The 72,089-nt window shown below is 38.0% G+C and overlaps 1 protein-coding gene and 2 long non-coding RNA genes across 3 annotated transcripts; 1 reads left to right on the top strand and 2 right to left on the bottom strand.

The window, feature by feature from the left end:
- The first annotated feature begins 45,074 nt into the window (after positions 1 to 45,074).
- Positions 45,075 to 46,520, top strand: LOC141609371 (putative glutathione S-transferase). The gene is made up of 2 exons (XM_074428447.1): positions 45,075 to 45,484; positions 45,819 to 46,520. Exons 1-2 carry the CDS (start codon positions 45,176 to 45,178, stop codon positions 46,170 to 46,172), a joined length of 663 nt encoding a protein of 220 aa, XP_074284548.1. The 5' UTR covers positions 45,075 to 45,175; the 3' UTR covers positions 46,173 to 46,520.
- A 1,785-nt stretch (positions 46,521 to 48,305) lies between these two features.
- LOC141604242 (uncharacterized) lies at positions 48,306 to 51,830 on the bottom strand. The gene is made up of 3 exons (XR_012526002.1): positions 51,192 to 51,830; positions 51,001 to 51,069; positions 48,306 to 48,529 (listed from the first exon to the last, which is right to left on the bottom strand). It is a non-coding gene; the product is annotated as an uncharacterized LOC141604242 (long non-coding RNA).
- A 14,645-nt stretch (positions 51,831 to 66,475) lies between these two features.
- On the bottom strand, positions 66,476 to 69,452 carry LOC141604136 (uncharacterized). Its single transcript, XR_012525925.1, has 3 exons — positions 69,365 to 69,452; positions 69,174 to 69,242; positions 66,476 to 66,699 (listed from the first exon to the last, which is right to left on the bottom strand). It is a non-coding gene; the product is annotated as an uncharacterized LOC141604136 (long non-coding RNA).
- Between the last annotated feature and the right edge of the window lie 2,637 nt (positions 69,453 to 72,089).

The raw sequence follows: 72,089 nt of genomic DNA, 5'->3' as shown, positions 1-72,089 counted from the left end.
TTATTTGTAAATATTATCTCCTCTTTTGATATGTATGTATGTACCTCGTCAATTTCATTGAGTTAGGTACATAGATAGAGCTTAAAAAGTAATGTCTTAAACATTTTATTTAATGTAGCGTCTTTAAATGTTATATACCGTAGCAAAATAATACTCCCTCCGTCTTAACTGTTTCTTTACGTTTGCTTTTTCACATTAAGTCAAGCGCATTTTACACCATCAATATCTTTCATTTGACATTGATAAAATTATAAAATTTGATATTCTTAATGTATTTACAAAGATGAATCATACAAGATCTCACATGACTATATTTTCTCTTATAGATTGTCGAGAATATTAAAGATTCTTTTTTAGTTGTGAATAGTGTCCAAAAGCAAATGCAAAGAATTTGTTGCGATGGAGGGAGTATATAATACTGCAAGTGCATAATATATAAGCGTCCTATGTAAACTATTTTAAAGTCACGTTATCAAACAATTCATATAAAATGTATTGCTATAAGGGAAAAAAAATTAAAGCCAACTAAATCAAGTGTTACGATAAGTGAAAACAAATAAACGCAACAAAAAAGCTACATAAAAAACGTACTGTAGTGAGAGAAATAAGATAAAATGAAAAATAGAGAGAATCAAATAAATCGCACATTATATATAGATTCAAAAATAATAAAAAACACTTTACTCCACCACCAACCTATCAACCCCTTCCAAGTCCCACCACCAACATCACTTGCGCGTCTCAGCGACTTGGTCAACACAAAACCCCTTTTGCCCACTGCTCACCACCATTCACGTCCTTTCGAGCGAGACTTTTTTATGTCTGACTATAACATGGCCACTGCCAACCAAATCAAACCCTAAATAAAACGAAAAAAATACTTGAAAGGAGAAAAGAGAAACATTAACTTTGATTAATAATTTTTAATAAATGGATCAATTATATGTTCTACATTCAAATTAGAATACATAATTAATGGAAATTAGTTAATAGGTTTGATTGGTAATATTGTTAAAATTTTAGGAAATTAAGTTTATCATTTTTTTAAGTTACGGGTATGCAAACGAAAAGGTGTTTTACAAATTAAATACATTATGTTAGTTAACATGAATATTGATCATAATATTCTCAAATTTATTTAACTACAGTTTTAAAATTATGCCATTAGATTTTTTTTATACAAACACATACATTCATACTATACTATGCAAGAAAACATAGGCCGACGATGAAATGAACTATGCGGGTATCCGATATTTAACTAGCACAGTAAACAATGTTCAATTAAGTAGTTTAAAGTTATGTACATTGTATGATACCACATCTAATAAGACATGGTAAAATCAACTCGAGCTAATTGACCCGGCTCGAAAAATCTATCCCTAGACACGTAATTAACCAGCACTACAACACATGTATGTGACTTAAAACCTGAACCGGCCTAAACGTGGTATGAGCTTTGTTGACCCGTAATTAACCCGACTCGAAATGAACCGATCAGAAACCACCTAACTCAAAAATAACGCGACAAAACATAACTCTAATTGACATAAAATAACTTGAAATGACTAATATGAAAACACACTTAATATTATTTAACCTAAAATACAGAATCAATTATTATAATTAACCTATAAATATTTAGTAACCTTAAATGTACTTTTTCTCTACTAATCATTGACTTGAAAATGACATGACCAACAACCCAAAACAAACCCGAAACTCGAAGTGACCCCACTTGACGGGAACTAACCCAAAAATGTGACACACCCTAACTGACCAGACCTGATCAGATTCGACTTACCCGTTGCTAAGTATATATCTAATTACCCGTATAATATCTTATTTTATGCAAACTTGAATATGAAGTTGTTTTGCTTCTCACAAAACACATGAAGTATAATTTTTATGCAATATTTTTGCGGACCAGTGTATGCAATACGCGAGAGATGTCAACAAGTTACAAACTAATGAGGTCACGTTTATGCATAAACTTATATAATTAATCTGAAATGAACCCGTGATTTTTACGGGTATAAAAACTAGTTATGAATAAAACAACTAAACTACTGAAAATAAAATAAAGTTGTTGCCGGGCTTTTGTCTGATAGTTCAGGCAATTAAGAGGAACAATTTGTCTCCCTTGTGACGGATGATATCCGTCACAAGTTGAAGACGGGCCGAATCAATACCACATTAGCTCATATGGATAGTAGTGGGCTAGTTGTTGGTATTATTATATGATAAAGGTGATTTGATACAAACAATAAAAAATATAAAAAAAAAAAAAGAGGAAACTCCCAAAGTTTCTGTTGTTTTCAATATTTGTAAAGTGCTTTATCGACTTTACAACACAAACCTCACATGCATCATCATCTCTCTAGAGAAATCCGTCAAACAACATTTACAGTCTACCTTACCTCTCATTAGAAATTCTCAAAAACAAGATTTTCATCTCTTACCTTCCGTCATCATCTTCATCTTCTACCTTTCGTCATCATCATCATTCTTCAACACCAGTAAAGAGAAGGAAAAAAATAAAACAAAAAAAAAGGCATAAATATGAATCAATCAATAAAGAGAAGGAAATACTCACAATTTGATCGGAGCTGGTACCATGGAATCCGGTTAAGATCCGATGGAGCTCCTTCATCAGTCACCTTATAGCCAATCCCGAGGTACAACGATGCAACCCGCGCTGATTTTATCCTGTATCAGGTGCCAAAGGATTAATTAATGTGAAAATTAGGTTTTACGAATCTTGATTTTTTTTTTTTGTGATCTAATTTGTGTTCGTGTTGATCTTGTTGTTCGTATTAATTAATATCAAAATTAGGTTTTCGTAGTAATTGTTGTTGTGATCTGATTTTACGAATCTTGATCTAATCTGATTTGTTTTCGTATAAATTAATGTCAAAATTAGGTTTTGTCGAAGGTTGTGATGACGAAAATAGAGAAAAATGTGATTTTAATGTTTATCTCGCAATTTATCTTAAAATATCAATTTTATTTTCATGAAAGAAGAAATGCTTGACTCTGTCGTTAAAGATGGTAGATGTTGCTGGCAAAAACAAGAAGAGCAAGAAACGACATGCGCGGAAGACGGTACGACTGTAATCTGAAATATATTTGCAATAATCTGAAAACGAAAATGTTACCACCTTTATGTTGATAATGTGACTACATTAGGTGATAAATATACCTATGTTTGAGTGTGGTGCTATTTATATTTATGTCTGTTTGGGTTTAATATGGATCTTACCATGTTAACATATATGTGTAAACATAGTGACATATGTGTTAGTATTGAAATGTGACCACCTTAGCGAGAAATGTACCTATGTTTAAGAGTGTTGCACATTATAGTTATGTTTGTTTGGTTTAAAATGAATCTTAACATGTTAACATAAATGAGCAGACATAGTAACATACGTGGTAGTGTTCAAAATGTGACCACCTGAATTGAGAAATGTACTTATGTTTGAGTATGTTGAACATTACAAAAAATGTTTGATTGGGTTTAAAATGAACCTTAACATGTTCACATAAATGAGTAAACATGGTGACATATGTGTTAATGTTGAAAATGTGACTACCTTAACTAGAAATGTACCTATATTTGAGTGTATTTCACATTATATTTATGTTTTTTTTTGGTATAAAATGAAGCTTAACATGTTAACATATATAAATAAACATGGTGACATATGATTTGTGTTAAAAATATTACCACCTTTATATCGAAATGTAACCCTGTTTGAAATGTTGTCTATTTGATAGAATGCGTGAATTAATGTTATGATGATAACATCTATGAATAAGCATGGTGACATATGAAAATATTATCACCTTAGTTGTGAAATGTAACTGTTAAACTAGTTGTTTGGTTTTACCTCAAAACTTCTTAAAATGAAAACTTATGAGTAAAAATGGTGACATAGGGGTTTCTATAGCAATGTTATCACCTTAGACTGAAATGTAACCATTACACAATATGTCGGTTTGAGTGTTGAATGTTTGGCTTGGTGTTGATCAAGGATCCTTAACATGTGCACACAATAGACTAAAGATAGTCACAAATAGGTGCTTGTTAATAATGTGATCACCTTATTAGAGATATGTACTTACATTTGATTGTTATGTGCTGAAGTTAACATGATAACATCTATGCTTAACACATGGTAACATATGTTAACATCTTTAAATGTGACCATTTTGTTTAGAAAATGTACCATTTTTATAAGTGAACTTATTATTAGAGAAATGTATCTATGTTTGAGTGACATATGTTTAGGAAATGTATCAGTTTGTTGAACCACTTAGCAAATCTTATATCCTTAGCTTAACCTGATAACATATATGCATGACACATGGGGACATGTGTTAGTATTTCAAGTGTTACCTCCTTAGTTGAGAAATGTCCCTATGTTGGATTGTATTGCCATAATAGAAGACGAAATGTTAACACGTTACCATTAAAGGTAAGTATGGTGACATATATTTTAGTGTTAAAATGTGACCATCTTAGCTGTGATATGTACCTGTGTTTGAGTATGTTGAACATTATAGTAGTGTAATCAGCTTAGCTTAATATGGTTACATCTACGATTAACACATGATGACATATTAGTTAGTAGTGAAAATGTTATCATCTTATTCGTAAATGTAGCTCTCTTAGGATGTGGTTGATTATATGTGACATCATCTAAAAATGGTAACAATTATGGTATAACTGGTGACATGACTGTTTTTGTATAGCAATGTTATAATCTTAATCTAAAATGTGAGCATATGTCAAAAATTTTCATACTCATGTCGCACAGATTCATGTGCAACCAGAGGCGCTACAAGTGGAGAAGACAAAGGCAACTGTTGCCTGTCCTCCAAAGCCACCCAAGAAGAAATGAAGAAGGGACATGGCCCATTGTTGTAACCGTCGGTTTGTAATAATAAAGACTTAGTACTTGGTGGTTTGATTAATGATGTGTTCTTTTAGTTCACACTTTTTAGTCCCTCATGATGTTAGGGATATGAAACACTCTATGTTTTATAACCACCGCCTTATGATGAAATGTGGACCTTTTTCTTCTGAACAATTTTAAGCGTCCGCATGAATGTTGTGACATATGTACATCACATGGTCACATTATTACTAGTCAATTAGTTAAATTTCCCAACCAAAGTGGTCGCATTTTAAAGATGTTAACTTGTCACCATGTTATCAAGCATAAATGTTATCATGTTAAGTTCAGGTCAGAACACTCAAACATATGTACATATCTCGATAAGGAGTTCACATTTTCAAGAATCACATATATGTCACCATGTTTAGTCTATTATGTTATCATGTTAATGATCATTTTGAACACCAAAAAATATGACATTGGTACATTCCTCAAACAGAACAGATACATATCTTTGATAAGGTGGTGACATTTTCAACAATCATATATATGTCACCATTTTACATGTTTAGTTTATTATGTTAACATGTTAGGAATAATTTAAAACATAACATCGGTACATTCCTTAACTAAGGTTGTCACCTTTACAACACTAACATATATCTCATCATGTTTACTAATATATGTTATCCAAACAAACATTTTTATAATTTTTTAAAAAAATCAACACTACACCATTTCTCGGTAAAATGGTCACATATTCAAAACTAATACATATATCACAATGTTTGCACATATACGTTGAGTTATTTGTTGAATAAGTTTTGGAACGACCGATCACCCTTCAATTTCCCAAAGTGAGAGATGGCATTTTGTTGAATGTGCAACTGATATGGACGATGTCTCGTTGCTGGAAAAATCTGTCAGCATTTACCATTATTAGCATTAAAACATATGCTAAATGATTACAATTGAAAAATATTAAAATGGGAACATTTATGAACTCATATGTGAACATATATGGAAGAGGATACCATATATGATAAAATATGAACATTTATGAATTCAGTACAGACTTTTACACATTTCACACCAGCAGTTGCCTTTGTCTTCTCCACTTGTAGCGGCTCTGGTTGCACAAGAATCTCTGCGGGATGAGTAACACATGTACATTTCTCAACTAAGCACGTCATGTGACACCCCTCGGTGAGGTAACGAAAATAACTAGTAAAACGTAGCGGAAACACGGGGTTTTTAAAACTTTTAAGGCTTCTGTTGAAGTCCAACGCGAGGTATCACCAACACAATAGATAAGTTTAGTTAGTTAAATTTAAGTTTACAGACACAAGTCTAATTATTGGCGAAACGATATCCCACGAATTAACATAAGTTTAAAAGTAGGTGAGTCTATTAAAGTGATAACTAAATAAGGTCAGGGTAAGAACTCGCTAGCTCACACGGTCTTCCCCACTTAAGCTTCATCACCAACTTGTCATTCATAATAAATATGAAAGCCACAGTCAGTGGGGAGTAACTCAGGATTCTCCCAGCCACAATATGTCAAAATATAAATAATTAGGAATTTAATTAAACAGACAAGCATAAGAATGAATACTTACGGTAACAAGAAAATCATGATTAGTAGGCATAGTGAAATAAGAATAAGGGTGCACATATGAGAGAGGAATCATTAAGTCAAACGGTCACTGATTGACTCGACACAAATGTAAGACAAGTTACAAAGTATGGACACACAAGACATCCAACCTAGACTACAACCTCCTGGTAGGACGACGATCATAATACGGTCCTAGTCTAAACCTGGCCAGACTCTCGGGATGGACGACACCAGATTCGACATGCGGTGACCCATCCCCATCCAAGACTCGAAACATGGTACACCTAACGCTGCCCGAAAGTCGAGTAACGCCAAATCGGAACCTTGTCACCTAACCGTGACCCCCGGTCCGAAGAGGCGGAAGGAACAATAGCCCAAACCGGAAACATGGCACCTAACCGTAACCAATGGTCCGCAAGTCTAAAATAAGGAATGTCAAGTCGTCACACAATGTAAGTCATCATACTTGGATCACAAACAAGAGTAACCATAATGGCATGATCATCACGTAAACATGTCCTAAATTGATCACTTATTAATCATGGAAAAGATACATGCGTAAATCATTGGTTAATATAAGTTATAGGTGAATCAAAACAATCAGAGGGGTCTCAGCCGGTTGTGGACTGGCGGCCGGTCCACCGGCTGGGACTCCAGGCAAACATGGATTTTCAATAAAACTTTTAGGGGGTTCCCAGCCGGTCCAGAGCCGGCGGCCGGTCGGCCGGCTGGGATCCACGATTAAATTTTGAAAAGTGAAACAACTTACAGGGGGTTCCCAACCGGTCCAGAACCGGCGGCCGGTCGGCCGGCTGAGAGCCGCTGTACGCGTGAATCGCCAAAATCATTTCTCGAACAATTTACAAACAACCACAAATCGTCCCACGATAATTATTTACCTGTCCTAACATGATTCTAACCGAGAAAAACAACATAATTGAGACAGAAATTCAACCAATACGGATCAAAGACAATAAAGATTGGAACTTTTCATCAAACATCTGAGAATGTCATACAAGTATTCTAATCAACATCAATTCACCACAAGTCATGAAAGACAACAAATTTAACAATCATATGAGTCTAATACTACACAAATCACACAATTTTAACATAAAAGTCGAGTAACCCATCACCGTTACCTTTTTGCACTTCAATCTTCTATTGAGTCGTCAATGATGTAGCTATCCTTCTCCGGGTTGTCCAAATTTTCCTTTAGAAAGAAGGGAAATGACAAAAGGAAGAGAATGGCGCGAAAAGGAGCGAGTTTGGTGAAGAATTGAGTGAGATATGGTGATTTTAGGGTTAAAAAAAGATTGTTCAACAATGGTGATATGTTTGTTGGGGAATTTCAGAAATTATAAGTGAGGGAGATGAAGTTGTGAGGGTTTAGTTGGGGTTTTGTGTAGAGAAAAGAGGAGGAAAAGGCCAATGAGTCAAGATAAGCCCAATAACTCGAAATTGAGTCGGTTTCTACTAGAACTTTCGTCTCAAATCTACTATAACCCGAGACGGAGAATATTATTATTAAAATCTACACTATTATTACCGTTATGCGACAACGGCGATATTTTATAAAAATAAGTTTTAAATTATAAATATTAAATAAAAATTGCTTAAAAATTATTTAAAATATAAGAAAGGCGCGGGGTGTTACAATCATCCCTCCTTTTAAAAAGTTTCGCCCTCGAAACTTGAAACGAAAGGCATTACCTTAAGTTAACAAACTAGGGTACTTGACACGCATGGAAGTCTCGGGCTCCCAAGTCTCTTCTTCTACATCATCACACTTCCACAAAACCTTCACCAAGGGCACCACTTTGCTCCTTAGCTTCTTCTCCTTCTTATCCAAGATACGAATCGGTCTCTCCTCGAAAGAAAGACTAGGGTCAAGCTCGGGAATCTCATTTTGCAACACATGACTAGGGTCGCTAATGTATTTCCTAAATTGAGACACATGGAAAACATCATGAACTTTACCCAAACTCGGTGGTAAATCCAATTTGTAAGCCACGGCACCAATCCTTTTTACCACTTCATAAGGTCCAATGTACTTCGGACTCAACTTCCCTTTAAGTCCAAACCTCTTTACTCCTTTCATCGGGGACACTTTCAAGAACACCTTATCTCCAACTTCAAACTCCAAGGGCCGATGGCGAACATCGGCATAAGATTTCTTTCGATCTTGGGCGGCTTTCATTCTTTCACGGATGAGCTTCACTTGATCAATTGTTTCGGCTAACTTATCGGGTCCTAGATCACGAACATCACTTGCTTTATCCCAACAAATCGGACTACGGCATTTCCTTCCATAAAGGGCTTCATAAGGGGCCATCTTGATAGAAGCATGATAACTATTGTTGTAAGAAAATTCCACCAAAGGTAAGCTCTTCTCCCAACTAGAATGAAAATCAAAGGCACAAGCATGCAACAAGTCTTCTAGAGTTTGAATCGTCATCTCGAATTATCCATCGGTAGCGGCATGGAAAGCGGTACTCATCAACAACTTACTACTCATAGCATCTTGCAAAGCTTTCCAAAATCTTGAACAAAAACGCTGGTCATGATCCGACACGATCTCCTTAGGGACACCATGGTAACGAACGATTTCTTCAACATAAGCGCTAGCAAGTCGGTCTAAACTCAAAGTCTCTTTGATAGGGATGAACCTAGCACACTTGGTCAACCTGTCTATAACTACCCATACGGCATCCTTTCCACCAACGGTCTTATGCAAAGCCATCACAAAATCCATGGAAATGGACTCCCACTTCCATAAAGAAACATCCAACGGTTGTAGCAAACCACCGGGTCTCTTATGCTCAATCTTCACTTGTTGACAAGTAAGACACCTTCCAACATATGACACAATGTCATTCTTCATGTTAGGCCACCAAAACTGAAGCTTCAAATCTTTATACATCTTGTCTCCTCCGGGATGAATCGAATAAGGGGATAAATGAGCTTCGTCTAGAACTCTCTTCCTCAAATCAACGACATCGGGCACATACATGCGTCCTCAGTAATGAAGGTAACCTCTAACATCAGTCTCACAATCCTTTGCTTTCCTTCTAGAAGCTTGGCTTGAAACCTTTTAAAGGTAGCATCGTTCACAAGGCTATCAAGGATCTCACGGTGAAGAACGGGCTCGGCAACCATAGCACCAAGGTAATCAAAACCACTCTCCACAAGTTGCAAACTCAACTTACGAAACTCGGCACAAAGGTCATTGGGGAGCACACGGATGGCACTTAAGGAATGAGTCGGCTTCCTACTAAGGGCTCGGCAACCATATTTGCCTTTCCTTCATGATACAACAACTCTACGTCGTAATCATTTACCAACTTCAACCATCGTCGTTGTCTCATATTCAAATCTTTTTGGGTGAATATGTACCTCAAACTCTTATGATCGGTGTAGATACGGCAATGAACTCCAATGAGATAGTGTCTCCACATCTTCAAAGTATAAACGACGGCGGCTAACTCCAAATCATGAGTGGGATAGTTCACCTCATGGACTCTTAATTGTCGCGAAGCATAGGCAATAACCCTTTTATTCTGCATGAGAACACAACCCAAACCCATCTTAGAGGCGTCACAAAACACATCAAAATCAACTCCATCCTCGGGCAAGGTCAACACAGGGGCGGTAGTCAGCCTCTTCTTCAACTCTTGGAATGAACCTTCATAAGCTTCGGTCCAAACAAACTTGGTCTCCTTCTTCAAAAGTTGAGTCATCGGTCTAGCAATCTTGGAAAAATCCTTCACAAAGCGACGGTAGTAACCCGCCAAACCCAAGAAACTACGGATTTCACCAACATCGGTTGGGCTCTTCCACTCGATCACGGCTTCGATCTTCGTAGGATCTACCATGTCACCATCCTTAGATATAACATGGCCTAGAAAAGACACCTTAGCCAACCAAAATTTGCACTTGGAGAATTTGGCAAACCACTTCTGACGACGGAGGATCTCCAAAATGATACGGAGATGATCGGCATGCTCTTCTTCGGACTTGGAGTAGATAAGGATATCTTCAATGAAGACCACAACGCACTTGTCTAAGAACTCACTAAAGGTCCGGGTCATTTGGTCCATGAAGATAGAAGGGGCATTGGTTAAACAAAAGGGCACACCTTAAACTCGAAATGTCCATATCTCGTGCTAAAGGCGGTCTTAGGGATATCGGACTCACGAACGGGGATTTGATGATAACCGGATCTCAAATCAATCTTGGAAAAAGTAGAAGCACCTTTGAGTTTATCGAACAAATCTTCAATTCTTGGTAGAGGATATTTGTTCTCGATGGTAACACGGTTAAACTCGCGGTAGTCAATGCAAAGTCTCATGGATCCATCTTTCTTCTTCACAAAGAGGATGGGAGCACCCCAAGGCGAGGCACTAGGTCTAATGAATCCTTTCTCAATCATCTCATCAAGTTGCTTTATCAACTCCTTCAACTCGGTTGGCGACATACGGTACGGGGCTTTAGCAATCGGACCGGTTCCAGGTACAAGGTCGATAGAGAACTCAATATCACGCTCGGGAGGAATTCCGGGCAATTCCTCGGGAAAGACATCAGCAAACTCACAAACCACGGGCACTACTTCGATCTTTGGTAAGGAAGGGGAGGTAGAAGTCACCACACATAGAAAGATTTGATAACCTTTCCCCTTCAAGCTCATCAACTTCAAAGCGGAAATGTAACACCCCGTATTTTATAATAATATTTTATTATAAAAGTATTTTATTAAATTAATTATTTCGAGATTTAATAATGTATTTTGAATATTCATATTTATCGTCTTCGTTCTCTATTTTATTATTTCACGTTTTGGACTACATTTAATTGGGTTAAAATGTCCGTGCACAATTTTATTATTTTAATTTAATAACTACTTTTCTATTATAAGGTCTCCTTGCGTTTTAATATGGTCCAATCCGATTTGTAATCAGATAGTCCATTGTATGAGCTAATGGACCCAAAGCCCATTAGTTAATCTCCTTATAAATAGAATTAACCTAGCAAGAAACTAGGTCAATCCTTTTGTTTTCACGTCAAACCTGCCGCGGACGCCTCTCCTCTCTTTCCCTCTCTTTTGTTCTTCTTTTCTCCCTTTGACTCAATTGTTGAATATCTTTCCTTCTTTCAAACTCATACACAAATTATATTTTCATAATCCTTGCTCTTACCTTTACAATAATTTCTTCTCCAAATATTTTTATGGGGATTATTTGTATGAACCTTTATACCTACCTTTAAGGTCTCTTATTTTAATGGGTAAAGAAGAAAAAGAGTGTTTTATGGTGCTTTCAATGATTTGGATGCGGGTATTCTTTAAAGTTGATTTTTGGGACGTGGACACGTGTTGGAGACAAGGATTCGATGGTCGTGTCTTTCATGGAGTTTTCATTCTTATTTCGCATCATTAATTGCTAAAAAGGTAACTAGGTGTTTTCTTTTAATTGTGTTTATGCCAATTGATGTAATTAATGTGATTTAATGATTGATTTGTATGATTGGTACATGTTTGATTGTTTATTATCATGTTAATTATGTTTTCTCATGTTTGTATATGTTTCAATGCATTAATTATATGTCATATGTTGCTTATATGTTTATTATGGGTGTCATGAGCGTAATTAGGGTTTCCGAATCAAACCCTAGTGGCGGCATGATAGGCGACCAAGAGTTCTCTCCAATGTTATAGCTAAAGCTAGTATAACCTTGATGATGATTCATGTGTTATGGCTAAAGTTAGTACAACTTTGGGTAGTTACTCTAGTTATGGCTGGAGCTACTATAACATTGAAGTACGAGTTAAGGTTATAGCTGGAACTAACATACCCTGAGATTTATGGCTCAAGGTTATGGTTGGAACTAGTATAACTTTGAGTTTCGTGTCAAGGTTATAGTTAAGGTAAGTATAACTTCAAGTCGTATATGTTGAAGTTATTGTCGAGGTTACTATAACCTCGCATCCAGAGTCCATGTTATGGTTAGGGTTACTATAACATTGAATGGTTAATGTTAAAAGTTTTAGCTAGAGTACTATAACATTGAATGGTTGCATATATCGTTTATTACTCTTGTTCATATAATCGTAGGATGGTTAGCTATATTATTCTATGATTTGATAGTGGTGTTATTCACATGTATGTATGGTCAGTTATACTGTGCATTGTTTATGGGCTAGTTGTATAGATGACGTGAGATATCAGTTACATACCGATCGGAATGAGCAAACGCTACCCCTTGTGGGACTTGCCGTAGGTCTATGTTTGGGATTGGCTAGAGGCAGTTGTTATACGCTCTGGTCCCCGTGTGTCGTTCGATATATAGTTATTGCACCGAGAGTCTGGCCAGGTCTTAGGCATATAGGCAGTTGATATACGCTATACATAGTACCGTGGATGCAGTTGTTATACGATCCACACCGATGGAGGCAGTTGTTATATGCTCCGTCCGTTCAGAGGCAGTTGTTATACGCTCTGACAGTTAGAGGCAGTTGTTATACGCTCTAACGGCGTTCGTTCTATACACTATGCTTGGGTAAGTGGAGGAAGTTGTTATACGCTCCGTGATTGGTTATTTGGTTCTTTCGTTGTTGATTTCTTATGGTTAGCAATGTCGTACGTTGTGTTTATATCTTCGTGTATTGTTGATTAATGATAAGTTGTTGTCGAGTCTTCATGAGTATAGATGGTCTCACATGTTTACTAGTTTTGCATTTCAATTGTTAATGATTGTTAGTTATATTCAATTGTTGTAAACGTGACTGGGAGAGCATCTAGTTACTCCCGACTGATTGTCGACCCCCATTCTCAGGTTGTTCAGATGTTTGCTGTCTGGTTGATGCTTGCTTGAAAAATGTGCGAAGCGAGCTTAATAATAAAATAGGAGTTTGCTTTTTAGTTTTAAGAACCTTTTGAATAATGTATTAGTTGTTTTGGATTTAGTAGCGAACCGGATTGGTCAGGTGTTTCCGCCACCTTGACCCTTTTATCAGTATCGTACTCTGATATTTACTTTATATAAGTTTTTCCTTTGTTTTATAATCCGGGTTGTTACAGTTGGTATCAGAGCGAACACGCTCCCAACTCTCGCGTAGTTGATGATTAAAATAATTTGACTTAGTAAATGAGTGAGAGTAAATGGGGTAGAAACAATTAAGGACTTGTTTGTTTTTGTCATAATGTTTCTTATCGTTATTAATTTTATTACATGTGTTGTCAGTCATGTACTTGTTTGATTATGTGTTGACGTTTCGTATAAATTATTAATTGTGTTACATGTGTTGCTTATGCACGTATTTGTTATGACCTAACGTTTGGCATCTTTATTAGTTGAATTATATGTATTGTTCATGTACTTACTTTTATTGCCTTAATGTTTCGCATCGTTATTAATTGTATTGCATGTTTTGCTCATGCACTTGTTTATTTATGCCTTAATGTTTCAGATCGTTATCAATTGTTTTACATGAGTTATTTTTGTACTTGCTTTTCATTCCTTAATACTTTGTATTGTTATTAATTGTATAAATGTTTTGTTCATGTATTGGCTTGTTTATGTCTTATTATTTATATCTATTAATTGTATTTAATGCATGTTCACGTATGACTTTTCCAAGCATACTTTGTTGATTTGAAAGATGGTCGATTTTGAAAATGTCATTTGCATGTTACTTGTCATGCATTTTGATTATTTGACGGTCAAAACTTTTAATCCTTGATAACCCGAGCTTTACTCTTATCGTACTTTCATCCTTTTGGATTATTTGGTGGTGTTGTCCTTGTTTGAGGTGATTTCGAGGTTGATCTTCGTGTGGTTTCTTGAGGCTTCAAGTTAGGATTGATTGGCAAGTTGGGATGTTCAAGTATGAAATAAAGGAACGTTTATTGTTATGAGTTTGGTAACGAAGAAGTTTACTTTGGGGATTAGAGGTTGTTGAGATGAAGTTTACTTTGGGAATAATGGCTGTTAAGATAAATTCTTATTTGGGATTATAAGTGTTAAGTTCTTTTATGTATTTGAGGAAAACATATCGATGATAGAGGGTGATGATGGAGGGTGATTATTTGTGGCATAAGATGTATGATTGTGGTTTCATAGTTTTATAAGAAGCGAGAGACATAATGAGTAGATTCATCTTATGGTCTTATTTGGGAATATCGTGGCTTATGCTTTTAATGGTTGGAATTATTGGATTTTGGCCTGAGTTAAGGAAAAAGTTATGCGAGTTATTTAAGGATCGAGAGTAGAATAATAGAAATGAATTGAGAGTTTTCGTGGAGTTATGATTGGGCACGTTGGGAATTTTGAGACTATGCTCGTCTTTAATTGGGATACCATATTTGAGGAGTAAGAATCATTAGTGGCTATGAGCGAGTTGTAAAAGATTTTATGATTTATCTGTGGAGGAGTTATTTACTGAGCGAACCTTTTAAAGGATTGGTTGAAAGAGATGAATTATAATTTATGGACTAGTGAGATGTTAATGTTGAAGTGTTCTAACGTTGACTTAGTGATCAAACATGTTGACGATGATTATAATGTATCGCGGTTTTCATCTTTTGAGGATTATAGAAATTGGTATGGATTGATTCATTTAATGTGATTAGATGGTGTTCTTGAGAGTGGAAGGACTTGAGAGTTGATGGTCGTGAGAGTTTATGTTCCTGAGAGTGATAATCCGAGGAATGTAGTGATTGTAAAGGGACAGTTATATAGAGATTTGTTGGTCCCGAGGTATTATGGAGATATGATGAAAGGATGTTTCGAGATGGAGTTACCTTAAATGATGATTGTACGATATTCGTAAGACCCTGGTTATCTGCTTTATTTATTTTATCTTAAGGTATCGTCTTCAGATAGATAAACTAATTTTTGGAGTCGTCTATTTTTTGTGGGGTAATATCCGTATAAGACCCTTTAAATTTAAGGATTATAACGTAAATTTAACATGTGAAATATAGTCATAAACGAAAAAAACAATGAAAAACGGTAAAGATTAAGAATCAACCTCGGGTCCTTTGATGCGCGGCGTAAAGAACAGAAATCAACAGAGATTTCCTCCTAATCGTTGCACCCAAGACCGTCTGAGACTATGCCCTTGTGCTAGAAATGCTCTCTAATTGACTTGCAATATCGAGAGAGCTATTGTGAGGTTATTCGATGTGAGATCGAGGTTTTTCAGAGAAAATTGCTCTTCAAAACCCTAATTTTCATGTAAAATGAAATGCTTAGGTCAAAAGGAGAGGGAGCCTCTCCTTTTGTTGTCACGGTCCGCGGGTCATAAGGGGAGGGAGTGGGCTTTCCACTTTCTCCTCATTTTTAACTTGTGGTCCGATCAATTCCGCTAAAATGTATATGACGGGTTTTATTATAAACTGTCATCGGTTATCGGTTGTTAATACATCGACTAATAACACGGATTAGTTGAAATATTAATACATGTCCGACAAAGACAATATTGTATAATTAATTCAATATACATTAATTAAATATAAATCGTTTATATTCAATTTACGAATTAACTACTTAATTCGCCTTAGCCCATTTTATTTAATCCGTATTAAATAAAATATCTCAACATCACGTTTTGACTAATTACTAGTCAATAACTCGGACTAACTGGTTAGTCAAAATTGGCATCAACATGACTGTATTTTCATACTGTCACATCTCTCAAACGTATCCTATAGGTGTGACTTTTAGGGACCAGTTGATCACCGCCATCTGTATGACAATAACGTCAAACTTATCTAGCAAGCCAACCGTTATTTATAAACGTGGATCAACTGATAATAATACCAAAAGTATGCCCTTTGATCCTTTTAGAGATTTATAAGTCCTTGCACTAACTGTTAAGGACACCAACCCCAACAAGCTCCCACTTGTCCGTACAAGTGTATGTGCAATGACGTAATCCGCACTAACTGGAGGACACAAGCTCCAACAAACTCCCACTTGTCCGTACAAGTGTATGTGCGATAACCGATTCTCATATTCATTTAAAAATTTCTCCCACTCAATGTAAAACAATTTGCAGATCCGGATCCGCAAAGGTCGTATTTTACAATCGATCGTATCTTGAGTGGTTTCCCGACTAGAGAGTAACTTAAGCGATAAAACGAATCCGTATCCGAGCATGGCCATGCATTTCGATTCTGACTCCTTGAGTGGCCCCGAGAAATATCGAGTACACGATAAAGGCTGAATATTTCCTTCAACTCGACTCCTTCCGATCTCAAAGACAAAGCATGAAATGACCGAGAAAAAATCTACTTGGCCCCCTGTTACGGATGACCGTGAGAAAGAAACCAAAGTCACCCAAAATCGGCCTTAGTCTCAAGAGACAGTCGATAGTCAAAAGAATCGACTCTTAGGATCACCATGGAGGTCCTATCCACGACCGGGCACCGAATGTTATAAAACATTTAGGACTCCACGTCGATGTCACAATTGTGTCCTATGAAATATCCGTATAAATCGCCTCTGTGATTGGTCAGTCAACCGGTTGACTTATGGCTCGTTGAACCCACCATCAACCAACGTCACAAAATAATTGCCAGAGTTATCAGCTCATGTGGGCAATTAAGGACTAAAAATATAATGTTTGTTCAGTTCACTTTGTGGTGTTCAAAATTGTCGTACAATTCTACATGAAAAACAAAATATATAAATATCAAAACGATGATGTCGTATAGAGTACATAAGGGAATGAATCTAATCCATAAAAGAGTACTACAACTTAGGAACACGTTTAATTCCCATGGAATTAACGTGCCCTTCATGCTTATCTTGTCGTAATGGTTTAGTGAAAGGATCTGCTATATTATCATCTGTAGCAATCTTTTCTATCACTACTTCCTTTTGCTCCACGTAATCTCGGATTAGATGAGCTTTCCGTTGTACATGTCTAGACTTGTTGCTAGACTTTGGCTCCTTAGCTTGGAAGATGGCACCACTATTGTCGCAATAGATGGTGATCGGGTCATTCGAACTAGGCACTACGAGATAGTCCATGTAAGAATTGACGCATCCATATCGCTTCCTTTGTAGCTTCGGACGCGGCATAGTACTCGGACTCAGTCGTAGAATCTGTAATAGATTTGTTTGGAACTCTTCCGGTGATGCAGCGCCATTAAGAGTAAATATGAATCCGGATCGAGATTTCGAGTCATCTCGATCCGTTTGGAAGCTAGCATCTGCAGAATCGGTTGCGCATAGCTTTTGAGGGCCTCCATAAGTCAATGCCCAATCTTTAATCCTCCGTAGGTACTTAAGAATGTTCTTGACAGCCAGCCAATGTGATTCACCTGGATCTTTGTTGGAATCGACTTGTCATACTCAATGCATATGCCACGTCCGGACGTGTGCATATCATGGCATACATGATTGATCCTATAGCCGAGGAATAAGGAATCCGTGTCATGCGCTCTTTCTCTTCCGGTGTCTCTGGTGCCTGAGACTTGCTCAAATGCACCCCTGGAGCCATAGGAAGAAACCCCTTTTTGGAGTTAGTCATCTTTGAATCTCTCTAGGACTTTGTCTATGTAAGACTCTGACCGAGAGATAACATCCGACGTGATCTATCTCGATAGATACGGATGCCCAAAATTCTTTGCGCCTCACCCAGATCTTTCATCTGGAAATGGTTATTCAACCATACTTTCACCGAAGTTAAGAGAGGTATGTCATTCCCAATCAGGAGTATGTCGTCAACATACAATATTAGAAAGACAATCTTGCTCCCACTCGACTTGATATACAGACATGGTTCCTCAACCGATCGAATGAATCCATTTTCTTTTATCACTTGGTCGAAGCGATGATTCCAACTCCGAGATGCTTTCTTAAGTCCATAAATGGAACGCTTAAGCTTGCACACTTTCTTAGGATTTTCTGGATCAATGAAACCTTCGGGTTGTACCATGTACAACTCTTCCTCCAAAAAGCCGTTTAAGAAGGCGGTTTTCACGTCCATTTGCCAAATTTCATAGTCATGAAAAGCGGCAATCGCTAAGATAATCCGAATGGAACGCAGCATGACTACGGGTGCAAAAATCTCATCGTAGTGCAAACCTGGCACTTGGGTGAAACCTTTAGCAACTAGTCGTGCTTTGTAGATATCTTGTTGACCTTCCACAGAATGCTTAATCTTGTAAAGCCATTTGCATTGAAGGGGACGAACCTTAGCAGGTAAGTCAACAAGATCCCACACGTTGTTCTCATACATGGAGTCCATCTCGGATTGCATGGCCTCAAGCCATAGCTTTGAGTCAGAACTAGTCATGGCACCTTTATAGGTTGCGGGTTCACTACTCGTTAAGAGTAGAATGTCATCTATGTCATGTTCCTCGACCATACCAATGTATCCATGCGGAGGAATAGAGACTCTTCCCGACCTTCTAGGTTCCTCAGGAATATTCACCGCAGCCGGGATTGAAGGAATCGGTTCCTCCAATGGTTGTTCGGTGTTTGGTTCTGGAATCTCCGACAGGTCGAAGGTTCTATCACTCTTTGCATTCTCGAGAAATTCCTTCTCTAAGAATGTCGCACTAGCCGCAACAAAAACACGTTGTTCGGTTGGCGAATAGAAGTAATGACCAAGTGTTCCTTTAGGATAACCTATAAAGTATGTCTTGACCGATCGCGGGCCGAGCTTATCCTCGTGTCTCCACTTGACATAAGCCTCGCAGCCCCAAATCCGTATAAAGGACAAGTTAGGGACGGTTCCCTTCCATAGTTCATATGGAGTCTTGTCAACAGTTTTAGACGGACTTCGGTTAAGTATTAGAGCGGCTGACAAAAGAGCATAACCCCATAATGAATCAGGTAATTCCGTGTGACTCATCATGGATCGAACCATATCAAGTAGAGTTCGATTTCTCCGTTCGGACACACCATTCAACTGAGGTGTTCCAGGTGGAGTTAACTGTAAGGCAATCCCACAGTCCTTGAGGTGTTGATCAAACTCGTAAGAAATATACTCGCCACCACGATCTGAACGTAGTGTTTTAATCTTTCTACCCAGTAGGTTCTGTACCCTGTTCTGGTATTCTTTGAATTTCTCAAAGGATTCACTTTTGTGCTTCATTAAGTAGACATAGCCATATCTACTTAAATCGTCCGTGAAAGTGATGAAATACCTAAAGCCTTCTCGTGCGGTGATTGACATAGGTCCACATACATCCGTGTGTATGAGCCCTAATAGGTCAGCAGCGCACATTCCAACACCTTTGAAGGAAATACGAGTCATCTTACCGATGAGACATGATTCACACGTGCCAAATGATTGAAAATCAAAGGCCGAGATAGCTCCATTTTTGATGAGCTGTTTTACGCGTTTCTCATTTATGTGTCCCATACGGCAGTGCCATAGGTACGTTTGATCTTTGTCACCAACCTTTAACTTTTTATTCATTACGTGTAATATTTATTTGGTCCGATCTAAAACATAAATTCCATTCATGGAGATCGCCTTGCCATAAATCATATTGTGTAATGAGAAAATGCAAGAATTATTCTCTATTACAAATGAAAATCCAAGTTTGTCAAGTGCGTAAACCGAAATAATGTTTTTCGAAAGACTGGGTACATAATAGCGATTATATAAAGATAACTCAAATCCGCTAGGAAGCTGGATCACATATGTTCCCCTCGAGACGGCAGCCACTCGTGCTCCATTCCCGACACGCAGTCCACCTCACCCTTTACGAGGGGTTCGATGTTTCGGAGCCCCCGCACATGATTATTACAGATGAGAACCACAACCAAGTATCTAGTACCCAAGTTCCGTAACTTGCGTGGTTAATCTCAATCATATGAATAAAAGTAGAAGAGGAAGAAAACATACCAACAGGTTTAACGCGACCTGCCTTTATGTCCTCATGGTATACGGGACATGTACGCCTCCAATGCCCAGTCTTGTGGCAATGGTGACACTCCATGTTACCATCCTTGCTCTTTGTCGTGCCTGATGAGGTGCTCGACTCACCAGGCCCACTCTTGCCTCGAAACTCGACTTCTTAAACTTCGCCTTACCTCCGCTAGGTCCGCTTTAGCTTTGCCCTTACCCTTGCCCTTGTTTGACACAACGAGAACATCCTGTTTCATGCTCCCACTGAATTTCATGTCCTTCTCGGTCTGTACGAGAAGAGAGTGCATTTCATGGGGACTTTTCTTCAAATCATTTATATAGTAATTCGCTCTAAAGAGCGCAAAACCATCGTGGAGTGAATGAAGCATACGGTCAATAACAATGTTCTCGCTGATCTTACAATCAAGCGTCTCCAGCTTCTCGACATTCTCAATCATGCTGAGAATGTGTGGGCTAACTGGTTGGCCCTTCTGGAGTCTCGCATCAAAGAAGCGAGTGGTATGCTCATAGGTCACGATTCTCGGTGCTTTCGAGAATTCCTTAGTGAGCGTGGTGAAAATCTTGTTTGCACCATGGGCTATGAAGCGTTTCTGCAAATTGGGTTCCATTGCAAAAATGAATACGTTTTTAATCGCACCCGCTTCCATACATAAATCGTTAAACTTGGCGATCTCATTAGCTCTAGCCGTGGGACCTGGGTTTGGCGGGATGGGCTCAATTAGATATTTGAGCTTTCCGTCAGCAGCGGCAGCATTCCGTAATGCCGCCTCCCGGTCCGCGAAGTTTGATCCATCATTCTTGATCGAGTAGACCGATTCATCTGATTCATGAAGATCCGAAGCCAGGACTCACGGTCCAATGTGGCACTTGGCATTGGGTCGTTAGTAGGACCAGCCATTTCGTTATAGCAGTTTAAAAATTCGTGTTCTACACTGAAAAAGAAAGACAAAAAACGAAATAAGCAACTCATCGAGGTGATTTAAGTCTATTTAAAATGTATTTTAACGTGTAGACTCAAGCAGTTGCATAATTGATCTTCCTCGAGAATGATACAAGTGATCCCAAGACTCAATTTCTGTAAATTGATAAGCCAACTGTTTAGCTAATTCTTCCGTAAGAACTCTTGGTCGATAGATTTCCGTAAATCCTATCTATAGTCCACCATAATCACAGGATCGTACGAGTGACCATAGTGTTGAGATAAAATAGGTCAATCGGTTCCAACTTACCCGACGTAGAAGGGGTCATATTATGCCTACCGACGAAGAAGGGACTCATTGGAGTTTGACCTATAAAGACCGTTCTCAATTTTAGTTTATACGAGGAAGATCCCATCAGCTTAATTATAATTCATATTAAGTGAACGAATAACTAGCATCTGCGTGAATGAATTAATTTAGGTGATGGCTTAGCATAGATCGTGTGACATGAGAATGTCAAAGAAAACTAACTCGTGACCTCTATATGTGTCAGTTTTCATGCAATAATTAGGTGGTTTGGTTTTAGGCGGAATATGATGCATATTATCGTTACGAAAAAAAATAAATAAATGAATGCAATACGTAAATAAAATTCCTAGTGTGGCCTATCCTAGTAAAAAGAACATAATACAACTTTGGAATCCACCGTTGGACCCGAAAAGCTTGTCTTGATGTTCCATCTTTGACCTTGCAGCGGGAGTGAGCATCCGGTTCTCCATCTTTGGTCTTCTCAAAAATTACAATTTAAAATTTACAAATATAAACCTATTTACATTCTAAATAAAAACTGTAATTACAATTGAAAAATCCAAAACGGAGATACGAGATCTCAAAATACAACCAAGACCGTGTTCCATCATTACGGTAACACGTTCTACTAAGGCCACACTAAGTTACAACCGTTTGTAAAATAAATAAATACGTAATAAAAGCATTCAAAAACATTCAAAGTTAACGATAATAAAAAATGCATCAACTAAAACAAATTTATTCGTGACATAATTCCGTAATTAGGTTAAATTTATCCAAACCACCTTATAATGACTAAAATTATGTGATAAAACAGCTTTAATCATCTTAATTTTAATCCGTGATAATCCGTTACTTTAAATACGCTTTAAAATAACTACATGGTACGTGAGTGAACCGTTTCACTATCAAGCGAGTGTACAATATCCGTATAAAGTACATATTAAGGCCAAAAGAAAATTTTAAAACAAAAAGAAAAAATTTTCAAAGCTGCCAGAAACGAAATCCCTCGATCCTGGGACAAAAGTGCTCGATCGAGGAACAAAAGGGCTCGATCGACTGAACTGCTAGTCGATCGAGAGGTATGCTAATCAGAAAGTACTCGATCGACGATCTTGGAGGTCGATCGAGGGCTTTTATCAGCAAATCTGCTCGATCGAGTACGAGGACTTCTCGATCGAGCAGTGGGGTTTTGAAAGTGGTCGATCGAGTACAGCAAGGACTCGATCGAGTAAAAACAAGACAGAAAAACCTCTCGATCAATTTAAAACAAGCTCGATCGAGAACAAATGTTTCTGGAAAAACAAAACCCTCGTGAAAACAGTTTTGACGAAACAAAAACATCTCAATTTTTATCAAAACCGCATCAAAACAATTTACAATCTGACAAAACTTGACATATTGCTATAATCTCCGTATAAAATAACAATATATAGAAGAACAAATCGAAAATAAGATAAATCAACCGTGTAAAAACATGTCACGGTTTCAACAAAAAAAAACGCAACAGCCGTGTATACAAGGCACGGTTTTCGAGACAAAAACAATCATTTCAAAATCATTTTATGAAAAATCACAATGAAAATTTACGTGGCCTCGCTCTGATACCACTTGTGGGGTAATATCCGTATAAGACCCTTTAAATATAAGGATTATAACGTAAATTTAACATGTGAAATATAGTCATAAACGAAAAAAACAATGAAAAACGGTAAAGATTAAGAATCAACCTCGGGTCCTTTGATGCGCGGCGTAAAGAAAAGAAATCAACAGAGATTTCCTCCTAATCGTTGCACCCAAGACCGTCTGAGACTATGCCCTTGTGCTAGAAATGCTCTCTAATTGACTTGCAATATCGAGAGAGCTATTGTGAGGTTATTCGATGTGAGATCGAGGTTTTTCAGAGAAAATTGCTCTTCAAAACCCTAATTTTCATGTAAAATGAAATGCTTAGGTCAAAAGGAGAGGGAGCCTCTCCTTTTGTTGTCTCGGTCCGCGGGTCATAAGGGGAGGGAGTGGGCTTTCTACTTTCTCCTCATTTTTAACTTGTGGTCCGATCAATTCCGCTAAAATGTATATGACGGGTTTTATTATAAACTGTCATCGGTTATCGGTTGTTAATACATCGACTAATAACACGGATTAGTTGAAATATTAATATATGTCCGACAAAGACAATATTGTATAATTAATTCAATATACATTAATTAAATATAAATCGTTTATATTCAATTTACGAATTAACTGCTTAATTCGCCTTAGCCCATTTTATTTAATCCGTATTAAATAAAATATCTCAACATCACGTTTTGACTAATTACTAGTCAATAACTCGGACTAACTGGTTAGTCAAAATTGGCATCAACATGACTGTATTTTCATACTGTCACATCTCTCAAACGTATCCTATAGGTGTGACTTTTATGGACCAGTTGATCACCGCCATCTGTATGACAATAACGTCAAACTTATCTAGCAAGCCAACCGTTATTGATAAACGTGGATCAACTGATAATAATACCAAAAGTATGCCCTTTGATCCTTTTAGAGATTTATAAGTCCTTGCACTAACTGTTAAGGACACCAACCCCAACATTTTTGTCATCCTTGCACGTGTGAACCATACCTCTTCTATTTGAGCCTTCAGATCAAAATTTTCTTTTATCTTTGTCCTATCTTTGTTTTATCTATCGTTACTCTCTGTTTGTTCTTTATTTCAGCTCCAATTCCTTTTTCTTTGAACTTTTATAATTATCCTTTTCACCTTGATTTCTCTCTAAACTTTTACTTCCGAAAGGAATGTGTTCTTTTGCCTTGTGTTATTAGACAAAAATATCATGTTTTGGTTAGCAAGTTATTGATTCTTTCATGGTAACTTGAAAATTTTTGAAATCGCCTTAGAGCTACTTGTGATCATCTCGTAGTGGAAGTTTGGATCCTTTGGCGAGCGATGTTAGATGCTTGGAGTTTGGAGTTTGATGTTTGGTTATTCGAGGTGGAGATCATAGTAACATAGTTGTATGCGAGTGTGATTTGGGATAACATATAGAGTTTTGGAAAAGGAGTATTAAAGGTGTTATATTGAGCTTTGAAAGTTTGAGGATGTTATTACTCTGAGGGTGCATAGGTGTTTGTTTGTTCTATCAGAGATAAAGTGTTTCATTAAGAGTATGAGTGATTATTTGAAGGACATAGATTCGTACAGTCTTGTGGTGGATTCGTGATGTCGAGATGATATTCATGGATAGTAAACCGTGATTAGAAATTGAGGTTATTAGTGTTGTTGTTATATGGACACAGATGGTAATATTTGTACGGTGATATCATTTTAAGAGCGATGACGGAATTGCGTTATCGGTGGATAAGTGTATTGTGGTACAATAGGTACTAGCTTAATATATGGTGTATGGTTGTTGGTGTATAGTAATGTCGTGATCATGAGTGTTCAAAGGAAAATGATTGGGTCTTGCGAGTGCGGCTGATGATGTTGGCGTGAAATTGAGGTTGGATAGAATTTTGATAGTTTAGTCAGAGTCCAATGTTTGAGATTGATGACTTTGGATGCTAGATATATATCGAGGATTATCGAGATTTATTTAGAGCCTTTTGAGATTAAGAGTTATAGGTGGTATTGAGCACTACTCGCTTTGATGATATTCGAGTAGGCCGAAGTGATTTTAATGGCACTCGTGAGTGAAAGAGTTTTCTAATTCGAGAGTTCTTTGTTTAGAGACTATCTGTGTGGGACTTTGACTGATGTTAGATTTTGTGGTGAATGGAAAAATAGAATGGGAGTATTTGTTAAAGGTTATGTGGATTTTGGGTAATAGTAATGAGTTCGCAATTTTGAGAGGGCATATATGTTGTTTAATGATGGTTAATGGTAGTTGAATCAGTGTTTGAAATATGAGGATTAGATGTTGGCTTAATGATCTTTATGGACTTCGATGGTATGAGTTTGATGTGGCTTTTGAGATTGTAGAGTGTGCAAAGATGATAATAACATTGCGGATTTGAGATGTTTTTATTTGGTTTGAGCTTGGATAAGGATCAGAGTGCGCAACGGTTAGGATTCCGAGATGACTTTTATTGATGATCACTTGTAATTCTTACTTTCTTTTGATCTTATCTTTGAAATTCAAGTTTCGAGGACGAAACTTCTTTTTAGGGGGTTGGATTGTAACACCCCGTATTTTATAATAATATTTTATTATAAAAGTATTTTATTAAATTAATTATTTCGAGATTTAATAATGTATTTTGAATATTTATATTTATCGTCTTCGTTCTCTATTTTATTATTTCACGTTTTGGACTACATTTAATTGGGTTAAAATGTCCGTGCACAATTTAATTATTTTAATTTAATAACTACTTTTCTATTATAAGGTTTCATTGCGTTTTAATATGGTCCAATCCGATTTGTAATCAGATAGTCCATTGTATGAGCTAATGGACCCAAAGCCCATTAGTTAATTTCCTTATAAATAGAATTAACTTAGCAAGCAACTAGGTCAATCCTTTTGTTTTCACGTCAAACCTGCCGCGGACGCCTCTCCTCTCTTTCTCTCTCTTTTGTTCTTCTTTTCTCCCTTTGACTCAATTGTTGAATATCTCTCCTTCTTTCAAACTCATACACAAATTATATTTTCATAATCCTTGCTCTTACATTCACAATAATTTCTTCTCCAAATATTTTTTATGGGGATTATTTGTATGGACCTTTATACCTACCTTTAAGGTCTCTTATTTTAATGGGTAAAGAAGAAAAAGAGTGTTTTATGGTGCTTTCAATGATTTGGATGCGGGTATTCTTTAAAGTTGATTTTTGGGACGTGGACACGTGTTGGAGACAAGGATTCGATGGTCGTGTCTTTCATGGAGTTTTCATTCTTATTTCGCATCATTAATTGCTAAAAAGGTAACTAGGTGTTTTCTTTTAATTGTGTTTATGCCAATTGATGTAATTAATGTGATTTAATGATTGATTTGTATGATTGGTACATGTTTGATTGTTTATTATCATGTTAATTATGTTTTCTCATGTTTGTATATGTTTCAATGCATTAATTATATGTCGTATGTTTCTTATATGTTTATTATGGGTGTCATGAGCGTAATTAGGGTTTCCGAATCAAACCCTAGTGGCGGCATGATAGGCGGCCAAGAGTTCTCTCCAAAGTTATAGCTAAAGCTAGTATAACTTTGATGATGATTCATGTGTTATGGCTAAAGTTAGTACAACTTTGGGTAGTTACTCTAGTTATGGCTGGAGCTACTATAACATTGAAGTACGAGTTAAGGTTATAGCTGGAAATAACATACCCTGAGATTTATGGCTCAAGGTTATGGTTGGAACTAGTATAACTTTGAGTTTCGTTTCAAGGTTATAGTTAAGGTGAATATAACTTCAAGTCGTATATGTTGAAGTTATAGTCGAGGTTACTATAACCTCGCATCCAGAGTCCATGTTATGGTTAGGGTTACTATATCATTGAATGGTTAATGTTAAAAGTTGTAGCTAGAGTACTATAACATTGAATGGTTGCATATATCGTTTATTACTCTTGTTCATATAATCGTAGGATGGTTAGCTATATTATTCAATGATTTGATAGTGGTGTTATTCATATGTATGTATGGTCAGTTATACTGTGCATTGTTTATGGGCTAGTTGTATAGATGACGTGAGGTATCAGTTACATACCGATCGGAATGAGCAAACGCTACCCCTTGTGGGACTTGCCGTAGGTCTATGTTCGGGATTGGCTAGAGGCAGTTGTTATACGCTCTGGTCCCCGTGTGTCGTTCGGTGTATAGTTATTGCACCGAGAGTCTGGCCAGGTCTTAGGCATATAGGCAGTTGATATACGCTATACATAGTACTGTGGATGTAGTTGTTATACGATCCACACTGATGGAGGCAGTTGTTATACGCTCCGTCCGTTCAGAGGCAGTTGTTATACGCTCTGACAGTTAGAGGCAGTTGTTATACGCTCTAACGGCGTTCGTTCTATACACTATGCTTGGGTAAGTGGAGGCAGTTGTTATACGCTCCGTGATTGGTTATTTGGTTCTTTCGTTGTTGATTTCTTATGGTTAGCAATGTCGTACGTTGTGTTTATATCTTCGTGTATTGTTGATTAATGATAAGTTGTTGTCGATTCTTCATGAGTATAGATGGTCTCACATGTTTACTAGTTTTGCATTTCAATTGTTAATGATTGTTGGTTATATTCAATTGTTGTAAACGTGACTGGGAGAGCATCTAGTTACTCCCGACTGATTGTCGACCCCCATTCTCAGGTTGTTCAGATGTTTGTTGTCTGGTTGATGCTTGCTTGGAAAATGTGCGAAGCGAGCTTAATAATAAAATAGGAGTTTGCTTTTAAGTTTTAAGAACCTTTTGAATAATGTATTAGTTGTTTTGGATTTAGTAGCGAACCGGATTGGTCAGGTGTTTCCGCCACCTTGACCCTTTTATCAGTATCGTACTGTGATATTTACTTTATATAAGTTTTTCCTTTGTTTTATAATCCGGGTTGTTACAGGAAATCAATTTCACACCTTCTTGGGAAAGGACTCCTCTATAGGACACACGGGTTCCTATTGGACTCTTGAGGCAAATCTTTTGGTCTCTACACTCGAATATTGCATCATACTTTGACAACCAATCCATACCCAAAATTACATCGAATTCCTCAAGGGGAAAACGAAGTAGGTTAGCGGGGAACAAGGTTCCCGAAATAGAGATAGGAATGTCGGAGAAAGAAAGGGAACAAGAGAACATTTCTCCGGAAGGTAAGGATATAGAAGTTTCCTCACTAGGAATGGGTTCAAGGGCTAGCTTTTCGGAAAATTTGGAAGATATAAAAGATAAAGATGCACCGGTATCAAATAAGATGAGGCAAGGTTGATAAAAAATTGAGAACATACCCGTAATGATATCAGGATGAGCGGCGGCTTCAGCTCGACTCATGACAAATATGGTTCCTCTTGGCCTAGCATTTGGAGTAGGAGCATTCTTCTTCTCGGCGCAATCGTCAACATGATGTCCGGGCTTCTTCAATGAAAGCAAGTCAAGGGCTTGCCATAGCATCCAATTCCGGGGTGTAGAGCTTGTCTACAATGGTAGCACTTACGGTCCTTCTCAAGTTCATTAGTTGAGGAGTGAGCTTGGCCTCTAGGTTCTTGAACTCTTGGTCCTTGTCCTCCTTGGTCTAGCATCCTTGGCACAAACCTTCTCTTGTTGGCATAGTTGGAAGTAGAAGGTACAAATGGTCTCTTGCCATGAAAGTTAGAACGGTAAGAATGAGAAGAGGAGTGGGGCTTGGATTCTTCTTCAATAGCCTTCAAAGAGCTTTCTGCCCAAATAGCATCATCATAGACTTCCACAAAGGTAGTTGAGCTTCTTCTCACCATGCTTTCCACCTTAGGATTCAACTTGTTCTTGTAGAAGTAGACACGATCCTCCTCATCTTTCACGAACTTGGAGGCATAGTGAGCAAGTTCATTAAACTTGTCGGTGTAGGCTTGAATTGATAGCTTCCCTTGCTTGAAGTCCATGAACTCATTCAATCTTTGTTGCTTTAGCTCCTTAGGGTAGAAGCGGGTCTCCACAAGTGACTTAAAGCGGCTCCAATAAAAGTTGGGGTCTTGAGTAGCGGTAGGACCGGTCAAAGTCCACCACCTATTGTTGGGGTTGGTGTCCTTAACAGTTAGTGCAAGGACTTATAAACCTCTAAAAGGATCAAAGGGCATACTTTGGTATTATTATCAGTTGATCCACGTTTATCAATAACGGTTGGCTTGCTAGATAAGTTTGACGTTATTGTCATACAGATGGCGGTGATCAACTGGTCCCTAAAAGTCACACCTATAGGATACGTTCGAGAGATGTGACGGTATGAAAATACTGTCATGTAGATGCCAAAATTGACTAACCAGTTAGTCCGAGTCATTTGACTAGTAATTAGTCAAATATGTGATGTTGAGATATTATATTTAATACGGATTAAATATCATGGGCTAAGGCGAATTAACCAGTTAATTCGTAAAATTAAATATACGTGATTTATATTTAATTAAATGTATATTAAAAATAATTATACAATACTGTTTTGTCGGACACGTATAAATAATTCAGCTAACCCGTATTATTAGCTGATGCCTTAATTTCCGATAACCGATAACAGTTTATAATACAAACCCGTCATATACATTTAAGTATTTAACGAACCGGACCTCGAGTTAAAATCAAGAGGAAGTGGAAGCCCACTTCCCCTTGTGGGTCACGGTTTTGGCCGAATTAGGAGAACAAAAGGAGACCTCCTCCTTCTGTTAAACCTAATCATCATTTGAAACAAAAATTAGGGTTTTGAAGAGTATTCCTCTCTGAAAAACCTGAGATCTCTCATCTCGACAAAAACTCACATCAGTTCTCCCTATATTGCAAGGCAATCGGAGAACACTGTTCTAGCACAAGGGCATATCTCGGACAAAGTCTTGGGTGCAACGATTAGGAGGAAATCTGCTTTGATTTCTGTTCTTTACGCCGCAATTTAAAGGACCCGAGGTTGATTTCTAATCTTTATCGTTTCCTTGTTATTTTCGTTTTATGACTATAAATTGCATATGAATTTTACGTTATAATCCTTAATTCGAGGGGTAGTATACGGATATTAACCCACAAGTGGTATCAGAGCGAGGCCACGTAAAATTTTTATATGTGTTTTTCATCAAACGATTGTTGAAACGATGAATTTTGGTTAAAAAAAATGTCACGGCTCACATTTTTTTTTTACTCGGCAGCCATATTTTTTTTTTACTCGGCAGAATTTTTTTTTTAATTGCTGCGTCTTTGGTTGCTTTGGGAACCGTGTCTTGTTTACACGGTTGCGCTTGTTGTTGTTTTGTCTCGAAAACCAAACCGTGCCATCTTTTACACGGCTGTTTTGTTTCAAATTTCATGTTGTTTTTACATGTTGTTATTTTATACGGAGATTATAGCAACATGTCAAGTTTTTGTCAATTGTTAAATTTGTTTTGATGCGTTTTCGATCAAAATAGCAATTGATTTTGTCTTGACAAACTGTTTTCACGAGGGTTTTGAAATTTCAGCCATATAAGCGTTCGATCGAGCGTATTTCTACTCGATCGAGTGCTGTTTCTGTCTTGTTTTTGCTCGATCGAGTCCCTGTTGTACTCGATCGACCCTGTTTCAAAAACCTTTTGCTCGATCGAGTCCTTCTTTGTACTTTCGATCGACCGCTTTCAAAACCCCTCTGCTCGATCGAGTTGTCCTCGTACTCGATCGAGCAGATTTGCTGATATAGGTACTCGATCGACCACCAGTGTTGTCGATCGAGCACCTCCTGGTTAGCATACCTCTCGATCGACTTGCAGTTCAGTCGATCGAGCCCTTTAGTTCCTCGATCGAGCACTTATGTCCCTGGATCGAGGGATTTTGTCTTTAACAGCTTTGAAAATTTGTTTCTTTTGATTTAAATTTTCTTTTGGCTTCAATTTGTACTTTATACGGATATAGTACACTCGCTTAATAGTGAATCGGTTCACTCACGTACCATATAGTTGTTTTAAAGCGTCTTTAAAATGACGGATTGTAATGGATTAAAATTAAATGATAGAAGCGGTTTTATCACATGATTTTTAATCATTAAAAGGTGGTTTGGATAAATTAAACATAATTACGGAATTATGTCACGAATGAATTTATTTTTAGTTGATGCATTTTATTTATCGTAAATTTATGAATGCCGTGAATGCCTTTTATTACGTATTTAATTTTTGCAATCAGTTGTAACTTAGTGTGGCCTTAGTAGAACGTGTTACCGTAATGATGGAACACGGTCTTGGTTGTATTTTGAGATCTCGCATCTCCGTTTTGGATTTTTCACTTGTAATTACAGTTTTAATTAGAATGTAAATAGGTTTATATTTGTAATTTTAAATTGTATTTTTTGAGAAGACCAAAGATGGAGACCAGATGCTCACTCCCGCTACTTGGATCAAGATGGAACATCAAGACAAGCTTTTCGGGTCCAACGGTGGACTCCAAAGTTGTATTTTTGTTCTTATACTAGGATAGGCCACACTAGGAATTTTTTATTTACGTAATGCATTCCTTTATTTATTTTTCGCAACGATTATTTGCATCATATTCCGCCTAAAAACCAAACCACCTATAATTTATTGCATGAAAACTGACACATATAGAGGTCACGAGTTAGTTTTCATTGACATTCTCATGTCACACGTTTTAAGCCATCATCCAAATAAATTCATTCACGACAGACGCTAGTTATTCGTTCACTTAAAATGAATTATAATTTTGTTGATGGGATCTTCCTCGTATAAACTAAAATTGAGAGCGGTCTTTATAGGTCAAACTCCAATGAGTCCCTTCTTCGTCGGTAGGCATACTATGACCCCTTCTACGTCGGGTAAGTTGGAACCGATTGACCTATTTTATCTCAACGCTATGGTCACTCGTACGATCCTGTGATCATGGTGGACTATAGATAGGATTTACGGAAATCTATCGACCAAGAGTTCTTCCGGAAGAATTAGCTAAACAGTTGGCTTATCAATTTACAGAAATTGAGTCTTGGGATCACTTGTATCTTTCTTGAGGGAGATCAATTATGCAAGTGCGAGAGTCTACATGTTTAAAATGAATTTTAAAATAGACTTAAATCACCTCGATGAGTTGCTTATTTCGTTTTGTTTTTCTTTCTTTTTCAGTGTAGATCACGATTTTAAACTGCTAAACAACAAATGGCTGGTTCAAGTGATAACCCAATGCCAAGTGCCACATTGGACCGTGAGTCCTGGCTTAGGATCTTCATGAATCAGATGAATCAGTCTACTCGACTGAAGAATGATGGATCCAACTTCGCGGACTGGGAGGCAGCGTTACGGAATGCTGCCGCTGCTGACGGAAAGCTCAAATATCTACTTGAGCCCATGCCGCCACACCCAGGTCCCACGGCTGGAGCTAACGAGATCGCTACTTATAACGATTTCGTCATGGAAGCGGGTGCGATTAAAAACGTACTCATTTTTGCAATGGAACCCAATTTGCAGAAACGCTTCATAGCCCATGGTGCAAACAAGATTTTCACCACGCTCACCAAGGAATTCTCGAAAGCACCGAGAATCGTGACCTATGAGCATACCACTCGCTTCTTTGATGCGAGACTCCAGAAGGGCCAACCGGTTAGCCCACACATTCTCAGCATGATTGAGAATGTCGAGAAACTGGAGACCTTTAACTGTAACATCAGCGAGAATATTGTTATCGACCGTATTCTTCACTCACTCCACGATGGTTATTCGCAATTCAGAGCGAATTACTATATGAATGATTTGAAGAAAACTCCCCATGAATTGCACTCCCTCCTCGTACAGACCGAGAAGGACATGAAGTTCAGTGGGAGCTCGAAACAGGATGTTCTCGTTGTGTCAAACAAAGGGAAAGGTAAGGGCAAAGCTCCGGCAAACCTAACAGTAGGTAAGGCGAAGTTCAAGAAGTCGGGTTCAGGTAAGAGTGGTCCTGGTGAGGCGAGCAACTCATCAGGCATGACAAAGAGCAAGAGTGAAAACATGGAATGCCATCATTGCCACAAGAATGGGCATTGGAGACGCACATGTCCTGTTTATCATGAGGACTTAAAGGCAGGTCGTGTTAAACCCGTTGGTATGTCTTCTCTCTCTTCTACTTTTATTCACATGATTGAGATTAACCACGCAAGTTACGGAACTTGGGTACTTGATATTGGTTGTGGTTCTCATCTGTGTAATCATGTGCGGGGGCTCCGAAACATCGAACCCCTCGTAAAGGGTGAGGTGGACTGCGTGTCGGGAATGGAGCAAGAGTAGCTGCCATCTCCAAGGGGACATATGTGATCCAGCTTCCTAGCGGATTTGAGTTGTCTTTATTTGTTGCTATTATGTTCCTAGTCTTTCGAAAAACATTATTTCAGTTTTGCGCTTGATAAACTTGGTTTTTCATTTGTAATAGAAAACAATGCTTGCATTTTCTCATTACACGATATGATTTACGACAAGGCAGTTTCCATGAACGGAATTTATGTTTTAGATCAGACCTCGGAAATATTACACGTAATGAATAAAAGGTTAAAGGTTGGTGACAAAGATCAAACGTATATATGGTAACTGCCGTATGGGACACATTAATGAGAAACGCGTAAAACAGCTCATCAAACATGGAGCTATCTCGGCCTTTGATTTTCAATCATTTGGCACGTGTGAATCATGTCTCATCGGTAAGATGACTCGGATTTCCTTCAAAGGTGTTGGAATGCGCTGGCGACCTATTAGGGCTCATACACACGGATGTATGTGGTCCTATGTCAATCACCGCACGAGAAGGCTATAGGTATTTCATCACTTTCACGGACGATTTGAGTAGATATGGCTATGTCTACTTAATGAAGCACAAAAGTGAATCCTTTGAGAAATTCAAGGAATACCGAGAATAGGGTCTGAGAACCTATTGGGTAGAAAGATAAAAACACTACGTTCAGATCGTGGTGGCGAGTATCTTTCTCACGAGTTTGATCAACACCTAAAGGACTGTGGGATTGCCCTACAGTTAACTCCACCTGGAACACCTCAGCTGAATGGTGTGTCCGAACGGAGAAATCGAACACTACTTGATATGGTTCGATCCATGATGAGTCACACGGTTTTACCTGATTCGTTATGGGGTTATGCTCTTTTGTCAGCCGCTCTAATACTTAACCGAAGTCCGTCTAAAGCTGTTGACAAGACTCCATATGAACTATGGAAGGGAACGGTCCCTAACTTGTCTTTTATACGGGTTTGGGGCTGCGAGGCTTATGTCAAGTGGAGACCTGAAGATAAGCTCGGCCCGCGATCGGTCAAGACATACTTTATAGGTTATCCTAAAGGATCACGTGGTCATTACTTCTATTCGCCAACCGAACAACGTGTTTTTGTTGCGGCTAGTGCGACATTCTTAGAGAAGGAATTTCTCGAGAATGCAAAGAGTGATAGAACCTTCGACCTGTCGGAGATTCCAGAACCAAACACCGAGCAACCATTGGAGGAACCTGTTCCTTCAATCCCGGCTGCGGTGAATATTCCTGAGGAACCTAGGAGGTCGGGAAGAGTCTCTATTCCTCCGGACAGATACATTGGTATGGTCGAGGAACATGACATAGATGACGTTCTACTCTTAACGAGTAGTGAACCCGCAACCTATAAAGGTGCCATGACAAGTTCTGACTCAAAGCTATGGCTTGAGGCCATGCAATCCGAGATGGACTCCATGTATGAGAACAACGTGTGGGATCTTGTTGACTTACCTGCTAAGGTTCGTCCCCTTCAATGCAAATGGCTTTACAAGATAAAGCATTATGTGGAAGGTCAAAAAGATATCTACAAAGCACGACTAGTTGCTAAAGGTTTCACCCAAGTGCCAGGTTTGCACTACGATGAGATTTTTGCACCCGTAGTCATGCTGCGTTCCATTCGGATTATCTTAGCGATCGCCGCTTTTCATGACTATGAAATTTGGCAAATGGATGTGAAAACCGCCTTCTTAAACGGCTTTTTGGAGGAAGAGTTGTACATGGTACAACCCGAAGGTTTCATCGATCCTGAACATCCTAAGAAAGTGTGCAAGCTTAAGCGTTCCATTTATGGACTTAAGCAAGCATCAAGGAGTTGGAATCATCGCTTCGACCAAGTGATAAAAGACAATGGATTCACTCGATCGGTCGAGGAACCATGTCTATATATCAAGTCGAGTGGGAGCAAGATTGTCTTCCTAATATTGTATGTTGACGACATACTCCTGATTGGGAATGACATACCTCTCTTAACTTCGGTGAAAGTATGGTTGAAAAACCATTTCCAGATGAAAGATCTGGGAGAGGCACAAAGAATTCTAGGCATCCGCATCTATCGAGATAGATCACGACGGATGTTATCTCTCGATCAGAGTCTTACATAGACAAAGTCCTAGAGAGATTCAGTATGACTAACTCCAAGAAGGGGTTCCTTCCCATGGCTCCAGGGGTGCATTTGAGCAAGTCTCAGGCACCAGAGACACCGGAAGAGAAAGAGCGCATGACACGGATTCCTTATGCTTCGGCTATAGGATCAATCATGTATGCCATGATATGCACACGTCCGGACGTGGCATATGCATTGAGTATGACAAGTCGATTCCAACAGCAACCAGGTGAACCACATTGGTTGGCTGTCAAGAACATTCTTAAGTACCTCCGGAGGACTAAAGATTGGGCATTGACTTATGGAGGCTCTCAAAAGCTATGCGCAACAGGTTACGCAGATGCTAGCTTCCAAACGGATCGAGATGACTCGAAATCTCAGTCTGGATTCGTTTTTACTCTTAATGGCGCTGCGATCGGTGGAAGAGTTCGAAACAAAGCTATTACAGAGATTCTACGACCGAGTCCGAGTACTATGCCGCGTCTGAAGCTACAAAGGAAGCGATATGGATGCGTCAATTCTTACATGGGCTCTCTGTAGTGCCTAGTTCGAATGACCCGATCACCATCTATTGCGACAATAGTGGTGCCATCTTCCAAGCTAAGGAGCCAAAGTCTAGCAACAAGTCTAGACATGTACAACGGAAAGCTCATCTAATCCGTGATTACGTGGAGCAAAAGGAAGTAGTGATAGAAAAGATTGCTACCGATGATAACATAGCAGATCCTCTCACTAAAGCATTACGACAAGATAAGCATGAAGGGCACGTTAACTCCATGGGAATCAAACGTGTTCCTGAGTTGTAGTACTCTTTTATGGATCAGATTCATTCTCGTTTGTACTCTATACGACATCATCGTTTTGATATTTATATATATATTTTGTTTTTCATGTGGAATTGTACGACAATTTTGAACACCACAAAGTGAACTGAACAAACATCATATCTTGTTAGTCCTTAATTGCCCACATGAGTGATAACTCGGCAATTATTCGTGCGGCGTTGGTTGATGGTGGGTTCAACGAGCCATAAGTCAACCGGTTGTGACCAATCACGAGGCGATTTATACGGATATTTCGTAGGACACCATTGTGACATCGACGTGGAGTCCTAAATGTTTTATAACATTCGCTGCCCGGTCGTGGATAGGACTTCCATGGTGATCCTAAGAGTCGATTCTTTGACTATCGACTGTCTCTTGAGACTACGGCAGATTTTGGGTGACTTTGGTTTCTTTCTCACGGTCATCCGTAACAAGGGGGCCAAGTAGATTTTTTCGGGTCATTTCATCTTTGTGCTTAGATTGGAAGGAGTCGAGTTGAAGGAAATATTCAGCCTTTATCGGGTACTCGATATTTCTCAGGGCCACTCGAGGAGTCAGAATCGAAATGCATGGCCATGCTCGGATACGGATTCGTTTTATCAGTTAAGTTACTCTCTAGTCGGGGAAACCACTCTAGATACAGATCGATTGTAAAATACGACCTTTGCGGATCCAGATCTGCAAATTGTTTTACATTGAGTGGGAGAAATTTTTAAATGAATATGAGAATCGGTTATCGCACATACACTTGTACGGACAAGTGGGAGTTTGTTGGAGCTTGTGTCCTCCAGTTAGTGCGGATAACGTCATTGCACATGCACTTGTACGGACAAGTGGGAGCTTGTTGGGGTTGGTGTCCTTAACAGTTAGTGCAAGGACTTATAAACCTCTAAAAGGATCAAAGGGCATACTTTGGTATTATTATCAGTTGATCCACGTTTATCAATAACGGTTGGCTTGCTAGATAAGTTTGACGTTATTGTCATACAGATGGCGGTGATCAACTGGTCCCTAAAAGTCACACCTATAGGATACGTTCGAGAGATGTGACGGTATGAAAATACTGTCATGTAGATGCCAAAATTGACTAACCAGTTAGTCCGAGTCATTTGACTAGTAATTAGTCAAATATGTGATGTTGAGATATTATATTTAATACGGATTAAATATCATGGGCTAAGGCGAATTAACCAGTTAATTCGTAAAATTAAATATACGTGATTTATATTTAATTAAATGTATATTAAAAATAATTATACAATACTGTTTTGTCGGACACGTATAAATAATTCAGCTAACCCGTATTATTAGCTGATGCCTTAATTTCCGATAACCGATAACAGTTTATAATACAAACCCGTCATATACATTTAAGTATTTAACGAACCGGACCTCGAGTTAAAATCAAGAGGAAGTGGAAGCCCACTTCCCCTTGTGGGTCACGGTTTTGGCCGAATTAGGAGAACAAAAGGAGACCTCCTCCTTCTGTTAAACCTAATCATCATTTGAAACAAAAATTAGGGTTTTGAAGAGTATTCCTCTCTGAAAAACCTGAGATCTCTCATCTCGACAAAAACTCACATCAGTTCTCCCTATATTGCAAGGCAATCGGAGAACACTGTTCTAGCACAAGGGCATATCTCGGACAAAGTCTTGGGTGCAACGATTAGGAGGAAATCTGCTTTGATTTCTGTTCTTTACGCCGCAATTTAAAGGACCCGAGGTTGATTTCTAATCTTTATCGTTTCCTTGTTATTTTCGTTTTATGACTATAAATTGCATATGAATTTTACGTTATAATCCTTAATTCGAGGGGTAGTATACGGATATTAACCCACAACTATCGGCTTCGTTCACAAGAAAGTGAGAGGCTAACCTCACCTTGTCTTCCTCTCGGGCATAAAAGAGAGAAAAGTTCTTCTCCATATCACGAAACCATTTCGAGAGAGCAACGGGATCCATTTCACCACCATAGGTCCTAGCCTTGTTCCTTGCTAGGTTACTTCCAATCCAAGCATAACTTCCTTGGCGGTTAGCTTCATGTGTAGGGGGAGCGGGTTGAGCATTTTGTTGATTAGCAAGCACTTGAGTGAGGGCTTGCATGATAGCATTTTCCACATTGGTTGGTCGTACCATCTTTTCGCACAAGAGTAACAAGTGAGAACCTACCACAAAGCATACACAAAAAGGCTACCAACTTAGGTCCTTAATTCTACCCATCTCTCATTCATTATTCAAGGTCAAATTAAAGTTTTAAGTTGGGGTACACGTGTGTGCGTCGGGAGCAATATATGCTCTGATACCAACTGTGACACCCCTCGTTGAGGTAACGAAAATAACTAGTAAAACGTAGCGGAAACACGGGGTTTTTAAAACTTTTAAGGCTTCTGTTGAAGTCCAACGCGAGGTATCACCAACACAATAGATAAGTTTAGTTAGTTAAATTTAAGTTTACAGACACAAGTCTAATTATTGGGGAAAAGATATCCCACGAATTAACATAAGTTTAAAAGTAGGTGAGTCTATTAAAGTGATAACTAAATAAGGTCCAGGGTAAGAACTCGCTAACTCACACGGTCTTCCCCACTTAAGCTTCATCACCAACCTGTCATTCATAATAAATATGAAAGCCACAATCAATGGGGAGTAACTCAGGGTTCTCCCAGCCACAATATGTCAAAATACAAATAATTAGGAATTTAATTAAACAGACAAGCATAAGAATGAATACTTACGATAACAAGAAAATCATGATTAGTAGGCATAGTGAAATAAGAATAAGGGTGCACATATGAGAGAGGAATCATTAAGTCAAACGGTCACTGATTGACTCGACACAAATGTAAGACAAGTTACAAAGTATGGACACACAAGACATCTAACCTAGACTCCAACCTCCTGGTAGGACGACGATCATAATACGGTCCTAGTCTAAACCTGGCCAGACTCTCGGGATGGACGACACTCGATTCGACATGCGGTGACCCATCCGAATCCAAGACTCGAAACACGGTACACCTAACCGTGCCCGAAAGTCGAGTAACCCCAAATCGGAACCTTGTCACCTAACCGTGACCCCCGGTCCGAAGAGGCGGAAGGAACAATAGCCCAAACCGGAAACATGGCACCTAACCGTAACCAATGGTCCGCAAGGGTAAAATAAGGAATGTCAAGTCGTTGCACAATGTAAGTCATCATACTTAGATCACAAACAAGAGTAACCATAATGGCATGATCATCACGTAAACATGTCCTAAATTGATCACTTATTAATCATGGAAAAGATACATGCGTAAATCATTGGTTAATATAAGTTACAGGCGAAGAAAAACAATCAGAGGGGTCTCAGCCGGTTGTGGGCCGGCGGCCGGTCCACCGGCTGGGACTCCAGGCAAACATGGATTTTCAATAAAACATTCGGAGGGTTCCCAGCCGGTCCAGAGCCGGCGGCCGGTCCACCGGCTGAGACCCAAGGTTCAATTTTGAAAAATTTGTAAAAAGGCCAAATGTTACAGGGGGTTCCCAGCCGGTCCAGAGCCGGCGGCCGGTCGGCCGGCTGGGATCTACGATTAAATTTTGAAAAGTGAAACAACTTACAGGGGGTTCCCATCCGATCGGCCGGCTGAGACCCGCTGTACGCGTGAATCGCCAAAATCATTTCTCGAACAATTTACAAACAACCACAAATCGTCCTACAACAATTATTTACCTGTCCTAACATGATTCTAACCAAGAAAAACAACATAATTGAGACAGAAATTCAACCAATACGGATCAAAGACAATAAAGATTGGAACTTTTCATCAAACATGTGAGAATGTCATACAAGTATTCTAATCAACATCAATTCACCACAAGTCATGAAAGACAACAAATTTAACAATCATATGAGTCTAATACTACACAAATCACACAATTTTAACATAAAAGTCGAGTAACCCATCACCGTTACCTTTTTGCACTTCAATCTTTTATTGAGTCGTCAATGATGTAGCTATCCTCCTCCGGGTTGTCCAAATTTCCCCTTAGAAAGAAGGGAAATGAGAAAAGGAAGAGAATGGCACGAAAAGGAACGAGATTGGTGAAGAATTGAGTGAGATATGGTGATTTTAGGGTTAAGAAGAGATTGTTCAACAATGGTGATATGTTTGTTGGGAAATTTCAGAAATTAGAAGTGAGAGAGATGAAGTTGTGAGGGTTTAGTTGGGGTTTTGTGTAGAGAAAAGAGGAGGAAAAGGCCCATGAGTCAAGATAAGCCTAATAACTCGAAATTGAGTCGGTTTCTACTAGAACTTTCGTCTCAAATCTACTATAACTCGAGACGGAGAATCTTATTATTAAAATCTACACTATTATTACCGTTATGCGACAACGGCGATATTTTATAAAAATAAGTTTTAAATTATAAATATTAAATAAAAATTGCTTAAAAATTATTTAAAATATAAGAAAGGCGCGGGGTGTTACACGTCACACTTGAAACACTAACACATGTCCCCATGTGTCATGCATATATGTTATCAGGTTAAGCTAAGGATATAAGATTTGCTAAGTGGTTCAGCAAACTAATACATTTCCTAAACATATGTCATACAAACATAGATACATTTCCCAACTAATAAGGCCACATTATAAAAATGGTACATTTCCTAAATAAAGCGTTCACATTTTAAAGATGTTAACACATGTCACTATATGTTAAACATAAATGTTATCATGTTAACTTTAGCACACAACAATCAGATATAAGTACATATCTCTAACAAGGTGGTCACATTATTAACAAACACTTATTTGTGACTATCTTTAGTATATTGTGTGCACGTGTTATAGATCCTTTATCAACACACACACACACACACACACAAAAAAAAAAAAAAAAAAAAAAAAAAAACTTAACATTGGTACATTCCTAAGCTAAGGTGGCCACATTTTCCAAAATGTTCAACAAACATAAACATAGGTCCTTTTTCTAAACTATAGTGGTCACTGTTTTAACATCAACAGATATGTCACCGTGTTTAGTAATTTACGTTAACAATTTAAGATTTCATTTTCTATTATGACAATGATTACTAATATATGTCACATTTTCAAAAGGTGGTCACATTTCACAACTAGGACATGTCACAATGATTAATAATATATGTTATCATGTAAATATTTATTTCAACCTCTAACTATGGTACAGTCCTCAGCATATATAGTAAAATTACCCGCCAAAGTGGTCACATTTTAAAGAAAATAACATATGTCACCATAATTTAAGCATAGATATTACCATGTTAAGTTCAGGTCAAAACATCAAAACACTAAAGCATAGGTACATATCTCTGATTAGGAGGTCACATTTTCAACAATCCCATATATATCACCATATTTAATCTATTATGTTAACATGTTTAGAATATTTTCTAACACATATAACACTGATAATTTTGTCAGTTAGGGTGGTCACATTTTCAACACTAAAATATGTCATCATGTTTATTCATTTATGTTACTAAAGCAAATATTTTTATAATCTTCACAAAAAACAAACATTGGTACATTTCTCGCTACAATGGTCACATATTCAACATTAATACATATGTCGCAATGTTAACACAAATATGTTAACAAGCTAAGCTGCAAAATTCAAATTTATTAAATCCAAAATAGAAACTCAAAACATAGGCACATTACTAAACTGCAGTGGTCACATTATAGGCACTTATACATATGTCAAAATGTTAACACAAATATGTTATCAAGCTAAGCTACAAATTATGTTTACATGTTAAGAAAAATTTAAAACATAACATTGGTATATTTGTCAGCTAAGGTGGTCACATTGTTAACAATCACTTATATGTTAAGAAATAATATCATCTTAGTCTGAAGTGTTCCCATTTTGTAGCTTTTATTCCAAGTAAAACATCCTGAAAGATTATTACCTATGACAAGAGCAACCAAATTTTAAGCTTTGGTTAAAATGGTAACACAGAACTTTAAAATGGTCACATTGCACGCTAAAATGGTAACATATATGAAGATTAATACCTATGACAAGAGCAAACAAATTTTAAGCTTAGGTTAAAATGATAACACTGAACCTCTAAAATGGTCACATTGTACGCTAAAATGGTAACATATATGAAAGATCAATACCTATGACAAGAGCAACCAAATTTTATGCTTTGGTTAAAATGTCAACACTTAACTCTAAAATGGTCACATTGTAAGCTAAAATGACAATCTTTTCAAAAACGCATTTTATTTTACGTTACACATTAGTTGCTGTCAGTTTTATAGACGCATTTGTGCTCGTTAATTTATGTTAATCTTCATAATCAACTAAAACCTTCATCTAAAATTGATTCAACAACAACACCAACACAAATTTCCTTGAAAATTTTGATCTAAAATTTCCCTAAAATCTCATCAATAACATAAAAATAAAAATTACAATCCTTTACTCATCAACATCACACAAAATCCCATCAGCAAAAATTATCAACTAAAATCTTGTGCCATAAAATAAATACTTGGTAATCAATCTTTACTCATCCACCCAAACATTTGTTGGCCTAAAATCTCATCAACAAAGACAACAATATAAAAATAAAATACATTCAATTACCGTCAAAAACCCTAAATCAACCAAAAACCCCTAGTTAAAAAAATTCTCCCAATTTTACATTAAATTCAAAGCCGCAAATCACTAGCCACGATTAAACTTGACAAATAACTATAAACATGATTTAAAATAATAGCGTGAAGTTTATTATAACCATAGAATCAGTTATCCCCAAATTTACATAAACCCTAATTTTCCCGATTTAAAATCAACAATAACAGTTGAGGGATATTAATTAGAAATACAAATACTACAAATGAAATTAGTAAACGAGTGTTGATATGAATTCGGAGTGAATAAATGGAGAGAGATGAAGAGATTACCAGTAACAACGATTGATTTAACACCTTTAAATGAGTTTGATGAAGTATTGATTGTCCAATGCAAAATATGAGATTTTGATGAAGATTTGAATGGATGAATAGGAAGATTTGAGGGATAAAATTTGAAATATTGAGATGAGTGTATGTAGGGTTGGAGAGTTCAGTTTGGTTGTTGATGTATGTTTGACGTTATTTGGTGGTGTTTTCCAAATTTTGTGTAGTAAATGTTCTGTAGTCCTTGTCCCCCACCCAAATATTATATATTATACACAATACCCGCTAGCATCTCACTATTTGGCCCATATTAACTAATACGGTATCTATTCGCTCCGCCTCTCACTTGTGACGGATAGCGTTCGTCACAAATGAGAATTTGTGTAAGAGGAAAAGGATCTGGAGCCTGGACAAGGCTGGTAGTTGTCTTGTTTATGAGCTTTCCTAGTTGGATATAAGATCAGAAAAAAGTACTCACGTGTTGCCTAGTATTGGCCTGGCCAAAAGAGGAAAGGAAAACTAGAATGCACATGCTGAACATACTAATCTTCCTATTGTATGTGTTCTTGTCTTGTTTAGTAAATTAGCTAACTGAGCTTTTGAAATTGACCTTAATTATCCTAGACACTCTTGTTAATAAGGACCTAATCAAGCAGAATTGAGGGCTTGTTCTTCATAATTCTGATAAGGAGAAGCCTTAGACCTGGTACTTGTTGTCATGCCAAAATTGAATTGTTTCTGGTGTGCTTGGGACTGTACTCCTGTTGCAATTTACGTGTAAAATGATTAATTACAAAGCTCTTACTGATTGGGCGGTATGATGTGGTACACTCAATTTATCCGAAAATTTCGTGTAGAAAACAGATCAAAATGAATATAAAAAAGTGAATATAATACGACAAAAGGCATACAAAAATTATCATTCCAAATCTCAATAATGGTCAACAATCGTGAAATTAAATATATTTCATTTTCATTTAATTTTATACGAAGTACATTTAAATTTTACACAATATTTAAGGTACAATTTTATCAACACATCACTGGAATATTTAGTCCTTCTATAAGATAAATCTCAAAAAAAAAAATGTATACACTTAAATAAGAAATATATGTACTCTTTTCTGGTCGCTGTCTTGTTCCCTTTTCAATTGGACAAAAAAATTAAGCAAATGAAATCGGAGCACAAAAAAATTTCCAAATAAAAAAAGAAACAAAATCCAACTAGAATGAAAAAGGAAAGAGGGAACAATACAGGCACTAGCTGCGAATATAAAACTGAAATCAAAATTACAAAATGAGAATGAGAAAATGTACAAAGTAATCACAAAGTCTCATTATAGACGGGAGATATCCGTCTATAGTTATAGACGGGTCAAATATCTACTTACTTAAAGCATAAGACAAACAACAAGTTGCATGGTGGGATCCAAAAATATCACCACTTTAAACATATTTGACCCGTTTTTCAATTTAGACGAATATATCCATTTATAGTTAGACTAATTTGCAATTTAGTTTGGCACAGTCAAGGTCGTTGATTCGCTGTACACCACCAGTATTACTATTACTTGGCTTGTGTACCAAGAGTATGTGGTCATTAGTGACGAAGCCCATTTAAAGTATTCATTGACCCAAGACTCGAAACCAGTATATAATGCAACTCAAATGTCCTTGTTTAAAACACAACCCAACCAACAAACTTGAAAAAAACAGTATTTGATCATATTGTTGATAGTGTACTAATAATGGAGGAAGTGAAAGTGATAGGTGTATGGGGTAGCCCATTCAGCAGGAGAGTTGAAATTGCACTAAAAATGAAAGGGATTGAGTACAAGTTTATAGAAGAAAATTTACGAAATAAAAGTGAGCTACTGCTCAAGAATAATCCGGTTCACAAGAAAATTCCCGTTCTCCTTCATAAGGGTAAACCAATTGTCGAGTCGTTGCTCATTTTAGAGTATATCGATGAGACTTGGAAGGAAAATCCCATTTTACCTCAAGATGTTTATGACAAAGCTTTGGCTCGTTTTTGGGCTTCCTTTCTTGATGATAAGGTAATTATTTGTTTACTGTTTCTTTGTTTTTTATTATAAATTCATCCATTTTGGTGCAAAATAACTAATCAATTAATTGAGAATAAAGGGACCATGTGATGATGAACTATGTTATAAGTCAACGGCTCCCTCCATTCAGAGTAAGTAGCAAGAGATAAATAAACGATTGAAACGGAGAAATTAAGAATATAATAAAAAATAAAGTGTGCTCCCTCAGTTCCTTTTGTTTAAAAAAAATAGTTTGAGATGGTTGACATAAAATTACAGTATTCGGACAGTCCGCTATTAAAGTCGTCATATATAAACCATTGTTGATTGTCTGTCTAATTGACAGATACTGGCAGCAATGCGAAAAACACGAGTGAGTGAAGGAAAAGATAGTGAAAAGGCAATAGAAGAATTGGAAGAGTTGTTGATGAAATTGGAGAATGAGATAAATGGGAAGAAGTTCTTTGGAGGGAACACAATTGGGTTTGTGGACATTGTTGGGTTATTTGTGGCATATTGGTTTCCAATAATTCAAGAAGCAATTGGCAAAGAGCAAGTTATCACAGTTGCCAAATTTCCAGGATTATGTAATTGGAGTGATAACCTGTTAAATAGCAATGTTATTAAGGAAAACTTGCCCGACAAGGACAAATTGATTACCTTCTTTCGAGCTATGTTCCTGGGTACAACCACTACTTAGATGATGGCTACATGAAACACACGTTTGTACCACGTTGTTTTCTATAAGCTTTGTTTTTTTTTTTTTGCTCATGAATAAAGTGTATTGATCTTTTCCCTAATCTTTTCTTCAAGTAATAATGGTGCTTTGTTTTCTCTTATAAGGGTTGCTATCTAGCTTCTCTTTTTCATCTTCTTCTTTTGCCATTTTACAATCGTTTGTAAGAGGAGAAGCTAGAAAAGAGAGGTAGATAGTATTCCTCTTCTCTCATTTTTGGTGAAGATTTCCTCTTCTCTTATTGTAATACATTAAAAGATCATTTAGTTCCATAAGTAATAAATGTTTTACCGAGTAATAGATTGATACCCATATCATATGATATTTTGTTGGTTTTTTTTTTCCAAATCTAATGAGATGGGTCGAATACTTGATGGAAGGGTAAGTATGAGATTCAAGGGGATTAGAATGAAATTAGAATCAATCAAGTATCAGACTCCATTTTAAAATAACCCAACCAGACATTAGATTTGTCCAACTCCAGTCCAATCCATTTCAAAACAAGTCAACCAGACATTAGATTAGTTTACCTTAGCATTCCCTACTAGAATGACTCTTGTATATGTCCATGAATACAACATCCAGTATTTAAGAGATCTGAATAGGGCGAGAGGCTGCGTATTGATAAGTTCACTAATTGAACATCCAATTCTGCCCACTATCTATATTATTGGCCACTACAAATCGATTGAGGTTTAAAAGATATGATTGAATCTACCAATATAATGCATTATCCGTGGCATTAGATCCTAGCATATGACAATTACTACGTCGGTTGAATTAGCAATTTGGATTAGATGGGTTAAAGTAAACAATTACATTGATTGCATGTGAACGATATAACAATATTTAAACATGCATGGATGCTACTAATAGTAGGGCTATTATGCAACACCCTTATAAGTCGGGACCCTTTCTCTAGGCCACCCCAACCCATAGGAGTGTCAGATGACTTGGTTTCCCAAGTTTGTACTACGAACAAACGAGTAAAGAGTAATTTATGACAACGATTTAAAATAGATAAGTTATAGTTAAATAGTTAAGTTCCAAGTTATGGGATTCAAATGACAATCTCCATAATACAACCCAATCAAAATAAAAGTGGAGTATATAAAGAGTCAAAAACTAGACAACAAGGAATGGTGACAAAATGATGTAAGGCCGCTCCCAAGCCTCCCAAACGCATACGCAAATATGTAAACCTGTCAAACCACTGCTCCCCATATGAGCGGAAATCATCATATGGTTCACCACATAAATTTTAAAACATTGTTTAGCTTCAATAATAAAAATGTTCATCTATGTCATGCTACTATGAGAAATTATATGACCATGCAAATGAATGTCTGTAATACCCCGTATTTTATAATTATACAAATAATATTATATTGTATTTTATACGAGTTATGTTATAAGACGGGTAATAAAATAATAAGGATAATAATACATTCCCACCTACCACTATATATACCCCTCACCTTATCCACCCATCACCCATCTTATCCATTCAATATCTCACAAAATCAACAAAAAATAAGAGAGAAAAACGGAGAAGAGAGAAAGAGGAGATTTGGAGATTTCGTCTCTCCGCCTCGAGATCATAAGGTAAAACCATCTCACACTAGTTTATATATTATTTTAATTAACCCGCTTCGACCTTGACCCGCCATAGACCGCTGTTGACCACCCCTTGACCCCGTTGACCGCCCAATTAGGGGTTTGACCGAGCACTTTTATAGATTTGTTGTTGTGCGACCGTCTTAAGACGATTTTTAATCCCCTTACCGTGACCATATAGGGCTGAACATGGGGTGGTTGTGTCGAGGGGAGTGAGGAGGTCACGGTGGTGGTCTTGAGTGGTGGGTTGGGTGGCCGTAGGTGGCGAAATCGAAGGGAAAAAGAGAGGGTGCGCGAGTTGTGTTGCTGTCGTTGGTGTTACTGTTGCTGCTGTTGTTGCCACGGCATGGTGGGTGGCCACTGGACCCACCGTAGTTAGGGGCGGTGGCCGGCACCGACGAGGGTGGTGATTTTGGGTTGTATTCGTGTAACAACCCAGTTTCTCTAATGACTTAATTAACGAAAGCGGAAAGAAAGATAAGTCATAAAAATCAGTAAAATTTAAAACCGTCAACTCATATTGAGTTGATTCATAAAACTGGATGTTTAGAACATAAAACAAGGTCTGATATCCGAATTACAAATTTAAAGCAAGGTCCGACTTTAATAAAAGTTTGCTACATAAACTCATGAAAGATCAACATAAGATGTTTTATTCTCTCGACAGTCCCCTCCTAAGTCCAAGTCTTCATGATCCATGTTACCTGAAACATCATTAAAATAAAACTGCCCCACTTAGTGGGAGTAACCTAACCGTCCTCTATCAACGGCCTCTTATCATGGAGAATATTAGTAATGCAATTAGGCGGTCAAACATACAACTCCAGTCACATTACAACATCGACATGCACACATGTGATATGTACATGAAGTAACACATTGGTTCATATTGGCATATGACATGATAAATATGTGAATATAACGACATTATTCAACAACATGTGATATAAATCAACATATAGTAAATCCAAGTAGATATTATGCGGATAAAAACTTGTAGTCATTTCTTTTTAAAATATTTATTTTCTTCATAAAAAGCACGGGACGTGACTACTAATGTCACACGCATACTCACGGCTTGCATCTCACCTTGAGTACGAGTGGGAGCATCAATCCCGTCGATCATATCGATACTAGGAGGTTTACATCTCACCCCTAGTGCCCAATAGGACTGGACGACTAAATTGACTTGGTTTAGCAACCAGAATCGTGGGGAAGAACAGACGGCTAATGGATGGACTCAGAGGTCCCATTTAAGTGACATGTCCCATACACTTCGAGGCACCAAGACAATCATAACTGTCAAGGTCTGCACACGATCGCAACCGTGAAATAATATTTGCCAAGATATCTGAAAGGTAGTAAAGCCGATCAAGCTCTGTCAATATATGCGCATATACCCACTCCACACTTCTTGGAACACGCAGACTCCTCGGTGGCGGTGGTCGACTACTATCCTAACGACAATCCCTCCACACGCAGCTTCGGGATGTGCTGTCCGTACTTGTATAGCATAAGCTCTCTAAGCATTCTTCCGACACGTCGATCCCTAAAATTTACCAAGGTAGCGCCCAACATATAGCACGAAAGACTCACATGTGTCTCATAGAGACGATGATACATCGATATGCGGACCATCCCAACATATCGACAACATAGCGGCACTTGGCTCAGAGGTCCCATTCAAGGGGCATACCCAAGATAACCGGAAATAGCATACCGATTCAGAGGTCCCATTTAAGTGGCATGTTCGGCAGCTAGGATAACATGGCGGTAAAATGATACCGGACTTACAGACTCCCGCAGGCCCTAGTCCAAGCTGTGGAAAACGCTTTTACTCCATGAGAAATTCATGGGTATTAATCTTAACCGAGTAGTGTATTTGAGATTTGGAAAATCTTATTCAAGTAATATATTAGAAAGTATTCATTATTTCTAATTCGTTATTCAAGGATTGGAATTGCTAGATACATTATTTTCAAGTATAAATTTACTTTGACTTAGTAACTATTGACTAATTAATTAGTCAATGGTTAACCAAGGTCGTCATAGTCAACTCACAGCTTAACTAATATTTTAATTAGTCAAGGCATGACTAGAGACAAGTCCTTAAGTTTTATTTAATATTCAAATAAGGTCCTTATAATTATTATATTGATTTACTTATAATTTGAAGGTGAAGACAAGTATTTTAAAATAAAACCTTCAAAGGCATTTGAGTCCAAAATTTAATAATTTCATCAAAATTTCTAAGAATCACTTTTACACTTGTTAAGATCTTTAAAGGTTGTTTCTAAAACGGTTTTTAGAATAAAATTTACTTAAACTCTTAAAACAGTTATTAAAATAACTAAGCAAGGTAGTTTTAGTTCAAAACTGAATAATTTAATATAATTATTTTAATAAGGTATTTGTATATTCTCCTTGCTGTATTACACTTGAATAAAACTTTATTTTTATAAAGTAGCTTCACCAAATAAATTTAAGATATTAAAATCGTATTAGACCATAGAGCGGCCTTTTTGTTTATTTTCGAAAAGGGTCATAAACTAAGTATTTTCTTACAAGATTTCTCCAGGTTATTCCTCATAATATAATTGAACTCCTGTAATTTTTTTATGATTTTTAAAAGGGTATATAAATTACTGAATTTCGTACATTATTCAGGCTTGTAGGAATTTTATAAAATAGAATAAAAATCGTATCGATACAAGGTCTGCGCCTAAAAATCCTATAAATCAGAAGGTAAAACATATAAAAATTTCAACTCTATTCATGCATGAAACGAAATGAGTGCAAATAAGAAGTTTCATCATTTTTCATACAAGTTAGCATATGCATACAAATTTTCATTTTGACTTTGTTTTAGTGGATCCAACATGTGAGTGCATATTAAAAATTTATTCAAAGGTATATTTCTCATGTGAGGTGATGACACAATTATTAAGCTTATAGACATGATTGGCACATTGTCAATTTCCACATAATAATTTATTTAAGTGATTTATTTAAGGTGGACAACAACATGCATGTAACAAGCAATATTATGTTGCACTAAAAAAATACATATATGACACTAGTTAGAAAGACTTATCCTACCAAGATATGTCTATTTGCCTCCTGACTAGATTACTACTATTCTACAATTACGAGGCAGAGGGTTAGGTTAGGTTACCTTAAAGGTTGTCCAGGTCTTGAATGTAATCGAAGATGCTTAGATCAACAGGCTCCTCCTCTTCCTCCTCTAATTTGATTCCATGATAACAACAAAATAACAAACAAGTTAGTAATAAATTATCTACTTAATTAATCTAGTAATTATAATCAAGGAAGAGTTAGGAAAGAAAAAGGGAATAAAAAGTATACGAGTTTTAACTTAGGCTTTGTGGGATATGGAAGATGTGAGTATGCAACTAAGTGGAGCAAGGTGTGAAATAAGGTGCTTTAAATAGGATGTCAAAGTACTCACTCCATGTGTATAAGTTCACGGATCATTTGCATGCTAGTGGAAACCATCACAAAGGACAATGGCCATGGTTTGTGTAAGAGTGAGGTCTAGTCCATGCACAAGGGTGAAGAAAGAAACAAAAGCTCATGAAGGATTAGACTCCTCATAAGAATGGATGTATTTGGGGTGGAAGAAGAGTCACAAGCTGCTGCAATTTCTTAAATATGGGAGGTACAAACAAAACCTTTGTTTGTTTGCAAAGTCATCATAGAATTGATTATAGACACCATGATTTTATGAAGGCTCTTTGCACAACCGAGCAGGTTTGGGATTTTAAAGTTGTTAATGGCTAATGAAAATATTACCATGGTGTCGGGCTCGGAAAAATAATAAATTTAGGCTTTTGTTTCACCTCAATCGGAGTCCGGATGAGTAAATAGGGGCCAAAATACGAAGATGGATTAAAGTTACGCGCGAGGGAAAAGTCGTAACTTATATAATGATTGTTTCGAAGACTAAAAGGTATTGAAAGAAATTTCAAGTTTCTCTTCTAAGATTATAATATCATAATTAATTATGTAAATATGCGATTAAAAACACGGGGTGTTACAGTACATCCCCCTTAAAAGAATTTCGTCCTCGAAATTCATGATAACTAAAGAGGTGCAAACTACCTAATCAAAAAGCTCGGGGTATCTTTCGCGCATGGACTCTTCGGTCTCCCAAGTAGCATGGTCGAGGTTTTGACTTAGCCATCGAACTTTGACCAAAGGTACCGACTTCCTCCTGAGTGTCTTGGTCTCTCGGGCCAGAATCTCCACCGGTCTTTCAGAGTAAAGAAGGTTGGGTTCGATAGCGACAACATCAGGTGTAAGGACATGTGATGGGTCGCTTCTATACTTCCGTAGCTAGGACACGTGGAACACGTTATGCACCTTTGATAGGTTTGGTGGTAGCGCTAAACGATAGGCCACTTTGCCAACTTTCTCCAAGATTTCGTATGGTCCGATGTACTTTGGGCCGAGCTTCCCTTTTAGGCCAAATCGTCTTACTCCTTTCATTGGTGATACCTTTAGGAAAACATGATCTCCCACGGCAAACTCGATCGGTCTTCGGTGTTCTTTGGCGTAGGCTTTCTGTCGATCTTGCGCAGCTTGGAGTCTTTCTCGGATAATCTTAATCTGCTCAATCTGGTCTTGAATAGTCTGAGGTCCTAGTGTCAGATGGTCGCTGGCGTCATCCCAGCATACTGGACTTCGACACTTTCTTCCGTAAAGTGATTCGAAAGGTGCACAACCCAAACTCGCATGGTGACTGTTGTTGTAGGAGAACTCTATCAAGGGTAGCTGTTTTTCCCAACTGTCATTAAATTCTAGGACACATGCCCTCAGCATATCTTCTAGCGTTTGTATTGTCCTCTCCGTTTGTCCGTCTGTTTGAGGATGGAATGCGGTGCCCAAGTTGAGTTTACTCCCCATGCATTCCTGTAGTCTTCCCTAGAAGTGTGAAACAAAACGAGGGTCTCTGTCAGATACGATGTCCTTTGGCACTCCATGTAGTCGAATGATGTCCTTCAGGTAAGATTTTGCCAGTTCCTCCATGCTCCAAGTCTCTCGTATCGGAATGAAGTGTGCCACCTTTGTCAATCTATCGACAACTACCCAAATCGCATCCTTGTTGCTTTGGGTTCGTGGTAGTCCCATTACAAAATCCATGGAGATGGAATCCCACTTCCTCACTGGAATGTCCAAGGGTTGTAGTAGGCCTCCGGGTCTTTGGTGTTCGAACTTCACCTTCTGGCAAATGAGGCACTTGGCCACATATTCTGCTATATCCCTCTTCATCCCATGCCACCAATATTGTAGCTTCTAATCCTTGTACATCTTATCAGATCCTGGGTGAATGGAATATCTCGAACTGTGTGCTTCCCACAAGATCTTCTTGCGAATGGCTTCATAAAGAGGCACACACCACCTTCCTTTAAATCTCAAGCTCCCATCTGGATAGATTTCGAATCCTTCGGATCTTCCCTGTGGTATACCTTCTCTGATCTTTACTAACTCTGGATCTTCCCATTGTAGAGCTCTAAGTTCATGATACAAATCGGGTTCAGCAGCCATTGTAATACCCCGTATTTTTATATAATAAATTAAATGGATATTATTAATTATTAATTATTATACATTTTATATTACTAATTAAGTCGGGTAAATTGTTGAGTCGATAATTATGTTAAGTTATTTTATTTAACTCGCGTCGTATCAAGCTAAGTTAATTGAGTCGGTTTTATATGGAATTCGAAATGTGAGCTGAACCTTTGAGCTGGCCCATTAACTGTTCAGCCCATTTAACCCTAATTAACCCTAAGCCCATTAATCATAACCCTAAACCTAATTATAACCTAAACACTACCCTAATCTCTACCCCCTACCCGCCTCCCTCCTACCTCCTTTTTCAGATCCAATCTCAGCCATTCACGCAAATAGAGAGAGAAAGAGAGTGAGCTAGGTGTTGACGGTGCTGCAAGGACGAGCAAGGGTCTAGTGTCGACGACCTAGGGTGGCAGTGGTGGTTGTCGTGGTGGCAGGAAGGTAAGCACTCAACACCTTCTTCTCTGTTTTCGCATTATGACGGGTTTTTGGTAGGTTGTTTCGCGTCTTGTAATGGCGTCTAGGGTAGTTGTTGGCAGGGTATTGGTAATGGGTGGTAAGGGACGAGTATAATGGTGGTGTTTAGGGCGGTTGTTGGTGGTGTTAGTGGCGGTAATAGGCGGCGGCAACAGGGGGGGTAACAAACGAGTTAGAGATGGGATTTATGCGGGTTTTAGACGGGTAGTTTTGGGGTGGCGCCACCATGGACTTGGGGGAGGTCGAAGTGGTGGTGCCACGTGTGTCAGATTCGTCGTTCGACGGTGGTGTCAAGGGTGGTGGTTAGGCGAGGGAGCAGGGGGTGTGTCGTGGTGGCAGTCGAGCCAAAAATGGCCTGTTGAGGCGGCAAGGTTGCAGACATGGGGTATTGATGGCGGTGGTTCAGACCACCGGCGTGGGTCGACCACGTTGGTGGTGGTCGGAGGTGACCAGGCCAGACCTGGTGTCAGGCCTGGTGGTCGGTGAGGTGAGGGGGTGGTGGTTGTCGGAGAGAGTTGTGTCACGTTGAAGGGGATGCGTGGGTTAGTCGGGTTTGATTCGTTTAATTATTATTTAAGTTATCGTATTCTAAATTAATTAATTAACTCCCGAGTGCATTAAAATAATTAAAGACGGGTTTTCATAGTTTAATCATTATATTTCGTTAATGGGTCATATTCTTAATTAAGTAATGTAATTCCCGTGTCATTAAATAATTCAGTTAATTTAATTCCCGAGTTATTTAATATAATTAAGGGCGGGTTTGAGTCGGGATTTGTTGAGTTGTCCAATGTTTGATTCAGACTTTCTTAATCATATAATTCGCTTAATTATCATATTGGTTATCCAATTTAATTCCCGAGACATTTAATAATTCAAGTCGGGTGTTGAGTTGTTCAAATATTGATACGGGTTTTTCTTAAAAGCATAATTCGTTTAATCCTTTAATTACCATTTTGGGTTTTAGTTCGAGTTGCTTAAATAATAAAATAATAATTAATCATAATTAATTATCTTGAGTCGAGTTTAAGGGAAAGTTACTATATCGGGAAAGTTTCCATTTTTAGGAAGTTCTATCATTAATAACCCTCTATGTTGGGAACGGGAATAGTTAAGTAATTGTTATCATTATTTATCTTTCAGAGAACGATTTTGTGATGGAATATTATTGGACATCTGTCCATTGGACGGCTTAACTGCTTAATTGGATTTCTTTGGCACTTTGAGGTAGGGAAATACACTTGTCCTATTATCGTCATAGTTGAATTGTGTTGACTTGATTCCTGGTTGTTGATTTACGTTATCATTTATATTCGGAAAGGTGATTGACTGATTTGGTCGTATTGAGTATGATATCACAACATCGGGTAACTGGCATGACTTTATGATTTATCGATTCGGTGATTTATATACATATTGCATTGCATTAATTACTGTTGAGCATTTCATATGCATTGGAGTTGGAGGAGGATGTGGTGGTGACGGTGTTGAGATACGATGTGATGTTGTGATAAGGCCCAGGCGGGTTCTGCAGGACTTGCCCTGGTGTCCTCGGTATTATTGGTGGCGGATCGACTTGGTCGATATTTATAGTCTAGGGGATCGGTATGGTGGGCGTTCGGGGTTTGAGATGTGTGTGATGAGTTGAGATGGAGATGGAGGTGACGGAGTATCATGCATATCATATTTTATTGTTTTATTGTTTTCCCTACTCAACCTCGTGGTTGACCCTGTGTATTCGTGAACACCTGTGATGAACCGTTTATGGGGAGCAGACTTGACAGGTTTAAGAGATAGGACGGGAGCGTGATGGGCGTGAGACACTTTGGATCGACGACCTAGTAGCTAGATCATCATCTAGAAGACTTCACTTTTACTTACGTCAGTTCTTGTAATTTAATTTGAAAAGAGAATTTGTAATAATTAAGTTAAAATATTATATAAATTGCCTTGGAGTTTAATTTGTTATTCACTGCCTCGGGAAACCGAGATGGTAACAGTCCGTTTTATGAGGGAATGTCTTGACGAGGACTTCTTTTATAAACCGGGGTGTTACAAAGTGGTATCAGAGCGAACGATCCTCAGGCCTGAACCAATGAGCTCAATGAACATAGGATGTGTCTAAATAAAATGAACCGGGATAGAATCGTTAGGAGCACACTACGGTAAGGTATGAGTTAGGGGCCCCCTCACACCGAACCTGTGATCCTCTCAGTTGAACCGGAAACCATGAGTGTATACGAGAGAAAGGGTAGAATAGTTGCTTGAGGATGAACAGGAATTCAAATATCGTTGCCTAAGTATTAACTGATTGATGCATTGATTATTGCTTAATTGAGTTGATGTATGCCTTGAGACCATATATTCTAACCATTATGCAGGACAACGCTACGGTAAGTAAATTGTATGAATGATGTGTTGATAGTACTACTATGACTAAGTAATATGCGGTTATGTGATCCCGAAGCCATGTTAGTATAGTCTTGCGATAGTAATAAGAAACACGATAGAATTTCATATCTTTAGTCATCACAAACGTGACTTAGATGTAATGAGTAGATCGAGATGCGAAGGGATTCTATGGGGTATATGTTTACGTAAGTGCAGTGTGAGATCTAAGTTGGTATGGGTTAGTATCGATAGTATAGTTGTAAGAATTGGGACATAGGAAATGAATGACTTAGTGATAAAACTCGTTTTGGTTGATGTTACTCTTTAATCGACCTTACTGCCATTTCTTCTCTGTTTATTGCCTACGAATAAAAATTTTATGAGAGGTAGCCTTGTGAGTTAGTGTTCATTTGGCGTCGGTTTCATGCTTATATGATATACGGATTCGGAGTAATAAATATTTTAGTAAGCTAGGGTTAGAGAGTCCCTGTGCAGTGATGTTTGACCAATGATTTTGTAAAAATCCTCATTTAAATGGAATTAATAATTTTCGCATAATTCCAACTCCATCGGTCGTAAAATTCACATATGTGTTCAAATTGATAAGCCACGAAAGAAATCATGTTGTCTCTATATTTAATAATAAGTTTTGCAAATTGACCCAAATTTCAGACCAATTGCTGTCACATGTTTGTTTGGACCAACTAAGTTGTAAAATTCTTTAAAAATGGAATTCTTGTGCTTTAAACCTAACTCTATTTTCCTGTGTTTTGAACTCACCGTGTTTCATAAAAGTAATATGAAACAAGTTTTAATCGAACAATTATTTATTCGTGATTTTTGGAAGTTACAACGTGAATCAAAACATTTAAAATGTGCGTCTATGTCGAAATTGCATACGATTGTTTGATTAATTCATGAGTCTTAGTAATGTGAATTTATAATGTTTTATATGACGGTAGTAGCACGCATGTTCAGTAGTTATGCATTTTAACAAGTGATAAAATTAAAACTTAGTTGATAACCTTGTTGGCATGATAATATGAGTAAAATTGAATAACTTGAATTGATTCTTAATCAATGGTGAAATATTTTATACGAGTCCAGTGTTTGCATATTTTATATATGTTTGGCATGTTGTAATGTCTCTCGTGTGTTCATAACCTTGCATAGTGGTCGGATAGATAAAAATATAAAACTATATTGCCGTATCTTGGTAAAGTTGATGGCGTAAAAAGTTAATTTGATTATTCTAATATACTCGCATGAATATTTACAATAATTATGTTTAAAAGTTTACCAATGGGTGGTAGTAATGATTGTGTCTAAATGTTCACACACGTAGAATGACATTTGAGTTCTAATGCCTTTTATATGAGTCGGTGTGCCTATAGTATATTTATTACTTACATTGCATTAATCTATTTCAGGGGACCTAAACCTAGGACAGGATAATAAACGGTGTTGTTAATTCTTAGTGGATATGTTCACCATTATATTGTCATAAAATGCTAAAATGATTTTGCAATTGTAGCACGACATTTGACATATCTAGATTCTCGAGTCGTTACTATCAATTATATTTTAATAAAGATTGTTCATGATAATTATATTAGCAATTATAATGGGATAACCCTTCTGATGATTCACATGATATGCGTTGGTTTAAATGATAGTCGTTATAGCTACGTTTAGTTGAGCCGTGAATATAACAGAATAAAGAAGTGCAATTAAAATTCTGATGATTGAGGTAATAATCGTTCATTAGTAAAGATAGGACTGAAATGAATAAGATGAACCTGTAAATTACGATATATGAGTTGACACCTAAACTTGTTTTGTTTAAAGGAATTGAATTAAGTTCTCTGATTTTGAGTTTCGTAGTAAGCTGTAAATGGATTCTATGACAGCCCTGTTATAAGATTATGTTAAGAAAGTTATTCACCGTCCAGTATAAAAGTAAAAGTTTTGCAAATCAAATTAAATTTTGTCATGTAAGTATAAATTCGGAATGAGATTTCGGCCGATTATCGATTGTATGGTTTCATGATAGTTGCTAGCCTGAGAAATGAAACTAGAACGGAGTCAGAAGTAGTGGGATAATCTAGACATATTGTTCGTTCATATAGCGAATTGGTGGATGTGGTTAATTACGAGTGTCAAAACGGGAATGTAATGTGGTGATTTAAGTGAGTTGTGTGTCAACATGGTACGTTAATATTAGCATGACAGGTAACGAATAATTGTAAAATTGGTGTCGTTAAATACATTAATCTTGTATGTCATTGAGTTGGGTGCAGTTTAAATATATTCAATACCAAGAACGAAATTTTATGCATGATAGTCTTGTATGATTAACCTTACAATATCGCGGTTTACTCGCTTGTTGACTCGACCAATAAGTTGTAAAAATTTGCCAATCAAGGTGCTTTCGTCATTCATGAATAAATACCAAACCCTTTTGCTATGAGGATTAAAAATATTTCTAGGCTGATAAGTACTGCGAAACTGATTGTCTTCATTTGGTGATTACGTGGCTCGACCTAAAAGCGCACAATTATGTAAATGAAAGTCGATTTGGACCTATTAGGTTATAAATTTTCATAAATCGATTTAGTAAGTCTTGGACCCTAATTCTTTTCTCATGTTGATGGATCCCCTATGTTTCTAAGGTAAAAGATTACAATAATTGGTAAAATGAATAATTACTAATGATTTTTACTGGTAACGGTAGCCACTTTCAGTTGTTAGCAGTAGTTTGAGAACTTTTGTTATAATAATGAGGTTACGAGGACGTAACCATATTTTTAGTTGGGTAGGATTGTAAAATCTTGATGTTTAATTTGCACTTGTTTGTAGATTGTAGTTTGACCAAGTTGATGTTTCGTTGTGAGGTTGCCTATGCAAATGAGTTCTATATGTGTTATTCCTACTTCTGTTAGTTGGTTGATGTGTAAAAGGAGAGTATAGTCAAACTACCGGTATTGAGTTATGAGTTGTGGGGCCTTTGTGCCGAGTTACGTTTGCGGTCCAGTGCGACCATGGTTGTTGAGTTACTTGAGTTTGAGGTCGGAATTTAGATGGAAAATGACGGTGTTCTCAGATGATTATATAGTTGTTATATATCTGTGTTCGCAGGTAGTTATTAGTTGCAGTTAGTTGGGTTAAGAAAAGACGAGTTAAACTTCGGGACAAAGTTTGTTTTTAGGAGGGCGGAATGTAACATTTCGCATTTGTTGTGTGTAATTGATGTGTCAAAAGTGTGTGTTAACCATGTTAGAAATGCGTGACGTCCGTAAGTACAATATGCAATACCATCTTGAGGTTTGGGGTATGGGAGCGAACTTCGGGACGAAGTTCATTTTAAGGGGGGAAGACTGTAATACCCCGTATTTTTATATAATAAATTAAATGGATATTATTAATTATTAATTATTATACATTTTATATTACTAATTAAGTCGGGTAAATTGTTGAGTCGATAATTATGTTAAGTTATTTTATTTAACTCGCGTCGTATCAAGCTAAGTTAATTGAGTCGGTTTTATATGGAATTCGAAATGTGAGCTGAACCTTTGAGCTGGCCCATTAACTGTTCAGCCCATTTAACCCTAATTAACCCTAAGCCCATTAATCATAACCCTAAACCTAATTATAACCTAAACACTACCCTAATCTCTACCCCCTACCCGCCTCCCTCCTACCTCCTTTTTCAGATCCAATCTCAGCCATTCACGCAAATAGAGAGAGAAAGAGAGTGAGCTAGGTGTTGACGGTCTTTGCAAGGACGAGCAAGGGTCTAGTGTCGACGACCTAGGGTGGCAGTGGTGGTTGTCGTGGTGGCGGGGAAGGTAAGCACTCAACACCTTCTTCTCTGTTTTTCGCATTATGACGGGTTTTTGGTAGGTTGTTTCGCGTCTTGTAATGGCGTCTAGGGTAGTTGTTGGCAGGGTATTGGTAATGGGTGGTAAGGGACGAGTATAATGGTGGTGTTTAGGGCGGTTGTTGGTGGTGTTAGTGGCGGTAATAGGCGGCGGCAACAGGGGGGGTAACAAACGAGTTAGAGATGGGATTTATGCGGGTTTTAGACGGGTAGTTTTGGGGTGGCGCCACCATGGACTTGGGGGAGGTCGAAGTGGTGGTGCCACGTGTGTCAGATTCGTCGTTCGACGGTGGTGTCAAGGGTGGTGGTTAGGCGAGGGAGCAGGGGGTGTGTCGTGGTGGCAGTCGAGCCAAAAATGGCCTGTTGAGGCGGCAAGGTTGCAGACATGGGGTATTGATGGCGGTGGTTCAGACCACCGGCGTGGGTCGACCACGTTGGTGGTGGTCGGAGGTGACCAGGCCAGACCTGGTGTCAGGCCTGGTGGTCGGCGGTGAGGGCTGGTGGTTGTCGGAGAGAGTTGTGTCACGTTGAAGGGGATGCGTGGGTTAGTCGGGTTTGATTCGTTTAATTATTATTTAAGTTATCGTATTCTAAATTAATTAATTAACTCCCGAGTGCATTAAAATAATTAAAGACGGGTTTTCATAGTTTAATCATTATATTTCGTTAATGGGTCATATTCTTAATTAAGTAATGTAATTCCCGTGTCATTAAATAATTCAGTTAATTTAATTCCCGAGTTATTTAATATAATTAAGGGCGGGTTTGAGTCGGGATTTGTTGAGTTGTCCAATGTTTGATTCAGACTTTCTTAATCATATAATTCGCTTAATTATCATATTGGTTATCCAATTTAATTCCCGAGACATTTAATAATTCAAGTCGGGTGTTGAGTTGTTCAAATATTGATACGGGTTTTTCTTAAAAGCATAATTCGTTTAATCCTTTAATTACCATTTTGGGTTTTAGTTCCGAGTTGTTTAAAATAAAATAATAATTAATCATAATTAATTATCTTGAGTCGGGTTTAAGGGAAAGTTACTATATCGGGAAAGTTTCCATTTTTAGGAAGTTCTATCATTAATAACCCTCTATGTTGGGAACGGGAATAGTTAAGTAATTGTTATCATTATTTATCTTTCAGAGAACGATTTTGTGATGGAATATTATTGGACATCTGTCCATTGGACGGCTTAACTGCTTAATTGGATTTGCTGGCACTTTGAGGTAGGGAAATACACTTGTCCTATTATCGTCATAGTTGAATTGTGTTGACTTGATTCCTGGTTGTTGATTTACGTTATCATTTATATTCGGAAAGGTGATTGACTGATTTGGTCGTATTGAGTATGATATCACAACATCGGGTAACTGGCATGACTTTATGATTTATCAGTTCAGTGATTTATATACATATTGCATTGCATTAATTACTGTTGAGCATTTCATATGCATTGGAGTTGGAGGAGGATGTGGTGGTGACGGTGTTGAGATACGATGTGATGTTGTGATAAGGCCCAGGCGGGTTCTGCAGGACTTGCCCTGGTGTCCTCAGCTGTTGAGCTGGCAGATCGACTTCGGTCGATATTTATAGTCTACCGGGGATCGGTATGGCTGGGCGTTCCGGGGTTTGAGATGTGTGTGATGAGTTGAGATGGAGATGGAGGTGACGGAGTATCATGCATATCATATTTTATTGTTTTATTGTTTTCCCTACTCAACCTCGTGGTTGACCCTGTGTATTCGTGAACACCTGTGATGAACCGTTTATGGGGAGCAGACTTTGACGGGGTTTAAGAGATAGGACGGGAGCGTGATGGGCGTGAGACACTGGATCAGACGACCTAGTAGCTAGATCATCATCTAGAAGACTTCACTTTTACTTACGTCAGTTCTTGTAATTTAATTTGAAAAGAGAATTTGTAATAATTAAGTTAAAATATTATATAAATTGCCTTGGAGTTTAATTTGTTATTCACTGCCTCGGGAAACCGAGATGGTAACAGTCCGTTTTATGAGGGAATGTCTTGACGAGGACTTCTTTTATAAACCGGGGTGTTACAGCCATGGCATTCAAGGTTAACTTTCCTTTATTCACAACCTCAACTTCCAACTTCTCTAAGTCTCGTACTATCCCGTGAGCTGTCTTCCTACTCAGGGCATCGGCGACGACATTTGCCTTCCCTTCATGGTATTGCAACTCAATGTCGTAGTCCTTGATGAGTTCTAACCACCTCCTCTGTCTCATGTTTAACTCCTTCTGGGTGAAAATATACTTGAGGCTCTTGTGGTCCGTGTAGAAGTTACATCTAACTCCATATAAATAATGCCTCCAAATTTTCAAAGCAAAAACTACAGCTGCTAGCTCCAGGTCATGAGTTGGATAATTTTTCTCATGCACCTTCAACTGTCGAGACGCATAAGCAATCACTTTCCCTTTCTGCATTAGCACACATCCTAGACCATTTAAGGATGCGTCGCTGTAGACGTCGTACTCTTCTCCATCGGTTAGTAAAGTTAGGATTGGGGCTGAGGTGAGTCGGGGTTTTAGCTCCTGGAAGGCCTTCTCACACTCTTCGGTCCAAATGTACTTAGACTCCTTCTGTAAAAGTTTGGTCATAGGTCTCGCGATCTTTGAAAAGTCTTGGACAAATATTCGGTAGTAGCCTGCTAAACCCAAGAAACTTCGAACTTCAGAGACATTCTTTGGGGATTGCCATTCTTCCACGGCCTTGATCTTGGCGGGGTCTACTTTTACTCCCTGATCTGTTATGATATGTCCCAGAAATGCCACTTCCTTCAGCCAAAACTCACACTTGGATAGTTTTGCATACCACTTTTGTTGTCGCAGCTTGTCGAGAACTGCGCGAAGATGAACCTCGTGCTCGAACATAGTTTTAGAGTATATTAAGATGTCATCGATAAAGACAACGACACACTTATCTAGGTATTCTCTAAACGTGCGATTCATCTGATCCATGAACACTGCTGGTGCGTTGGTCAATCCAAAAGGCATTACGTTAAACTCATAGTGACCATATCTGGTTCTGAAAGCTGTCTTCGGAATATCCTCTTTTCTTACTGGAATTTGATGGTAACCAGATCTGAGATCGATCTTGGAGAATACTCCCGCTCCTTTCAATTGGTCGAAAAGATCATCGATACGTGATAACAGGTATCGGTTCTTAATGGTGACCTTGTTCAAGTCGCGATAGTCGATACACATCCTCATACTCCCATCTTTCTTCTTCACAAATAGCACTGGTGCTCCCCATGGTGATGCACTTGGTCGGATGAAACCCTTTTCGATGAGTTCCCCTAGTTGAATCTTCAACTCTTGCAACTCTTTTGGGGCCATACGATATGGTGACTTTGAAATCGGTGCAGTGCCTGGCACTAGGTCGATAGAGAACTCTACATCGCGCTCTGGTGGTATTCCTGGTAATTCCTCGGGAAATACCTCAGGAAATTCCCGGACTACGGGTATGTCCTCGATCCTGAGCTTTTCCCCTCCTATGGAATTTATGTTGCACAAGAAGGTATGTTCTCCTTTACGCATCTGGCTCGCTAGCTTCATAGCGTTGATGACCTTAACTCGAGTGTTCGGTATGTAACCTCTATAAGTTACTCTTGCTCCGAGCGAGTTCCTTAGTGAAATCTTTTGGTCTCTACACTCAAACTTGGCATGGTACTTTGCTAGCCAATCCATTCCCAAAATGATGTCGAAACCAGGTAGGTCGAGGCTGATGAGGTTAGCCGGAAAGGTCGAACCAAGGATGATAACAGGAACGCCTCGGTACCTCGCTTTGCAGTTTAGGGTCTGACCGTTAGGAATCACAATGGATGCATGGATTGCTTCGGGATTTGGAAGTTTAGCTTTAGCTACGAAGGTTGGTGATACATGTGATAGAGATGCTTCTGTGTCAAACAATATGAAAGCCATACAAGAATTAACCAGAAATTTACCAGTGATTGTATCGGCTTGTTCCTCTTCTCCACCATCGATCATCATGTAAGCCCTTCCCTGAATCAGTGGGGTTCCCGTCTTCTTGGGACAGACGTAAGATTTGTTACCTTCCTCTTTACAGAAAAAACAGATGATGGGTTTCCCGTTACACTGTTTGCCAGGGTGCGGAGCCTGTTTGCATAGATAACACTTTGAAGTTGAGCCCTGTGTGTCGTCATTACCGGTATTGTTGCCCTTAGGAAAGATCTTGTTTGATAAGTTGGACTGAAATTTCCTGGCAAAAGGTTTTGACTTTTGGTGAAAAGGTTTTTGATGACGAGGTTTCTGATAAAGGGGTTTCTGATAGTGAGGTCTTTGGTAAAGGGGTTTCTGGATGAAACTGTTATGGGACACTGTAGGGGTAAAGGTTTTCTTCTTCTTCTTGTCCGCATTTTGGATGGCAGCAAAAATGGCCATGGCTTTCTCGTAGGCAGCTTGGAAAGTTGGGAAGTCATGCCCCACCATCAACTGGTTCAAACTGGGCTCCATTTGACGCACATACTGATTGATGCGCGTCTCCTCATCTGGTACCAGTCTCTTGGCGAACTTGGAGAGTTCATCAAACTTGCGAGTGTACTCAGTAAGAGTCATAGCTCCCATCTCTAGGTTGTGGAACTCTTGTTCCTTCTGATGCTTCATAGATGGATGATAGTATTTCTTCTCAAGGCTGGCTCTGAACTTGTTCCATCCGTATCCAGGGGTTGTCTTGAAAGCTTCTTGAGCGATTGTCCACCAATCGTTCGCTGCTCCTTTGAGGTAGTAGGATACTATCTCAATCTTTTCCTCTTCGGGAGTGTGGCTTAGCCTCAGCAGTTTCTCCATTTCTCCTAGCCAATTTGCAAGATCATTAGGATCGTCGGAGCCATAGTAAGATGGAGGTCGATGCTTTGAGAACTGATCGAAAGCGGAGGGATGGTGTTGGTGTTGGTGTTGGTTCTGGTTCTGGTTCTGGTTCTGGTTCTGGTTCTGGTTGTTCAGTAGCTGCGTGATTGTTACTTGTGATGCAGCTAGTTGAGCAGCCATCTGAGTCATAGCCTCCTCATATCCTTGTCTCCGTAAGTCCTCTTGGGGGTTTCCGTTTCCATTCCCGTTGCTCCTTGTTAATGTCATCTGCTCGAGGTGTGGTATCATCAGTAAAAGAAAATACATGCACCAACCAGAAGTGAGACAAAAGTAGAACAAAGCAAGAAGAACAAGAATGAATTCATTGTTAACTTCCTTGTTACAAGCTAACAATAAGTGGCTTCATTAGGTGGCGGTTACAAGGAAATCTATAACTAGCATAAAAGAACGCAGTTAAACCTACGGTAGACTGAGCTAGGGTTTAGGTTTCCTAGTCTCTATCTAGTACAGAAATCTTGCTCCTTTCTCGATTGCTCTGGCACAGGCATTGAGTGCTAACTTGAACTCGTACCAATCATAGTAATGGTTCTCTTGATCTCCTCTGGCTAATATGCGGTTCCACCATAATTCTGCCTTCCCTATCAGCTTGGTGGTGGCGAACTCTACCTTCCAGTCGGGTGGTACATTATATTCCTTAAATCTCCATTCACAAACTCTGATAAAGTTTGGGTAGTCTGGTCTCTCGAAGAAGAAAATTGGGCCATTGCCACAGAAGTTTGCTCGAGCATTTTCCTTTTTCTTTGTAGCAGCTTCTAGCTTGGGGTTCCTCTCCCGGTGGGTGAAGTGAAAATTATTGGCCTCATCTTCCCAGTCAGTAGTCCGATTTTGGTGTGCCGATTTAATCCTTCTTATCTTGTTAGGGTGATCCCTAAGCCACTTCTTGAATCTCTTCTTCCTTTCTACTTCTGCAACTTCTTCCTTGGTCATTTCCATGGGTCTCTTACTTGATCTCACCATCTAGATGAAAAACAACGGTATTCCTAGGTTGGGGTCCGTTCTAAGATGCTAGCTAGGGATAGCGCGTATACATGCTAAGTTAGACAGTTAATCAGACAATTCAATCAAGTAATCAACAGAGCATGCAGAAGGTAGCACAAACATTGATCCTTATGAAGGTTAGGATCTTTCAGGTAGTTCTACCCTCCCAACCATATATCTTCTCTTATTATTCATCGTAAGGGTTAGCTAGTGATTCTCTCATTTTAGTGATCTAAGAGTTCTAGTTATTACATCTTATTTTACCCTAAAGTCATGAGTCCCGGATGCTTCCTCGATAGGTGAAATAATAATGTATCGCACAATTACTATTCACGGTCTCAAGGTCGCTCTGATACCAACTGTAACAACCCAGTTTCTCTAATGACTTAATTAACGAAAGCGGAAAGAAAGATAAGTCATAAAAATCAGTAAAATTTAAAACCGTCAACTCATATTGAGTTGATTCATAAAACTGGATGTTTAGAACATAAAACAAGGTCTGATATCCGAATTACAAATTTAAAGCAAGGTCCGACTTTAATAAAAGTTTGCTACATAAACTCATGAAAGATCAACATAAGATGTTTTATTCTCTCGACAGTCCCCTCCTAAGTCCAAGTCTTCATGATCCATGTTACCTGAAACATCATTAAAATAAAACTGCCCCACTTAGTGGGAGTAACCTAACCGTCCTCTATCAACGGCCTCTTATCATGGAGAATATTAGTAATGCAATTAGGCGGTCAAACATACAACTCCAGTCACATTACAACATCGACATGCACACATGTGATATGTACATGAAGTAACACATTGGTTCATATTGGCATATGACATGATAAATATGTGAATATAACTACATTATTCAACAACATGTGATATAAATCAACATATAGTAAATCCAAGTAGATATTATGCGGATAAAAACTTGTAGTCATTTCTTTTTAAAATATTTATTTTCTTCATAAAAAGCACGGGACGTGACTACTAATGTCACACGCATACTCACGGCTTGTATCTCACCTTGAGTATGAGTGGGAGCATCAATCCCGTCGATCATATCGATACTAGGAGGTTTACATCTCACCCCTAGTGCCCAATAGGACCGGACGACTAAATTGACTTGGTTTAGCAACCAGAATCGTGGGGAAGAACAGACGGCTAATGGATGGACTCAGAGGTCCCATTTAAGTGACATGTCCCATACACTTCGAGGCACCAAGACAATCATAACTGTCAAGGTCTGCACACGATCGCAACCGTGAAATAATATTTGCCAAGATATCTGAAAGGTAGTAAAGCTGATCAAGCTCCTGTCAATATATGCGCATATACCCACTCCACACTTCTTGGAACACGCAGCTCCTCAGTGGCAGCTGGTCGACTACAATCCTAACGGCAATCCCTCCACACGCAACTTCGGGATGTGTTGTCCGTACTTGTATAGCATAAGCTCTCTAAGCATTCTTCCGACACGTCGATCCCTAAAATTTACCAAGGTAGCGCCCAACATATAGCACGAAAGACTCACATGTTTCTCATTGAGACGATGATACATCGATATGTGGACCATCCCAACATATCGACAACATAGCGGCACTTGGCTCAGAGGTCCCATTCAAGGGGCATACCCAAGATAACCGGAAATAGCATACCGATTCAGAGGTCCCATTTAAGTGGCATGTTCGGCAGCTAGGATAACATGGCGGTAAAATGATACCGGACTTACAGACTCCCGCAGGCCCTAGTCCAAGCTGTGGAAAACGCTTTTACTCCATGAGAAATTCATGGGTATTAATCTTAACCGAGTAGTGTATTTGAGATTTGGAAAATCTTATTCAAGTAATATATTAGAAAGTATTCATTATTTCTAATTCGTTATTCAAGGATTGGAATTGTTAGATACATTATTTTCAAGTATAAATTTACTTTGACTTAGTAACTATTGACTAATTAATTAGTCAATGGTTAACCAAGGTCGTCATAGTCAACTCACAGCTTAACTAATATTTTAATTAGTCAAGGCATGACTAGAGACAAGTCCTTAAGTTTTATTTAATATTCAAATAAGGTCCTTATAATTATTATATTGATTTACTTATAATTTGAAGGTGAAGACAAGTATTTTAAAATAAAACCTTCAAAGGCATTTGAGTCCAAAATTTAATAATTTCATCAAAATTTCTAAGAATCACTTTTACATTTGTTAAGATCTTTAAAGGTTGTTTCTAAAACGGTTTTTAGAATAAAATTTACTTAAACTCTTAAAACAGTTATTAAAATAACTAAGCAAGGTAGTTTTAGTTCAAAACTGAATAATTTAATATAATTATTTTAATAAGGTATTTGTATATTCTCCTTGCTGTATTACACTTGAATAAAACTTTATTTTTATAAAGTAGCTTCACCAAATAAATTTAAGATATTAAAATCGTATTAGACCATAGAGCGGCCTTTTTGTTTATTTTCGAAAAGGGTCATAAACTAAGTATTTTCTTACAAGATTTCTCCAGGTTATTCCTCATAATATAATTGAACTCCTGTAATTGTTTTATGATTTTTAAAAGGGTATATAAATTACTGAATTTCGTACATTATTCAGGCTTGTAGGAATTTTATAAAATAGAATAAAAATCGTATCGATACAAGGTCTGCGCCTAAAAATCCTATAAATCAGAAGGTAAAACATATAAAAATTTCAACTCCATATCATGCATGAAACGAAATGAGTGCAAATAAGAAGTTTCATCATTTTTCATACAAGTTAGCATATGCATACAAATTTTCATTTTGACTTTGTTTTAGTGGATCCAACATGTGAGTGCATAGTAAAAATTTATTCAAAGGTATATTTCTCATGTGAGGTGATGACACAATTATTAAGCTTATAGACATGATTGGCACATTGTCAATTTCCACATAATAATTTATTTAAGTGATTTATTTAAGGTGGACAACAACATGCATGTAACAAGCAATATTATGTTGCACTAACAAAAATACATATATGACACTAGTTAGAAAGACTTATCCTACCAAGATATGTCTATTTGCCTCCTGACTAGATTACTACTATTCTACAATTACGAGGCAGAGGGTTAGGTTAGGTTACCTTAAAGGTTGTCCGGGTCTTGAATGTAATCGAAGATGCTTAGATCAACAGGCTCCTCCTCTTCCTCCTCTAATTTGATTCCATGATAACAACAAAATAACAAACAAGTTAGTAATAAATTATCTACTTAATTAATCTAGTAATTATAATCAAGGAAGAGTTAGGAAAGAAAAAGGGAATGAAAAGTATACGAGTTTTAACTTAGGCTTTGTGGGATATGGAAGATGTGAGTATGCAACTAAGTGGAGCAAGGTGTGAAATAAGGTGCTTTAAATAGGATGTCAAAGTACTCACTCCATGTGTATAAGTTCACGGATCATTTGCATGCTAGTGGAAACCATCACAAAGGACAATGGCCATGGTTTGTGTAAGAGTGAGGTCTAGTCCATGCACAAGGGTGAAGAAAGAAACAAAAGCTCATGAAGGATTAGACTCCTCATAAGAATGGATGTATTTGGGGTGGAAGAAGAGTCACAAGCTGCTGCAATTTCTTAAATATGGGAGGTACAAACAAAACCTTTGTTTGTTTGCAAAGTCATCATAGAATTGATTATAGACACCATGATTTTATGAAGGCTCTTTGCACAACCGAGCAGGTTTGGGATTTTAAAGTTGTTAATGGCTAATTAAAATATTACCATGGTGTCGGGCTCGGAAAAATAATAAATTTAGGCTTTTGTTTCACCTCAATCGGAGTCCGGATGAGTAAATAGGGGCCAAAATACGAAGATGGATTAAAGTTACGCGCGAGGGAAAAGTCGTAACTTATATAATGATTGTTTCGAAGACTAAAAGGTATTGAAAGAAATTTCAAGTTTCTCTTCTAAGATTATAATATCATAATTAATTATGTAAATATGCGATTAAAAACACGGGGTGTTACAATTCGTGTTTGTGTATGAGTGCCGGGTTGTTGGTTGATGTTGGTGTCGAGTGTTGTTGTTGGTGGTGGGCGTGGGTGCTGCTGCTGGCCGTGGCCACCATGGCTGGAGGTGGTGGCCCATGGTGGCAGCGGAGGTGGTAGTTGTTGGGGCTAGGGGGAGTTCGATTAATTAAGACGAGATTTTAAATAGCTTAAAACGGGTTTTGTTTAATTAATTGAATTCATATTTAATTTAATTAGATTAGTTAGTAATTATATTTATTTATCGTAGTTAGGTGCCGACTTTATGAAGGAGCACATTTTATCCAGTTGCTTTATTGTTTAGCGGAATTTGCTATGGTAGGTTTATCCTACTCAGTTTTAATATATGTTTGAATGGTCATGTGAGTCGTATTTTAGCGGTCTTTGCATTATAACATGATATTGGTTAAGATGACTTGGTGAGTCGGTAATTGGCATATTGTGCGGTATCTTGCATTTATTGTATTGTCTTGTATGTCGGAGGACATGGTGGATCACTTGTTATTATGAAGACGTAAGGCGGTTGGGAAACCGTCTTACGCTTGAGCCGCCTCTTGGAGCTTCCCACTCCAAGAGGGATGTGCACATTAATGGCTTGAGTTACGGAGGGACGCGTGTGGTTGAAACACGACGTCTGGCAGGAGATCCGGTTGGCTTCCGGACCCGGTACGTCTGGGCGTGTCCTGGTACTAGTGTGGTTGTCAGTATGTCTGGGCGTGTCCCGGTACCGTGGTGGTTGTGGGTACGTATGGGCGTGTCCCGGTACCGATGTGGTGGTTGTTTGATAGCATCTCATTCATATTATAGTCATGTTGCATATTCACACACTCATGTCTTGTCACACTTTATTTATTGTAATTGATGTTTGTCTGTCTGTGTATGTAATACCTCGGTTACTCTGGTCTAAGGGTACTCTATCGAGTAAGGGGTACTCTATCGAGTAGGTTGTATGTGGTTTATGGAGTACTTTCTGATCTGGGTGTACTCAATCGAGTGGAGGCAACTTGATCGAGTACGTAAGTTACTCGATCGAGTGTCCAGGTTTTTACGGGTTTTTGACGCGAGCTTGATTATAATAGTGGAGGAGGTATAAAAGGTTATATCGCCAGTTTCTCGTTTCATTCTCTCAAAACCTTTCACAACTTCAAACAACGCTCTCTTCTCTCCACTTTTACAATCAAATCCAAGGCTAGGGTTCGTAGTTTTTGGGGATTTTTACAACTTTGCAATCATCAGTTATTTTGTTTTGGTTAAATTTGAGTATTTCATTAATATCAAGCATACAAATATTCAAGTACATCATACTTCTACAAATTTTAGAACTAGTCGCAACTACAGTGGAATATCTAAACAATGGAGCCAAAGCTGATCACAACTAGTAACTGATTGTACTATCATTTGATTGACTCGAACATGAATCAATCTCTTCACATCTTTCACAATTCTTGTAGGCATAGTTAACTGTAAATCCAGACGACATTTGTTTCTTTCCATTCACATACACACACCAACTAAGCCATTATACAAATATGATGCTGCAACTGAGATTTCTGCCTGCTAGACTGATCAAACTTAAGTTGCAGCCATTGCTCAATCTGTCCCAAAATCTGTCTGCTGTATAAGCAATCTTCAAAGAGATGGGAATGTGTGTCACTTCCTGCCTCACAAAGCATACAACTCTCAGAATCACATAGCCCAAGATTATATAATTTCGCCGTTGTGTTGAGTGCATTATGATAAACCAACCAAACAATGAAAGTATGTTTTGGGATACACCATCTATCCCATACATCAGCATACCAAGACACAGGTGGGTGCACTCCCTGCATCCAGGTATAAACAGACCCAACAGAAAAACCTTTGGGATAAGCTACCCAACTGTCACAAAACCAGCTGCCAATCTATTCCTAGTCATACAAATGTTCCTCCAATTCCAATTGGAATCAGAGAGAGGCTCATAAACAGACCAGACATTCCCTTTCAAATAGATATGGTCTATCCATTGAACCCAC

Source organism: Silene latifolia, chromosome 1 (assembly GCF_048544455.1).
Source record: "Silene latifolia isolate original U9 population chromosome 1, ASM4854445v1, whole genome shotgun sequence".
Lineage (NCBI taxonomy): Eukaryota > Viridiplantae > Streptophyta > Magnoliopsida > Caryophyllales > Caryophyllaceae > Silene > Silene latifolia.
Note: the sequence above shows the minus strand (reverse complement) of the source record. Positions and strands in the feature narration are given on the sequence as shown.

Bases quoted from the DNA above. Each gene is read 5' to 3' on its own strand.
- LOC141609371 (XM_074428447.1), top strand. From the start codon at position 45,176: ATGGAGGAAGTGAAAGTGATAGGTGTATGGGGTAGCCCATTCAGCAGG. The intron at 45,485-45,818 runs GTAATTATTTGT...TCTAATTGACAG, and splicing joins CTTCCTTTCTTGATGATAAG to ATACTGGCAGCAATGCGAAA.